This window comes from Rhinolophus ferrumequinum, chromosome 11 (genome assembly GCF_004115265.2).
Source record: "Rhinolophus ferrumequinum isolate MPI-CBG mRhiFer1 chromosome 11, mRhiFer1_v1.p, whole genome shotgun sequence".
NCBI lineage: Eukaryota > Metazoa > Chordata > Mammalia > Chiroptera > Rhinolophidae > Rhinolophus > Rhinolophus ferrumequinum.
Genome location: NC_046294.1, coordinates 65,128,607 through 65,200,695, shown reverse-complemented (window position 1 = coordinate 65,200,695; position 72,089 = coordinate 65,128,607). Strand labels below are relative to the sequence as shown.

At 44.1% G+C, this 72,089-nt stretch overlaps 1 protein-coding gene and 1 pseudogene across 1 annotated transcript; both read right to left on the bottom strand.

The window, feature by feature from the left end:
* Window positions 1-24,616: 24,616 nt before the first annotated feature.
* On the bottom strand, window positions 24,617-68,499 carry PANX1 (pannexin 1). Its single transcript, XM_033120555.1, has 5 exons — window positions 68,292-68,499; window positions 44,818-44,957; window positions 31,385-31,617; window positions 29,935-30,593; window positions 24,617-29,385 (listed from the first exon to the last, which is right to left on the bottom strand). The coding sequence occupies exons 1-5, from the start codon at window positions 68,470-68,472 to the stop codon at window positions 29,306-29,308; spliced, it is 1,293 nt and encodes a 430-aa protein (XP_032976446.1). The 5' UTR covers window positions 68,473-68,499; the 3' UTR covers window positions 24,617-29,305.
* Window positions 68,500-70,916: 2,417 nt separating this feature from the next.
* Window positions 70,917-71,115, bottom strand: LOC117030479 (small vasohibin-binding protein-like; annotated as a pseudogene).
* Window positions 71,116-72,089: the final 974 nt, after the last annotated feature.

Below are 72,089 nucleotides of genomic sequence, written 5' to 3'. Positions count from 1 at the left end.
CGCATCCGGCAGGGCCTAGGAGAGCTGGAGCTCACAGGTTTGTCACCGCCAACCAGGAGCAGCCTCAGGCATTTATCCCAAAGTGCCAGGTAAATATTCTCGTGCATGACGTAAGATGGAGAAAGAGAAGCTGGGAAGCACTGTACTGGATGAATAAGGATGTGGTCCCTGGCCTAGGGCACAATGAGGTCTGATGTAGGAGGCACTGGCCATTTGAAAGCCCACAGGACAATTCAAGGGTAGGGCTAACAGAAGATTGAGCTGCTCGGGGGGGAATAACAATCAGGAGGATAAGGCTTAAGAGATCTGTCTATGGTGCTGAATCGTCCCCCAGCGAGGTTAAACCTGTCTCCTCTTTCACTTGACCCTGATTTCTGCTACTTTGATCTTTTCCTTTCTTACTGGTCTTGGAACCATGATCTTGACCTCATGTCATGAGACCATTGCAGTCAATCATGGGAAATTTACATGTGTCCAGCCCAGAGCATTGAACACACCTGAGGTTGTCTCTGCCCTCAGCCATGCAGAAATCTGCCCCTCCCCCAACTCTCCTCTTCTGGACCATATTTTTTGCTGTATCCATGGTTTTAAATGTGGTAACTAAGGCTAATGGGGCAAAGAGCCAAGGGAATTGTTGCATTGGGGGAGGGAGGTACTGCTGGACACGGCGGCACGAGCCTCTCTGAGCACCACTCTGAACTCTAAGAGAGCGAAACACAGGCCAGTATGGAGTCTGCCAGTACTAGTCAGGATAGGCCAAGTTATGCTGTGGTAACAAACCATCCCCCAAATCTTCTTGTCTGGCCACAGTAAAAGTTCTTGCTAAAGCAGTCTGCTGCAGGACCAGCTGGCTCACCAGAGCAAATGTCCTCCATGTGTTGGCTCCTCGTTCCAGGCTGCTTGGTCGTATGGCACCTCCATATCAAAACTGGCTTCCATGTTTTGGAAGTTATAACAAGGAAAGAGGAAAAGCTGGTGAGTTGACTGGCAATAATTAAATGTTTTGGTCCCAAAGTGACACAAATCCCCATTGTTCTCATTTTATTGGTCAATATGGACCAACATGTCTAACTTCAAGGGGTCAGGGAAGCACAACCCTCTGTTTACTAGATAGTAGAGGAGAACCAGATGTTGGTGATCATTTGTATTGCCTACCGCACTGCCTGGCATACAGCATTGGTGTAATGAATTTGAAGTCAGACATACACCTTATTTACAAGTTCCAGCTCTGCCATTCACAAGAAGGAGTCACTCCATTTCCCTGAGTCTTATTTCTTCTCTTTATGTAAAATGGGGATGACATCTGTTTTTCCTGGTGAGTCACAAATGAACTAAGGTAATTGCAAGTGTTTTGAGAGCTGTAAGCACTGGCTATCATTAAAATTAATAGAAGCCCTTGCAAGATTTGATAGAAGAGGGAGCTGGGGTTTCTAAATAGAGATACAACAAAGTACAAAAATACCCTTAGGGGAACTATTTCTAGCAGCTAGGAGCAAAAAAGGGATTGATTTTTTTCTTTGGTTCCTTAGTCCTTACTGCCTTGTACAACTATTTTTACACCTTGTTTACTCAAAAATTGTTCACTGACTCTTCATAAACATATTTAAAGTTTAGGGTAAAATAAATAGCGTTCCTCTTCTCTACCTGAGTTTGGGGACAAACTGAAAATAGAAAGGAGTGAAGCTCTGGGAGAATAAAATATCAGTTTTGTTAGTAATAAAGCTGAAATTGGGGAACATGCCAGTATATGCAACAATGAATTTCTTAATACTGAATCCTAGAATTAAACAGACCTACCTCCTAAAATCATTTCAATGTAATCGAAGTGTGATGAAAGAAATGTATGTAGGGAGCTATGGAGGCATGGAAAGGGTACATCACTTCTCACACTTTTGGTGCCCACTTTCAATGAGTATAGAATAGAATGCAGGCTCACCACCCATGGGTGTGCAGGTTGTACACTGCACAACTCTAGGGGCTGTTATAGTCTATGCGAGTCCCTCCCACCCATCCAGAGTTGTGCAAAGCACGGCCTGAATGGCTGTGCACAGTGACCCTTGTAGAAAGAACAGATAACTCTGGGGGGGTTCTAAACTGTTCTGAAAGTCTACGAAAGACAGGTATACCACTATCCCTAGAAAGGTGCACATACTTGTAGTGAATTCTGCAAATAATTTTAAGAGTGACACAAACTGACTGAAGCCCATCTCCAGAGAGCTACTAAAGAATTCCTTGGGGTGGCTGGATGGCTCAGTTGGTTAGAGCACGAGCTTTTAACAACAAGGTTGCCAATTCAATTCCCTCATGGGATGGTGGGCTGCGCCCCCTGCAACTAAGATTGAAAACCACGACTGGACTGGGAGCTGAGCTGCGCCCTCCACAACTAGATTGAAGGACAATGACTTCACTTGGAGCTGATGGGTCCTGGAAAAAACACACTGTTCCCCAATATTCCCCAATTAAAAAAAAAATGAAAAACAGAAAAAGAATTCCTTTGAGAAGATGATCTCCAAAATCCTACATAGCTCTGACCTCTTACAACTTTACGGTAACCTGACAACATTGCAGTCAGTGTTTGCCTGGCAACAACCTGGGGAAAATGTATGATCAATAAAGTGAGAGAAGACCACCGATAGGACCCAAGGCATTCAATAGCACAGAGCGCAAGTATCCCAATACTGAAAAGCTTGTGCAAAACCTACAGAAGCCATTGTGTTCGGCTTTTGAAAGCACGGATTTGTTTCTCTCTCTTTTGGCATTTAAAAAGACACAGGTGGGTGTATATTATCTTTTAGCTGCTTTATGTCTATGAACAGTGCCTCATTCCTTCCCCGCCCCGAGAAGGCAGGACCGAGGCACAGTAACCTCCTGGGAGAGCTCTCGAGGAAGTTAAGATCCTCCATCCTTATCAACTTAGACTGGGCTAAACAGATAGTTTATATAGGTGTTTATTATCCAAAGTTAGTGTCTTCCATCCTATACAAAAGCTTGAATCAGTTGTTCTCAAGCCTCAGGATCCCCTGGATATTTGTTTACATAGTTGGTTAAGATAGTTGGCCCCTCTCTCAAGTTTCTGATTCAACAGGTCTGGGTGGGAGGGACCAAGGATTTGCCTTTCTAATAAGCTTCCAGGGGAGGCTGCTGCTGGTGGTCCCAGGATTACACTTTGAGAGCCACTGGTTCAACTGTTCCCATTTTCCCATTCTCTATTTTCACTCCAAGCAGTCAAGGAATTGTAGAGGCTATACAGAGAATCAGGAGTGCTGATGTCCAGCGGGCAGTGAAGGAGGAAAGCTGGGGTAGAAGAGGTGGTTGAGGAACAGTGTGTTTCTAATCTTGGTTTAAAGGATGTACTGAGTATCCAACCTCAGGGTTCTGGGAACAGGTATTGACTGTATTCAGCATGCAGCATCACGGAACCTTCAAATTCAGGTCTCTGTTTCTTTTCTCTATGTATACTCATTTATCACATCGCATAAAAACCACACAGATCATGGCTATTGTGTACGTTATGCCACATGCTAGCCATAGGAAATTCATAGGCAGAAAAGGAGAAGAAGGTACAAGAAGAATGGAAGAGGAAGGTATCACAATATGGGGGTGGGCGACAGTGTTGTGACATTTCAAGAAAGAAGGAATTTAGTAATAATCCCTCTTTGCTGACGAGTGAATGGATACATAGCTATATAATTTAACACTCAAATTCAAAACCGTGAAAGGATTTAGAATGGGGCAAAACTCAGTCCTTTTAAAGGCTACAAGCTCATTGGTTTTCAGATCATGAGAATTAATAACCCCTGGGGACCCCTCCTCTTTCATACTGCAAATGGAATGTTGTGTTAAGCTCGTAGCAGGATATTTTGAATTGAGAGGAAGAAAATTCCTAGGCAAGAAGACGTTGCCCTTGTCACTTTGTTTTGGATGATTGCTTTTAACTGCCACTGGAGAGCTTGGATCCTCCTGATTTTCTTCTACATGCCTCGTCCTGATCCTCAGCTTGCCCTCCACCTTCAAATTATGAGCACACCTGGCCCCAGGCTGGCCCCAGGCACGCACAGAGCTCCCGTTCCACCATCAGTCTCTACCTGCCCTGCTCCTGATGTGATGGAGACTGGCACCTGGTCTGGGCAACACAGTCCTTCTGAGAACGAAAAACGATTTAAAATGTATTTGCTTGTCAAATAAATTCCAATTCTTTTCCTTTGCAGGTAATTCCTGACTTTTGGCAAGATTGTTTCTAGACATTGTGTTCATTTTGTGGCTGCATATGAGATAAGCTGAGATAGCTTATAGCACCCAGTCTCTCTGGGCTCTGGTTCAGAACTGCCTGAATTTTGTCTTCAGCACATCCTTTCAATGGGTCACAAAAAGTGATTTCTATAAGCAGTTTGGGCTTCAGAGCCCTATAAACTCTGGGTGAAGCACAGCAGGTCTATTTCATTATATTTTAGTATTTCACTGTTTTAATAGCCTTGGTTAACTGTGCACGTGGGGTGCCTGGCTATAATCCATGTCTCTTTCTCAAGCCAAGCAGTTCATCTAAACGAAATCTGTTGGAATCTGCCATGAGCTTCAAGGCAAACACTCTGCCTCTTTAGTAGCTTTAATTCTATACAAGGGAAAAATGCACATGAACCTATCCACAAGATAAAAAAAAAAAAAATCTGTTCTTGAGTACTGATCTGTGCATACTAAAATCCAAAGTTGGTTTCTTAAGAATGTCATGCTCTGTATATAATATTTGACGATGACTAATTTATATTAAGCATCCTCTGGCCTAAGCACTTTTATATGTTATCTGATTTAACCACAACATTGGGCATAATAACATCTGCCATATGGTGTGGATTTTATGTAGATTATTCAATGGATCTTTTCAACAACTCTGTTATTATTCCCATTTCACAGATGAGGGAACTGAGGGTCTAAGAAATTAAAACACTAGTACAATAGCTCTTACTTACTAAGTGGCTGAACCAGAATTTCAACCAAATCTGTCCAGGCCAAAGCCCATATTCTACCCACTAGGCCACCCTGGCTTCCTGAGAGGGGAGACCATGGCATGTCCAGCCTAACCAAGCCCTAACATTTTCCCCAGCCCTGACACACTTAAGCACAGTGGGTTCAGCCACTAGTATTCTGGCCCTAGGACAGTCACAGCTCCTAGTAGTTGATGCACACACAGGGAGAATAATGTCAGAATCCCAGGGGCATTTCACCAGAGGTGCTCTGCAGCCTGTTAATAAATGTGACTCGCGGCTTATTCAGTTTGGCCCTTGCTTTTTAAATTATTATTATTATTAGTTTCAGGCATACGGAACAACACAATGATGAGACATTTACATAACTCACAAAGCAATAACCCCAACACAATTACTATCCGTCTGACACTATCCATATACTTTTTACAATAATACTATTGACTATATTCCCCATACTGTACTTTACATCCGCTTGACTCTCCTGTAAATATCCATTTGTTCTTCTTAATCTCTTCATCTTTCTCACCCCACTCCCCAACCCCCTCCTACCTAATAAACATCAGTTTCTTCTCTGTATCTATGGGTCTGTTTCTGCTTTGTTCATTTGTTTTGTTCTTTAGATTCCACACATAAGTGAGATCATATGGTATTTGTCTTTCTCAATCTGACTGATTTCACTAAGCATAATACCCTCTAGGTCCATCCATGTTGTCACAAATGGCAATATTTCATTCTTTTTTATGGCAGAATAATATTCCATTGTATATATGTACCACAATTTCTTTATCCAATCATCTGTTGATGGGCATTTCGATTGTTTCCATATCTTGGCTATGTAAATAGTGCTGTAGTGAACATAGGGGTGCCTATATCTTTTCGAATTAGTGTTTTGGCTTTCTTTGCATAGATACCCAGGAGTGGAATTGCTGGGTCATAAGGTAGCTCTATTTTTAATTTTTTGAGGAACTTTCATACTGTCTTCCATAGTGGCTGCACCAATTTGTAATCTCACCAACAGTGCACAAGGGCTCCCCCTTCTCCACATCTTCACCATCACTGCTGATTGCTGACTTACTGAGGATAGCCATTCTGACAGGTGTGAGGTGATATCTCATTGTGGTTTTATTTTCATTTCTCTGATGATTAGTGATGTTGAGCATCTTTTCATATGTCTATTGGCCATCTGTATGTCCTCTTTGGAAAAATGTCTATTCAGGTTCTCTGCCCATTTTTTGATTGGATTGTTTGGTTGTTTTTTTTTTTTTGGTGTTGAGCTGTGCGACTTTCTATATATATATATAGAGAGAGAGAGAGAGAGAGATAGATTTTGGATATTAATCCCTTATTGGATGTATCACTGGTGAATATCTTCTCCCATTCAATAGGATGTCTTTTTTGTTTTGTTGATGGTTTCCTTTCTGTGAAAACACTTTTTACTTTGATGTTGTCCCATTTGTTTATTTTTTTCTGTTTCCCTTTTTTGAGGAGATATATCAGGAAAAATATTACAAAGGGTAGTGTCCGAGAATTTACTGCCTATGTTTGCTTCTAGGAATTTTATGGTTTCAGGTCTTACATTTAAGTCTTTAATCCATTTTGAGTTTATTCTTGTATATGATGTAAAAAGGTGGTCCAATTTCTTCTTCTCCTCTCCTTCTCCTTCTCCTTCTTCTTCCCTTCCCTTCCTCCTTCTCCTCCCCTCCTCCTCCTCCTCCTCTTCCTCCGCCTCCTTCTTCTTCTTTTTCTTCTTTTTGCATCTGTCCAGTTTTCCCAGCACCATTTATTGACTAGTCTTTACCCCAATGTATATTCTTGCTTCCTTTGCCACAGATTAAGTGACGATATAGACATGGATTTATTTCTACACTCTCTATTCTGTTCCATTGATCTATGTGTCTGTTTCTATGCAAATACCATGCTGTTTTGACCACTATGGCCTGGTAGTATAATTTGCTATCAGGTAATATGGTACCTCCAGCTTTGTTCTTATTTCTCAAGATTGCTGTGGCTATTTAGGGTCTTTTATGGTTCCATATACATTTTAGGATTATTTGTTCTAGTTCTGTGAAAAATGCCATTGGAATTTTGATAGAGATTGCATTGAATCTAGAAATTGCTTTGGGTAGTATGGTTTTTTTTAAACTAATTACTTCTTCCTATCCATGAACATGGTATATGTTTCCATTTATTTGTATCTTCTTTAATTTCTCTCTTCAATGTCTTATAATTTTCTGAGTACAGGTCTTTTACTGCCTTGGTTAAATTTATACCTAAGTTTTTTATGCAATTGTAAATGAGATTGTTTTCTTAATTTCTCTTTCTGATACTGTATGAAAATGTAACTGATTTCTGAATTTTGTATCCTGCCACTTTACTAAATTCATTTATCGGTTCTAATAGTTTTTGGTGGAATCTTTGGGGTTCTCTCTCTATATTATAATATCTGCAAATAATGACAGTTTTACTTCTTCCAAACCAATTTGGATGCCTTTTATTTCTTTTTCTTGTCTGACTGCTGTGGCTAGGACTCCCAGTACTATGTTGAATAAAAATGGTGAAAGTGGACATCCTTATCTTTCCCTGATTTTAAGGGGAAGGCTTTTACCTTTTCCCATTGAGTATGATGTTAGCTGAGGGTTTGTTACATATGGCCGTTATTATGTTGAGCTATGTTCCCTCTAGTTCCACTTTGCTGAGAGTTTTTCTCGTAAATGAATGTTCTAATATTGTCAAATGTTTTTTCTGCATCTATTGATATGATCATGTGATTTTTATTTTTCATTTTGTTTATGTGGTGTATCATGTTAATTAATTTGTGGATTTTGAACCAAACTTGCGCACCAGGAATGAATCCCACTTCATCATGCTGTATGATCTTTTTAATATATCTCTGAATTTGGTTTGCTAATATTTTGTTGAGGATTTCTGCATTGATGTTCATTAGGAATATTGGCCTATACTTTTCTTTTTTTGTAATATCTTTGTCTGCTTTAGGGATCAGGGTAATGGTGTCCTTGTAAAATGAGTTTGGGAGCCTTCCTTCCTCTTGAATTTTTTGGAATAGTTTGAGAAGACATTGGTAGATGTCCTATGTCTCTCAGTCTTTGCCGGGTGGCCTTATATAGTATGTGTTCTGTGTGGTCCAGGGGCACAGTCTCTCTGATCGCCTGTGCATGGGTTCCAAGAGCGTCCCTTGTGTGTTGTATGTATTCTCCTGTTGTAGTTGAGCTTTAATTGCTTGTGGCATGTCAGTGGGTGGGATTAACTCTCAGGATGACTGACTGTGAGGATTGGCTACGCCCACAGCATATGAGTTGCTGTGTGGGGGATGACCCCTCAGAGGGGGATTCATCCTAGTGGGTTCTTGTGCCAGTTGATACCACCCTTTGGGTGTGCCACTTGTGGGGCTAATTGGGTAGTGCTCTTTTATGGTCTGAGTCTGGCCTCTGTGTGTTTTGTTTCTTGTGCCTCCTGGGAGGAGTGCCTATGCATAGCTCTTGCTTTTTAATTTCCACAAAAACACTCTGTGCTGTTGTAAGCAAGGGGAATTGGAGAGTCCAACTGACAAACTTTGGTCTTTTTTGGGTCAGGTCAGCCCCTCATGTTTCTCAAGCCACCAAACAGGGCACTAGACAAGTCCCTGGCTCAGCAAATCCTCAGTTTCTTTGTCTGAAAACCAAGGGGATTAGATTAGAGCAGTATTTTTCAGACTTGAAGGTTTTCTTTCATTAGAAAAAAAATTTAAAGACCCCTAGTGTTGACAGAAATATTTTTTGTTATATGATACATTTTTTACATATGATTGCTTGTCTGTTTTCCCCCATTAAATTGAGATCTACATTTTATACATTTCCATATTCCCAGCTTGTAGCACAGTGTTTGACACATAGTAAACACTCAGACAATATTTGAGGAATAAATGAATGTATGTGTTAATGAGCGAAGGGGTCGATGGATGAATGGATGTCTTACACAATCGGGAGAGTTGCTGAAGATGTGGGAATAATCCATGATGTGGGGGTAAATGATCTTCTTTGCCAAAGGATCATGAGAAAAGGGAAAGAAATGGAATATAAAGACCTATTCTCAAAATGGCATAGATGTGCCAATGTCATGAAATCATCAACGAATGCAGCAATGTCTCAAATAAGCCACATACATAAGGTTTATTTACTCAGTCAACATTTATTAATAAGGATCCATTCGCTATAAATATAGCCACACATATGCTGGTACTGTGTTGGGAGCTCCAGAATCAGAAATGAGTAACACATCGTCTTTGCCTGTCAAAAGTTCATGGTTTGGAGGACAGAGGAACATACGAGCAGAATTATTATAATATAGGGAGTCTAAAAGAGAATGTGTCAAGCAGTACAGGCCAGTTCCTGCTGCAGTAACAAACTTCCCACCCAACCTCCAGCATCTGTAAGGGACAGAGCTCACGAGACATGTCCATGACCTCCACTTGTGTTGTTCTGAATCCAGGGCCCCAGGATGACAGCCATTGTCCAGAACATTGCTGGTTACTGTGGCAGATAGAAAGGGAGACTGGGGCACTCCTCCTTAGCTCTTAATGAGCACGTCACTTTCACTCAGTGTGATGCGTCAAAGTCATATGGCCACAGTTAACCCCAAAGGTGCAGAGGGAGAACTGGACACATCTGGTGAACAGTATTAATGGTTATTGCTCAGAGATACGAACAAATGGCACTGTGAACATGAAGAAGGGCCTTACCAACTCTGAGCAGGTAACTGGGGGCCTGTACAAAGCGGAGCTGCCACTTGAACTACTAAGTCATGAAGTGTGACTACTGGGTACCCTGATGCACAGGGTCTAGGAGGCCAAGACTTAGGCGTTGGTCTGCAGGTGGGTCAGTCACTTTTGTGTTGCCTGCAGGTGACCAGGAAGCACACCAGTGTGCAGTGTATAATGCATAAGTCTGTCTGCAGTGAGTTTAGCTGAACCATTAGCTGAAACTAATGGTTTCAGCTTCCCTGAAGGCATCATGATGATGCTTAAAATCACTAACATTTATTGAAGCACTTACTCTGTGCCCAGGGAGGTTTATTAAGGGCAGACGGGTCACCTAAGCAGACTGTTGGTGTTATGCCCAAAAAGGTTATAAATATAATCACAGAGATTTCCTGACAATAGGACATTCATCATATACACTTGTGTCTAGTTTCTGGACGCATAGTCGACAGGCCCCTTGAGTTAACAATTTCTAGAATTCTTGTAATCATCTTGCATTGTATTTTTGATCCTAAAGTGATCGTTCATTAAATGTATACATTTAAGCTTTCCCCCAATTTATGTAACATTGTTTTGCTCTTCATTTTCTAACAAAGAGCCTTAAAAAATGGAGTGGCTGAGCCCCTCTTGACCACTCACCCCTCTCACTGTTTAACTTGCTCAGGTTTACCACCATCCATACCTTTCTCTTGGGGACTCTGCTTTTAGTTGCTCCTGACCCAGCTGGGTGGCCCATGGAGAAGAAGCAAGCCTGAGACAGTGGTTTCTTTTAGTATAAAGTTAGCAAGAAGTGCCATAGTTGCACTAGAATCTTGTGGTTCCCGTAGCAACAGAATTAATCAGTCAATCAACAAGAAGTTACCGGTTCTCAACTGTAAACCCAGCCCTATGTTGCTACTGAGCCCAGCTGTGGAGGAGTTTGGAAGAAGGAAGAGGGTGGGGAGCTGGAATATGAAGACGAGGAGGTCCAGGCCAGGCTGTGGTGTGGGAGTGGCTAGTTTCCTACACCAGATCTGAGCTCTGAGGGGCCAGAAGGTGGCTGTGATTCAAAAAGGCAGATGGATAGACTTCATTCTGAGACAGTGCTCGCTGCTCTGGACCCCACAGCCACTGGCTGGGTCAGTGTGTTCAGGTATTTTAACAGGAAACTTGGCTGCTCCTGAGTGTCTATAAAAGAGGTACTGGAGCAGCCATAGAGGGAGTTTGGGTTTTGTTGTGACACTGCATCTATATACCAAGCGTACTGACTGACTTAGATTTGGCACAGCAGGGAGATGGTTCTGATGAAGATTATTGGGAACGGAGGCACCCTCACCCCCACTGACAAGTATTTACTAAAGATCTTTTAAACTTACATCTTTGTGCCTTCCCTGGGGAATTTATACACAGAACAAAGATTAAGGAGAATGGAGCATCCTCTAAGGAATGATGAATTTAATATATTTATAACTTAAATATAAATTTTAAAAAATGAAATATACCAAACTGCAGTGCAGCTCTGATGTCATTTCCAGTTCTTTCTCACTGGGCAACGGGCAAAATTCTCAGCAGTAAAGGTTGGGCCCTGGACTCCTGTGGCACCCCCTGACCCATAGCAGTTCTCTGTGTCTCGCTCACTTCCTTTGGTCACAGATGTTACACCAGCCACAGAGGCAACTTTCTCCCCGTTAGCTGTAAGAGGCAGAGCCTTTGCCAATTGTATTCCCAGAGCGGTGGCTACTTCTGCAGCCCCAGCTGTGCCAATGCCTATGGAACTGAGGTGGCAGGAGAGCTAGTTCTCAAAGCTCAGGGCACAGAGGAATCGCCTGCAGAGATTGTGAAAAATGCAGTCTCCAGGGCTGCTGAAATTCCATCAGTGAGTCAGAGGAAGGCCAGAAATCTGCACTCTCCAAACACACCAGATGATCCTGAAGCCTGTGATGCCACCCATGGGAACACCAGTGTGCACCACGGTTGAGAGCATGCATTCTAGTCAGGCAAGTCTGCGCTCCCACTGCTCAAGTCTCATCCTCTCGATGAGAAGTGGGGAGAAGAGCACCTTCCCTAAGGAGGCCAAGGCCACCCGAGGCCCTGCAGCTCGTCAGTGGCAGAGCGGGACTGGCGCTCAGGTTTGCCAGCTTCATGGGCCAATGCCGGTGCCGCTTCACGGGTCTGTGAATGCAGTGCCCCTGAGATGCACTGGGGATTCGTCTTGTCTCGGAGCTGGTGCAGGAAGTTACAGATATGTGTGAGAGGACAGCATGGGGGTCAGCATGCCTCCCGTGGGTCCTGGGAAGGAGGTGTTCTTGGGGACCCTCAATTGTTCCTGCAGTTCCCAAAAGCTCCATGGTTTTCCTACTCACTAGGTCTCAGCAGATTCTGATTCCCCTGCTGGAGCCCCTTCTCCCCTCCCTTGGTCCAGGGTGAGGGTAGGCAGTACAGCAGAGGGCAGAGGTTCTCGAACCCTGGTGTGCTTCAAAGTCCCCAGGAAGGCATCATAAATGCACATTCCTGGGTCCCACCCCAGAAATCCTGACTCAGTGGGTCTGCAGGGAGGCCCAGGAATCTGTCTTTTTAACAACCCCATCCAGGTGTTCTGATGCAGGTGGTCCTTGGGCCACATGACCTGAGCTTGGAGCCAGGCAGACCTGGTATTAGATCCTGGCAGTATGCTCTCGAGCCTCCATTTCCTCATCTGTGGAAGGTGAAGACCTGCTTGCTCACGTGTGGTGAGGAATCAGTCAACTTAGATGAAATGCTTTAGCAAAGTGCCTACCACGGCAGGTGCTTAGTGCAGGTAAGGCTTCCTCACTGGGCTAGGCTGTTCTCACAGACCCCAAGCCTATGTACCATCCCCGAGCACATGTCCCTTCTTATGACTTCATGCGGAGCTCTGTGAGGGCTGGGACTATTGCTGTGTGTCAACTGCCTGACTGCTGGCTTATTCTGGGAGCTGTCAGAAGACAGACGTGACCCGGAATGGAGACGAGCTGAAGAAAGACAGAGCCCAGTCCATTCCTCTTTCCTGTGAACCACAGGCTGCACCCTTTCACCTTGCACACCTTCCTGCCATTGTTCTTAAAGGTCCCCTGCCTGGAATGCCACCGCTGTCCCGGCTTCTTTATTTGGTAAATTAGAAGCCATGTTGCTAGGCTCCACCAACCCAGATGTGACCCTGTCTGTGAAGTATTCATCTTTGTGTTCCTAAACAATACCCAGGGGTATTTTCCCACATCCCTTTATAGCACTTGTCAAATTGTGTGGGGATTTACCTTGCGCTTCGTCCCTCTACTTCTAAGCCATGCGCTCTCAAGGGTAAATACTAGGCCTGATTCTCCCCCAGTACCTGTTACCAGGCCAGCTATGGACGTAAAGCGTGTCACATGTTTGTTTAGTAAAGAAATGAAGGGATGATGCTAAGCTGATTCTGCTGCAAGAACCTCAGCGCTCATCTTTCAAAGAAGAGGACCAGCCTGGCCTAATGGGTAGGAGCACAGCCCGTGGAATCCAAACCCACTTCCTCCTTCCAAAGCTGTTTGGTTTGGGGTGAATGAATTGCTATATGCATCACCTTCCACATATATATAAGTAGGATTGACAGTATCTATCTCATGTGGTGGTGGTGGCATGTATTAAGAAAACCACCCAGTTTCCCTCCTGTGTGTTTCCTTTACTGTCATACAGAACAGTTGACTTCTGACAGTTCTGGTCACCAAATGTGTAGGGCTTTTCCCCACTCAACAAGCAATTCTGTGTGATACCAGCTGGATCTCCTACAACTCAGCTCAATTCTGACACTATCTACCTGGAGATGGCATTGCATATCACAGGTTAAGGGCTCAGTCTCACGAAACCGTCCTCTCCCCTTCAGAGGCCAATTGCAAGTGTTATGCGGGTCCCCAGGTTACTCCAGCTTCTGTCTGACTTGGCTATAAATTGGGGGTTCCCATGACTTCCTCCCCCTAGGACTCCATTATTTGCTAGAGCAACTCACAAAACTCAGACAAACACTTACAAACAGCTTATTGAAGGATATGGTAAAGGATAAAGATGTACCACCAGATGAAGAGCTATGGAGGTGAAGTCTGGGAGGGTCCCGAGCGCAGGAGCTTTTGTCCCTGTGAAGTCGAAGTGTGTTACCCTCCCAGGACATGGATGTGTTTGCAAATCTGGAAACTCTCTGAAACCCACGTTATTGGGATTTTGATGGAGGCCTCCTCATATAGGCACAACCTATCACTGCCTGCATTTCCAGCCCTCTCCCCACTCTGGAGGGTGGGGCGGTGGGCTGAACATTCCAAGCTTCTAATCATGGCTTGGTCTTTCTGGTGACCGGCCCCCATCCAGGAGCCATCCAGGAGCCCACCCAGAGTCACCTCCCCAGAACAAAAGACACTCCTAATCACTTAGAAAATTACAAGGGTTTCAGAACCCCCGTGTCAGGAACCAGGGTCAAAGATGAAATGCTAGAACCAAAGATACTTCTGGTGCTTTTATCAATTAGGAAATTACAAGAGTTTCAGGGGCTCTGTTTCAGGAACCAGGTGGCAGAGACCAATACATGTATTTTCTAAAACGATCTCACAGGCATCAAATGAGTCAGTGCCTATAAAATATTTGGCACCGTGCCTGACACACGATAGATCTCCAACAACCGTTAACTTTTATCACATGGCCTGGTCAAGCCATACATATTACAGCTGATTTTCACTTTGTGTGTGTGTGTGTGTACTCTCCAAATTCTTCCCCTATGAACATATATTACTATTCTAACCAGGAAAACATTTACACACCTGTTGGTAAATCTCACACCCCAGCCCTGACTCCTTCAGACTTAGATTCTAGATTGTCAGACGCCTATAGTCACCAGACTCCATTCAGACTCTGAAAATTGGATGGATTCTTATTGTGAAGCAACCACTAAGAACCTGAAAATACAGTAAAAGGTTACTGTCTGAGAGTCACATTGTGAGGCAAACATAATGGGTTCTGATAAAGTAATGACAACTAGCGTTAGGCTTCTCCTGTGCCAGGCACATGTGCTCTTTATGTGTTCCTTCATTTAGTTCTCACAATGGTCTTCTGAGGTACATGATGTTATCCCCATCTTTTCAGGTGAATGTTCAGTTGAATATTGACTTGTAAGGAGGTTGAGGATCTTCCAGACGTCATGTAGCAAAACCACTAGGAGCCAGTCTGTCAGCCTTCAGAGCCCACCCTCTCAATCCTCTTTAAATCCACTTGAAAATGAATTTCTTTCAAGCTAGTAATGCTTGACCGAAATGTTATATGTTGATAGAAAAAGACATGTTAGAAAATTATGGCGTTCTTCCACTTCCTGAACAATTTGGCCCCAAAATCATTATGTGCGCAGAACAAGGCAGGTGTCTGTGAGGAGACACAGCTCAGTGTGGGGTGTTGGCACCTAAGGTGGGTGAGATGGACAGACACCCAAGCCATGACTGGGACTCTCTCAGGGCAGTGGGACAGGGCTTGGGAGAGGTAGCAGTGAATGCAGGACGTTGACTCCACATATTTCCATATTGTCTGATTTTTTAAAGGAATATGTAATCATGAATAGTATACACCATCTTTATTTTTTAAATTAAAATTAATTTGAAATTAAATTAAAATTTAAAAATTTGAAATTAAATTTAAAAAGAGAAAGTGGGGGAGCGGTGGCCTGTTTTGCAGGGTGAGGCAGGGAAGGAGTGGGCTGACACCCACAGCTGGGGAACATCACTGCTGACACCCAAATGTGCGTGAGCCCGGTCAGCGCTCATACAGGCTGCACAATGGGCCTACGCACCGGGTTTCCCAGGGTAGCTTCTCCAGCCTCCGCTCCAAATGCTAGGAGGTTCACGCCCACAAAGCCCATCTGGTTTGTCTTCGGAGGCTCTCTGAGTCAGGGATATTCTTGAGTAGTTTGGAAAATACCCAAGGCACTCTCGCAACCCTCCTCTGTATTGGCCTTGAGTCACTTGGGACCCAGCGACCCTCCTCTGTATTGGCCTTGGGTCACTTGGGACCCAGAGACAAAACCCAGGAATTAATGGCAGGACATCTGGCTCCTCTTGGAAAAGGTGGATGTTTTCCTGTTTTAGAGATGACATTTTCACATACCTACTTTCCCAGGCGAATGTTCCACCAATGGGTTCTATGAAGACACTCGAAATGACTTCCTTTCCACTTAGCTGTTGTGAGTGGGTTTCTATTTGAGGTAAGATAAATAACTACTGTTGGGCTTCTTTTGAGTGTGGTCTTGGTTCCTGACTCCAGGGGCATTATCTCATTGAATCCACACTCCAGCCCTGACACGTGGACAATGGGACAAACATTTTAAGTGACTTCCGCACAGTCACCCCTTGTAAGTATTAGAGCTAAGGTGCCAAACCAGATATTCTGATCAAGACTCAAACTGAGCTTTTGCAATACACCAAACTGCCTTTCTATTAGGCTTCAATAGTTGAGGATTTTTTCGTTTTCAAGCATGGTTTACTTTGTGATCAAAGAAAATGCTGTTAGACTTTTTGTTTGTTTTTTTAAAGGATTGAATGTTTCCTACCATTTTTCCCTGAAAATAAGACCGGGTCTTATATTAATTTTTGCTCCAAAAGATGCATTAGGGCTTATGTTCAGGGGATGCCATCCTGAAAAATCATGCCAGGGCTTATTTTCCGGTTAGGTCTTATTTTTGGGAAAACACGGTATGTGCTGGCACTGTGTATCGTGCCTTTATTTACAGCTTACTTTACTCCGCACCAAACCCCATGAGTCCTATGTTACAGAGAGGAAATCAGGAACCACGCTCTCTCAGCAGTCGGCAGGTGGCCTCCAGACAGAACTCAGGCAGCTTGTCGTTGACACCCATTCCCTTAACCTCTTGACTGTGTCCTCATCCCCAAACTAAGGAAAAAATCTCACTGACTTGTGACTATTTAGTGTGTATTTAGAGGCTGTTTAGTCTGAGCCCCTCACTAGGCAGACAGCTTGGAGAGGTGAAACAACAGTTGGAAACAAAGCCTAAGACTTTCTCAGCCTTCCCCTGCCTCTTTGCCACCATTCTTCCCAGGAAACTCCATGAAGCCAAGGGCCTATTGGTTTGTTCAACTTTATATCCCCACCATCAATCACAGCAGGAGTTTGAAAAGCCTTTGTTGAATGAATGAATGCCACTTTATATTGCTGCTGAGCAGTTTGGTCATGAAGGCACCTCACAGGAGCTTTGTAGAGCTAGGGAAAAACCAACCTTCTTTGTCCCAACTCAATCAATGCTCAGGGTGACTCACGGCTTGGTGAGAAGCCCAGTTCCCCAGCTGGTGTGCTGAATAAAGACTGCCCTGGGCCATGTGGGGGACTAACCACCTGACGTAGGCTGCAGGCTCGAAAGCAGGCACAGTACAGGGGAAAGAGCCCTGCGCTGGCAGCTCGTGACCTGGGGTCTAATTGTCTTGGCCTCCGCCCTTCTCTGGACCTTACTATCCGTGGCTCTAAAAGGAAGGAGTGGACTGATGAGCTCTGACCATAGGGCTTTATTCAGCAGAAAGGTAGACTGAGGGCAAGTGTGAATTCATGACCAGTGGGAATGGCTGCCCCAAGCTGGTGTCCATCTTCATCAAGAGCTTGGAATCAGCCATCAGGAAAGAAGACCTAACGTTTACTGAGCACTATGCTAGGGACTTGTCTTTGTGCTATTCTGTGGGATCCTCAAAACAAACTTGCATGGAATACTCTTCAGCAATAAAAAAGAACAAATGCTTGACACGTGCAACAACTTGGACGGATCTCCAGAGCATTATGCTGAAATGAAAAAGGCCAGTTCAAAAGGTTTTATGCTATTTGATTCCATTTCTATCGCATTCTGGAAATGACAAAATTATAGAGATGGAGAACAGATTAGCGCTGGCCACAGAGTGGGGGTGGATGGGTGGGGGCCTGACGCTAAAGGGGGAGCATGAAGGAGTGCTTTTGTAGCTATGGGGCAGTTCTGTTATCTTGAAGGTGGTGGTGGTCACAAAAATCTGTATGTGGGATAAAATTCCATATAACTACACACACACGCACACACACACACACACGAGTACATGTAAAACTGGTGAAATCTGAATTAAGACAGTAGATTGTGCCAATGACATTTTCCTGGCTTTGCTATTATAGTGTAATTATATAAGGTGTTACTGTTTGGGAAAGCTGGGTGACGGGTAGAGGAGACCTCTCTGCACTTCCTGTGGGTCTATGATTATTTCCAAATTCAAAGTTTTTTTTAAAAGGCTGCGAGATATTACTATCCCAGTCTACACATGAGAGGCTCGTGGAGGTCATACAGCTCTGAGCAGGAAAGTAAGGATTCCATTCCACGTCTCCTCTGAGCCCAGAGCTGTGAGCTTTTCTCCACCACAGGCCTTCAGTGTGGAAAGGGAGCTACCAGAAGCTGGCCCATATAGTCCCAAATTCTTCTCCACTTCTAGCTTCAGAAGCTTCCCTTTAGAACGGTCCAGTGCCTGATCCTGCCAACCGAGCACATGAGGTATTCATGAGTTTTCCACCTGAGCGGTGAGACTGTATGACTTAGCCAGCTCATTGGTGGGAAAACCCTTTTGGAGGGACTCTACCATGTGCTCTTATTACACTTCTTTACCCACCTTCATCAAGGCTCTTCCTGAAAGAGAAAGAATGGCCCTGAGGAGTAAAACACACTTCTTCATCCACACATTTACTTTCTCTCAGCTATTCCCACTTCACTTCATCTTGCTATGTGCTCAGCACTTGCTAGACTGAGGTTGGGCTGTGGAGATGTACTTTGAAGACACTCAGGCAACAACATGACAAGAATTTAAAGAACTTACTAAGTACTTAACAGAGCCTATAGCCTGTCTGAGGACAACAAGGACAAGTAGCAAAAAACAAATAAAATAGCGACAGTAATTAAGGCAAGCGAGCACGTGGGTTAGGGAAGCAGCCACGAGCTCTTACTCGATATTCAAGGTGCTTCAAAGAGAGGAGGCATTTAATGTGCGTCTCGTGGTGAGCAGGTGGTCAGTACTCACAGACTTGATGGGTTTCAAGACAGCAGAGGATATGCACCCCTTTCTTTCTGAGAAGACAGACAGACAATATTTCAGAAAAGAGTTATCCTTCCAGGGAAGAGAACCCCAGGCCAAAACAAAGACATCGGCAAAGACAGAAGTACATTGAAGTGCATGCCATTAGGTAGGAGTAGACATGGGTAAAGCATTGATTTGACCTACTCTGTCCAATATCGTAGTCACTGGCCACATATGACTACTGAGCACTTTATTCATTTATTTACTTATTTACTTATTTATTTATTTTATTTTTAAATTCCCATCCCTCCACCCCCTCCCCTTTGGCAGCCATCAGTTTGCTCTATCTATGGGCCTGTTTTATTTATTCATTTGTTTCTTTTTGGATACCATATATAAATGAGGTCATACAGTATTTGTTTTTCGCTCTCTGACTTGTTCATGTAGCATAATACCCTCCAGGTCCATGTATGTTGTTGCAAATGGCAAGATTTCATTCTTTTCTATTGCTGAATAATATTCCATTATACATATATAGATAGATAGATAGATAGATAGATAGATAGATAGATAGATATGGATAGATAGATAGATATAGATAGATAGATATAGATATCGATATATATTATATTACACATATATTATTCATATATATATAACAGAATATTATTCAGCAATAGAAAATATGCATCTTTATCCATTCATCTATTGATGGACATCTAGGTTGCTTGCATATCTTGGCTACTACTAGTAATGTTGCAATGAACATAGGGGTGCATAGTATATCTTTTTGAATTAGTGTTTTTGTTTTCTTTGGATAAATACCCAGAAGTGGAATTGTTGGATTGTATGACAACTCCATTTTTAATTTTTTTGAAGAATCTCCATACTGCTTTTCATAGTAGCTGCACCAATTTGCAATCCCACCAACAGTGCACGAGTGTCCCCTCTTCCTCACATTCTAGCCAGCACTCATTTGTTGATTTATTGATGATGGCCATTCTGACAGGTGTGAGGTAATATCTCACTGTGGTTTTAATGTGCATTTCCCTTATTAGTCATATTGAATATCGTTTCATATGTCTATCAGCCATCTCTGTGTCCTCATGGGAGAAATGACTATTCAGGTCATTTCTTTTTGGTGTTAAGTTGTATGAGTTCCTTATATATTTTGGATATCAACCCCATATCAGGATGTATCATTTGCAAATATCTTCTTTTAGTAGGTTGTCTTTTCATTTTTTTGATGTTTTCCTTTGCTGTGCAAAAACTTTTTAGTTTGATGTAGTTCCATTGTTTTTCTTTTATTTCCTTGCTTGAGGAGATATATCCAAAAAGATATTGCTAAGAGCAATGTCAAAGAGTTTACTGCTGATGTTCTCTTCTAAGAGTTTTATGACTTTAGGTCTAACTTTTAAGTCTTTAATTGATTTTGAGTTTATTTTTGTATATGGTATAAAAAAGTGGTCCAACTTCATTTTTTGGCATGTATCTGTCCAGCTTTGCCAACATCACTTATTGAAGAGACTGTCTTTACCCCATTATATATCCTTGCTTCCTTTGTTATAGTACCAAACCCTTTAAATGAAGCTAGCCCGTCTGAAATGAGATGGGCTGTAAGTGTAAAATCCACCATGGATCAAAGACTTAGTAGAAAAAGTAAAAATCACAATACTTCTTGTATTGGTTACATGTTGAAATAATAATATTTTGGATATATTAGGTTAGTTAAAATAATTACCTGTCTTAACATTGATTTCACCTGTTTCATTTTATCTTTTTATATGGCTACCAGAAAACTTTAAATTACTTAAGTGGCCGTCATCAGCAGCTATTGAATAGCCTGTCTAGGACATCCTTTGTCTGTCTAATGCTCACTCTTTTTTTTTTTTTTTTTTTTGCTTTTTTGTAGCAGCCATAGTTTTGGGCAATTTCTGTCTTTTTTTAAATGAAACCTCCCTTATCTCAAGGGATGATATTATTTATAAAGTACTTGGAAAGATTTTAAAGAGCCTCAAGGGCCTCTGTACTCAACAATTCTTCCTTTGTAACAGAGAGTTTTGATATGCAAAATGAATAAATGCACTGAATATTAAAATCTTTAGGATCTCTTTACCTCTGAAATTTCCATTAGAACATTTCTGAAGTTTCCATGGAAGTGCAGGCTCTATTGGACTCTTTGCTTCCTGAAGTAATGCTAATTACATTTCTAGGGATTTGGAAGTGAATTTTGATGGCACTTTAGTTTCTCTTTCCTTTTCCTTGTCACTGAGAAAAGACATATTGAAACATTGGAACAGGGCACTTGGAAAATGTATTTTAATTTTCCTTTATTTTCCACACTTGACTTGCTTCTCTGTTCCCTGAGGCGTCAGTCTGCAGTCTCCATTGTATCACAAAAGAACATTTATTTGTTCCTTCTCTTTTTTCACTTCACATCCAAGAAGGGGAGTATAGAGCTGCTGGCCCAGGTCAGCAGCCTCCAGTTCAGGGTCTCTCCCTAAACGGCACTGTCTGTGAGGGAGTTTTTAGCCAGTAAGCAAATAACTGTATTGGAACACCCTCCCTACACACCTGATCTGGCCCCCAATGGCTTCTTTCTTTACCCAAAGATAAAGGAAATATTAAAAAGAAGACATTTTGATGACATTCAGGACATCAAGGGTAATAGGATGACAGCTGTGATGGCCATTCCAAAATGGTGGACTAGGCGTGGATGTCAGTGCATAGTTTCCCACGGGGAGTATTTCGAAGGTGACCGTAGTGATATTCAGCAATGAGGTATGTAGTACTTTTCCTAGGAAGAGTTCGCGAACTTAATGGTCAGACCTCATAGACGAAGCCTCTCTCCTGACTGGGCACAAATTGTGAACAGTGAAGTCATCACCGTTTTCCTCTTACTACAATGACATCAGTGTTTCAAATGAATACCATACCCCACTGCAGGGTTCCAGTAAGCCAGGATATATTAGAAGCCCTAGGTTCTCAGATGTAAACTAGCATGAATGCTGATGAAGAAACCACCCACCCGGAAAGCTCTTTCGAAGTGTTTCAGAGAGGGCCCTGGTTAAGTCCTCAGTCACTAACATGGGAGAATGAAATGGAGGATGCCTTGTACTTGGCCACCTTAAATTAGGCAAAATAGAGGCAGCAGTGGTGGAGACTGATGGTTGGTCTGGGGGAGAGTTCCCTTCTCATCCGACGCTTCTATCCACACTGGGCATTCTCAGAAGATATTCATGGGGGACATGAGGGTATAAATAATTCCTTGGAGTCTGGGTGTCAGGCTGTGGGACAGGTTCTGGGGATATACAGGGATGAGGAAGGCACCACCCCTGCCTTAGAGGGCCTCACAAGCTGGTGGGAGACAGACAAGAACACCAGTGCAATACTGCAGTGCACTAAGCACTGAGGCCGTGTGCAATCAGCAGTACAGGAGAAATATCTGAATTGGGGTAAAGGGATGGGGGAGGTGAGAGACAGCTTCCTTTAGGAGATGCTAGAGCTTTGTTTTTCTATTGTGGTAAAGTACACGTTACATAAAATTTACCATCTTAACTATTTTAAAGTGTACAGTTTAGTAGGATTTACTATACTCTCACTGTTGTGCAACCAATGTCCAGAACTTTTTTCATCTTGCAAAACTGAACTCTAAACCCATCAAACAACACTCTAGTCTCCACCTCTCCCCAGCCCCTAGCAACCACCATTCTACTTTCTGTCCTGTGAATTTCAGTGCTCTAGGAACCTCACATAAGTGGAATCATATGTATTTGGTATGGTGTTTGGTTTATTTTTGCGACTGGCCTGTTTTACTGAGCATAATGTCCTAAAGGTTCATCCATGTTGTTGCATGTGTCAGGATTTCCTTCCTTTTTAAGGACAGTATGTAGGACCACATTTTCTTTCTTCATCCACTGAGGGACATTTGGGTTGCTTCCACATTTTGGCTATTGTGAATAATGGTGCTATGAACATGGGTGTGTATCTCTTCTAGACCCTACGTTCAATTCTCTTGGGTGTATCCCCTACTGGGGACTGAAATGTGTCCCCCTGAAAAATTCGTAGGTTGAAGTCCTAATCCCCAATGTGGCTGTATTCAGGGATAGGGTCTTTAGGAGGTAATTAAGGTTAAACGAGGTCATAACGGTAGGGACCTAAACCCATAGGGGATGAGACTAAAGTACGCAGGAGGTAGGACCTTGTGTGGCCTCAACCACAAGTGTGCTCTTTATCCTTCTGTCCAGGAAGAGTCCGGAGGGATTTAAAGTGGTGGGTGTGGAGGGTAGGGAGGGTTAGCATAATCAGAGTTGCATTCTAAAAGGGCCACTCACAGGAATGTGGGAGGTGGGTTAGACATTGTGAGACGACTAGAGGAATTCGGGAAAGAAGTGAGCAGAGCCTGAAAGATAGCACTGGGAGTGGAGAGAGGCCTCAGAAGGGTGTTGACGAGGTTCACCTACAGGCCCAGAGACAGAGATCGGGATTTAGGACAACTTCGACAGTAGGCAAACGGTAAAGCGGCCCCATGATTCCCCGGATGTTCATGCCCCATATAATGTCCTCCCCCCAAGTGTGGGTGGAACCTGTGACTTGCTTCTAGACAACAGAACATGGCAAGGGTGAAGGAATTTTACAGATGTGACTGCATTCCCAAAGCAGTCAATTTTGAGTTAACCAAAAGGGAGTGTCCCAAGTGGCCTGACTTCATCAGGCAAAAACCCTTAAAAGAGGGACGAGGCCCTCCCTGAGGTGAGAGACCATCCTGATGGACTTGATGACATAAGCAGTCATGTTAGAGAAATCCACGTGGCAAGAAACTGTGGTCATCCTCCAGCCAACACTCAGCAGAAAGTCAGACAATCACAAGAAAATGAATTCTGCCAACAACCTGAGGGAGCCTGAGAGCAGCTCCTTCCCCAGTGGAGCCTCTAAGGAGAATGTAGCCCATCCACACTTTGCTGCCTTGTCAGACCCTGAGCAGAGGACCCAGCTCAGCCATGTCCAGGCTCCTAAGCCAGGAAACTGCAAGATAATGTGTGTTGCTAAGGTAGCGGTAATTTGTTATGGAACAATAGAAAATGAATACAACTTCCATGGTTCCTGGGGTGCCATCCTCGGAAACAGCTGGGGAGCAATGATAATCATAACTAGCATGTATGGAGTACTCACTCTATGGCAGGCACTGTACTAAGATTTCTGATGGCTCTGATTTATTACCCACAATAGTCAATCGTGTTAACTGATCTAGAGAGAGGTGGGCAGGCCAGCCTATGTTTAGCAGCATGTAGTCATTATTGCTTTCTCTCCAAGTTCAGAGAAACAAACCTCAACCAGAAAGCATGTGATTTCTGCTTTAGAAATTCCAGAATCTGTGGGTCCATGAATCAAGGCCCTCTTCCTTTAGTTATTGCCAGTTGGATTTTACTAAGTACCATGGAGCCTAATGAATTTTATGCATCCAGCAGAGAGGAATGAGCCTCAAGACATTTCAGGACTCATCTTCTGTTACATCTTCCCTGAAGAGAAGGCAAGAAATATTAGGACATTTTTCATTACTCAGAGAAGTTTTATTTAGGTGGACATAATAGTGAAGACCCAAAACATTGTTTCACCTTTAGCTATAGACACCACAGCCTTGATTTTCAGCCTTTCATCCCTTTTCAAACAAAGTCGGCATGATCAGAATGCAGATCTTGGACAAGTGACTTATGTGAAAATATGAAATATAATAGTGATAACCACCAAACTGCACAGCTATCCAGGTTCTTGAGCTGTTTTTAAGGATCATTTTCTAAACCATGATATTTTCTCATCCTTTGATTTCTGTGTACTAAAAACCAATCATTCTTACCAAATGACACAGCAAAAACAACATACATATTTTTATTTAAAAGTTTTAAAGAAATTTGGTCATTAAAAGGAACTTAAATCATGCTTAGATGCACCACTTTACAGAACACCATTAAATTGTAATTATGTTGCTTTCAGAAAGCCAACTTGTTACAGAGGAGCTGATGGCTTCACTTTTTGCAGGGAACACTAGAATTCTGCAAGGATTTTCCTCTTCTGGTGGGCAAGGGGAAAGCACTCAAGGCATGAGAAGCTTTCATAACTTTCAGGAACTTAAATAACAATTACTGCTCAAACCACATTCTGTAAGTCACAAAGTAGTTTTACAGCTAACAGGAGAACCCCAAACACCATACATTTCATTTAAAGCAGGCAAGACAAACCAATCACAGGTTAACATCTATTACATTCCATAAATAACACGGTATCATCTTTGTCAACCTTTTTAAAAATGTTTCACTTTACTTGTGAAAAGTAGGGCCAACATGCCAGTGAATGCTGAGGAGGAGCTGTTTCATCTCAGTGCCCTCAGAAGAAGCCTCAATTACTGTTAATTGCACCTTTCAGTCAACCTCCCTTTTCAAGAGGTTTTCTGGGAAGGTACCGAGACCAGAACATTGAACATATCAATTTCCCTAATCATTGTGAGGAAACATCGAACTTGTATTGAACTTGGAAACTGGTCATGACTTACTCCACAATATAAAGCTCAGAACTGTCAGTATTTATATGTGGAAACCCATTCATCTGCAGATATAGTCCTCTCTCTACCAAGAAGCTAAATGAACCTCCCCTCCCCTCTCCTGTGGAGAATCATCTGCTTTTTAAAATCAAATCATGGTTGCCAAGAAACTAGGATTTATCATAACAGAGTGTTCATGCATTCAACAAATATTTAAGAATGCCTACTAAATGCCAATCATTGTTTTAGGCACTTGAGGTACAGTAGTAGATAAAAACTCCCACCTACATGGATCTTCTGTTTACCCTGGACTGACAGCGAAATAAACCAAATATGGACCCATTTAAAAAGGTGTGCAACGATCTGCCTTTAAGAGCTGAACTAATTGTCCCAGGAACAAGGCCCACAGTGCCCTCCTGCCCCACCTCAGCTCACTCTTAGATATGAGACGAAACTCTGAATCGTTTCTACAAAGGAAACATGAACGTGCAACAAGACCCACCATACAACTGGAAGTTTGTAGCTTTCTCACAGTACAACTACAAAGGAGGACGAAGCATTTTACAAGTATTACGCCACCCTTCTCTCATTCCAGTGAGGCTACACAGGGACAATGATTTGGATCTGGAATAAGATCCTGCCTGGTGGCCAGAGAAAGAACAGTGGTCAACACCAACTGCCTGGTCACTCCAGGCGACCACCGTCCGCTCCCTTTCTTAACTGATGTTTCCAGTCCCACTCTAGAAAATGAAGTCAGTTACTCAGAAGTTACTTACACTCCACGCAAAAGTAAACAGAGGCTTACTGTTGGAAGCAGCAGCTTTTCACAAAAGGAGCAGGAGTCTCCATTCTCTGCTGTGCGGCTTGGCTTTCGGCCGTGAGAGCCCAGCTTAACCTTGAGTGCGTGGGCCATGACAACCCCTGACGGTGTATTGAGTGTTGCGTATACATCTGAAGAGAAGGTCCATAGCTTTAAGAAAATATTTGCAAGGGAGTTTATAACCTCCCAAAAGTTTATGGACCTCTGCATTGCAGGGCCTCTACCTGTCTCTTGGTAAAATTATATATGCAGCGGGACACTGCAATCAGATGGGTCCCAGTCCCAGACACAAGCCTAGTGCTGTGAGTCTGGTTTAGAGTGCTCGTGGTGGTTTATTAAGGAAGACACAGGCCAGATATAAAGTTAAGCAGTACTGCGTCAGGGATGGGGGTGGGGCAGGGGGAGGGCCAGGGGGTTCATTTAGGTCTGTGCTCTTCTAAAAAACAACAAATGACTTCTTATCCTCGGGAGTCTGGCTCCTCAGAAGCAGTCCTCCAAGTTAGCAACTCACAGAGTTAACTTTCCTAATGACACTTTTTTCCAAGCCAAAATATATGACCAGACCACCACAGCAGCCTCCTCCTGGCTTGACAGCAATTCATGGGCAGCTAGCTCCACGCGCCCCATGGGCTTTTCCTCCTCACTCCCTCCCGGGTAAGATACAAAAGGCAATTGGAGCTCTTACTGTTCAAAATCACAATCTACATTATGGTTTTGCTCAAGCTTCCACCTGGGGGTCATGTGGCTAAAGAGTCTCTGGGAAAAACTGTAACTAGAAACTATGGGAAAGAGAAAAACAACATGGTGTTTCCCAGGAACACAGATAATTTGTTGTGAGCTTTCTGGAAGGGCCTTTATTGTGGCTACTCTTTTTTTTGGTATCTGCCTGTCTTCGCTGCCTTTTACTGGTCTCTGAACTCCTCCAAAGATGGGGACCTGCCTTACTCATACCTGTGAAGCAGTGACTAGTGTGACATCTGGGACGTCACAACCCTGTCGGAGCTCAGAGAGTGGAAATGGAGAAATGCACAGAGGCCAAGACTCCAATTATAACTGTGAGGAAAGGATTACCCGTGACAGGATATAGGGAGTTCCTGGCTCCTAAATAATGTTATCTACTTCTACCACTTAGAAATACAAATTAGGGGCTGTTTGTAGAGAAGATGAGGCTTTTTGAAAAACAAAAAAGGGATATTATAGAAAAATATATTTCAAAAGTCTTTTCAAATTATAAAAAGTAATGAGTAGAGAGAATTGTGATGGAACATCTCAGATGCATTGATATAAATAAGTAACAAAATCGATTATTTAGGTTATTACCATTGCCACTATAATTTACCAGTAATAAATATCATGTAATAATTTAAAGCTCTGCATCCTTGATATTTATTAGCTCTCCATCTCAGAAACCACCATCACAGAAGCACGAGTAAAATCTGCTTTTGTGAATATTCTGAAAGGCAGAGAGCAGCTTATACAACTTTCGTTCTTCACAAAATAGTCATTAGATCAGGTCAACCGCTGTCCACAAGAGCCATATGTAAACGCTGAGGTTCCTGAGGATCACTCACTTTAGCAATGTGTTACCTTTCTAAGAATAAAATCAGAGAGGTCCACAGATGTCATTTTAAAGAACTGTGTATAAAATGTAAACATAGTTACGATGTATTTACATGGTCAGAATTGGGAAAAGTTTTTATATATTCTGAATCGGCCTTAAATGTTTATGAAATAATGCTTAGGTGTTGTATTATATACTCATTTGTAACACTTATTCTATAATTCTCCATCAATGCTAGAATATTCCTCCCAAATGGCCTCAATTTTAACATATGAATCTAAATTAAAATGAATTTTTAAAAGATGTGCTTAAATATAAATAAATTGCTAAGTTGTTCTGGCTCTAAGCGCACCATATGTCAGATGTCATTTATATGTTCTGATCGAAATAGGCAAAATATTCTTCACTTTAAGCATTCTGCATTCAGTTAATTTAAGTACATCGTGTTTCAAATGCTTTTGATAACAGAGGAATGCTCTGAAGAAAGCCCCTTAGAAAGTGACCGAATGAACCTATTCTGTATGTTCAGAGTTCCCCACGGGGCTCTTTTGGAAGCATTCTTGCCTATATAAAGTCACAGTGAATTATCCTTTAGACTCTATCTTCAATACGTTTTCAGTCAGAGCATGCTTGGGCCTGCGCCCTTCCTACCAGAGTGCAACAAACAGTGGTAACAGGAGTTCAGGTAGCCAAGGTAGACAAGTGGTAGTGTGAAGAAGAGACCCAGTGTGTGCAAGAACCCAGGACCAGCCTCACTCCCAATTTAGGACAATGGCAAGAGCAGGTCCACCTACAGGGCCACAGCCAGTGAATGCTTTTCTTGTCCAACAGTCATTAGTGCACACAGGTCACAGTAATGCACTGGTCCCACTCTCAGCGGGTGGACCCAGAAAATGGTGAGGCCGAAAAGGAACACCAACAGCGCCATGGATGGGGGTTCATACCACTATATCCTTGCTGGCGGCTGGGTTGGAGACACAGGAAGCAGGAGCCACACGATCCGCAATCTGCCATCCGATTCTCTGCCAACCGCCTTGCCAGCCTAGTCACGGTAATTATATTAGTGGCTAATGGCTAACCAGTTACAGGTGATGGCCAACTAGTCACAGCTGATGGCCATCTAATAACCGAGTCAGCACCTTTCCATGTGAGGCCGAGAGCCTGGAACTATTCTCTGGGACTCTGTCCCCACAGTCACTCATATTAAACTGTACCCTGACATGTTTATTATTATTTCATAAAATAAATTTTAAAAATCATAGGAAGTCCTTGCTTTCCAGTAGCTCTGAGTCTCGTTGCACCATCTGTACAGAAAGGTGTTTCTTTGAGGCGCTGAAAGGGCTACTACTCTTACTTTGATCAGTCTTTCCACTTTTCATTTGATAAAGACTTACACATACATACTTGCTGTGATTTACTTATCTCTGCATTGCTTCTCGCAGGAGGTTCATGAACCATTTTTCCACAACATTTTGTTGACCATCATTTTCATTAGGGACTCAATAAGACGTGCTTAGTATCTCTACCAAGAACCATTTACAGTGAACCAGCTGAAATCTGACAGAGGCACTTAAGCCAAAATGAATCCCGTGTCACAGAAGTCATGGAGCTGATGTTCAAGAAAAAAATCATCAGCAAGAAGAATCTAGAAGTCTCTGTCGAGCATTCTTCTCTCCATTATTTGCTTTAGCTTCACTGTGTACATTCAAATCTGTCAAAATGGAAAACAAATATTTATGACAGAAGTCACACAGCAGGAACCATCTGCATGAATTAACTTTTCATCTGCTGTCATGTTCTTTACCTTATCAGGTATTGCTTCTTAGCCACATTTCAGAGCCCAGGGAAGTTAGGTCAGGGCAACAATTAAATCAATAAACTTTCAGTCCTTTTGAAAGAGACAGAATAACAGACAAGGGGATCAAAGGTACAGCGAGAAAAGCCAGTAAACCAAGACAAAAATAAGCAAGAAAGACAGTAAGGAGGAATGGTTGAGCAAGAGGCAGAGTATGAGCCAGAAGGAGAATGAGAAGAGAGAATAGTCTAGAACAAGTACAGACCCTTTCCTGCTTTGGAAATTTGGGGCAGCCCCAATTCTTTCCTTCTCTCTCCCACGACTGAATGGTTTCACCTGAGACCACACTAAGACAATGGTTTAATGCCCAGTGGTAGGTGGGGCAGACTGTCAATCATTCCTAAAAGGTGGTTGCAAAGGCGCTCTGTGTGTTCCCCTCAGCCAATACCTGAAAGCTAACCCTACCTTTGAGCTCCGCCATCTGGTTCCCCTGCTCCTCTTGCTTCATCTCAGACTGCTTCAGACTTCTGCCGTCAACAACATCTGTCTTGATCATGCCGAGGTTAGTCAGGAGAGTCATTGGGTCTGTGCTCTGACCACTGTTTTTAATATTTTCCAGTACCTTAAGACACCTGTATGACTTGAGTTCACTTATATTCTCCTCCAAGAAAAGATTGTAGAGGCCCAAGTCGTTGGACCCTTCAGACTTGAAATGCAGAACGTCAAAAGTGGGCAGGATTTCATACACTTGGAGAATATCTGTCTTCTGTCGGTATGGAATAAACAGTGTGTAGACAACCACAGGAATCAGTAGGACATAAACCACGAAGTTAATCAAACTAAGCAACTGGAAGACGCCGACTGCGATGAGTTTGCACTGAATCCGATCGGGGACGGTGCTGTCATTTCTCAGGATCCCCGTCTTGATGTTGCAGACAAACTCATCCGAGAGGGTGGAGAGGCTAAAGTAATAGCCCAGGTAGACGCATGCTAACAGTATAATACTGAGTGTTAGCACCCGGCAGCTGATGTATTTGACAATTAAATTTTTAGAGTTTTTCTTTGTCTTCAAGTACTGCTCTACAATTGGGTACTTGAAGTAGCTTTCAGATATCTCCCATGAACTAACAAGAAAAACAAAAATAATTTAAACCCTTATGAAGATCATTAAGTATTAAAGAGGTGAAAACACATTCCACAACACCACACTGAAAAATCTCAAATGCCCTCCCTCCCTTACTTCTCTACCTATTATTTCATTTGAGTACTAGGGAATAAAATCAGGTTTAAAAAAAATAAGAGAAGGAAAAGGAATAGTAAAACACTTTTCCCCTTAATATTTTAAAGGTCTAGTTAGTTAAAGGAGTTATATTTGTAAATTCTAAGAACAACACCTAGTATCTAGTGAATGTTAGTTAAATAAATTTGATAGTTCCTATTCTGCTTTTTTTTTTTAAACTACAATTTTCTGCTCAAGTGTGCAGAATAAAGTAAGAAAGAATTTTCCAGCCCAACTAGAACACATATGCTTGCTATAAGCAAAGGGCAGGAGGCAGACATCCCGGTGGGTGTGGACTCAGGAGGCTGAGCTGACAGACCTGGTTCAAGTCCCAGCTCGCCCACCCGTACTAGCACCTGTTACCTCTATCAGAAGTGCATTTTAGAACATGAGACAGTGATGTTTCACTCAACAAGGGAAGGACTCTTGATGTGAGAACAGGTGCTGGGGTATACAGGCAGGGGTGAGATTTGGGGAGAGCAGGCCTTCCTGGCTCCCACCGAGTGTCACCAGGTAGACAACGGCCCCCTACCCCCCATCTACTGGCAATGGAAATCGCAAGCCCAGACGGGCAGGAAAAGGACAGAGGATGTGTAGTGCAAAACCTGACAGGATACCTGCTGGGGGCTAAGTTACCTTTGCCCTATGTTCTCATTCGCACCCGGAACTGGGCAGGCACCATCTCTCAGGTCAACGTCACGTACGCCATGTACGCTCCTTGCGGCTTTAATTGCGCGGTTGTAAACTTTGTCAAGTTCTTCCATGATGAACTTCAAATCTGAGCAAAGATGTGGAGCGGCTGCAAAACGCCAGAACAGGGACGGCAGATACAGGAGGATGGCAAACAGTAACAGGATGTAGGGGAAAAACTGAAAAACAAGAGAGCAAATCATGGGATCCAAGGCACGCCATGGGATGTCACCTAACTGTGCTAAGTACTACTCTAGTTTTCTCATTTTGAGACAAATGTGTATACCATGACGCTTATGGAAATCAGGCTCATTACCTAATAACTACTTCTAATGGCTAAATTCATCTGCTCCGGTAATATTTGACACCGCTAACTACTTTTCTCCTCATCCTTAATAGACTTTAATTGGAAATAAGTGGCAAGTCCATGGTGACACATGGTGTCTCCTGTCCAATCACAGGAAACAATAAAATAAAATGACTCTCATGTCCTTCAGTGTAATCCCTCAACAAAATCCCAATTAAGGAAGAAGTAAATGTCACAGTGGCTTCTGCTGGGTTCTTTTTTCTTTTCTTTTTTTAATTGCTATGCTTTTAAGGTCAGGTTTAGAGCTCTTGTTTAGTTTTGTTTTTTCCTCTCTGGAATCTGGGAGAATTACACAGAAATGCTCAAGACACATTAGAAAAATATTTGGTTTCAGTAATCACCCCATCAAACAGCTGAAATAAGCAGTTAAAAATCACAGCATGAGGACCTCCGTGCTGGGACAGACCTGAGGAGAGCTCAAGGCCCTCATTTTCCAGTTGGATAACTCCAAGTCAGGAGAAGCCAACCACGTGCGCAACAGTGTCACGAGGGGGGCATCCAGATGGGGATGTATGTGCAAAACAAACGAGACGGGGTTCAGAAATCAGAGAGAGCAAAGAGCGCCCTGTTACCAGATCCGTCAGGTAGTCAGGAAAGGCTTAGCCTGGAGAGGAGGCTCCAGAAGACCACAAACTACAGTCAGTGAAGATCTGAATTTAAGCTCAGCTTAGTGGCCTTGGGCAGGGAGGTCATGGAGCCTCTGACCCTCAGTCTCCGTATCTATGAAATGGTCACGTAATACAGGTGTTACGAAGATTAAATTAGGTAATTTATGAATGATGCTTACTTAGCACGGTGACTGGCATGGAATAAGCACTAACACATATCAACTAAAACCAACGAAAGGCCTACCTAGTGGGCATGTCACCCTTAGTCCCCTGACCCTGGCCACGCCTTTACTGAGAGCTTCGTTTTACAAGGGGAAAGAGGAGGAAGTCCAGAGCCTAAAGTCGTGCCTTTTCCACCATAATAACACTGCAAATTGTTTCACTTCTCTGGAAAACTTATTTCTACCTTTGGATCGCTCCCTCTCCATAGTTCCTCAGAGTTATAACAGGAAGAGGCCACCATGACCCTGAGTTCACACAAACCCCCCACCCCAAACATCTGTGGGAGCAGGGAGCAGGCCCCACAGCGGGACTCTCACTATAAACTCAGATGTTCAGAAACACTGCAAAGAGGCTACAGAATGTTCTTGAGTACCCCTCCTCCAGTTTTCCCTGTTAACATCTTATATTTCCATGGTACATTTCTCAAGACGAAGAAACCATCATTGGCACATTATTACAGACTAAGTTCCAGACTTTTCCAGTGTTTCCATTATTGTCTTCTTTCTGTTCCAAGATCCAGTCCAGGATATTCATACATTTAGTTGTCTTACCTCCCTAGTCTTCTTGGTTCTGTGCCAGTTCCTGAGTCTTCCCTTGTTTTTCACAGAGAATACTATTTTTAAATACATAAAATATTTCTTATAGGTTCACATAGGAAATGCATTATATTGATACATAGTTATTAAAATATCAAAAAACAATTTTTATGTGATTCTTTATTAACATATTTCATAGACTCTTAACAGATGGTCTAATAATAGTAACTTCAAAGTAGTGAAGAGGAAACAGTATTCAAAGTTATCTGTGATTTCTGTGTGTGACAAAATCCTAAGTAACACTAATACCACTGTGAACTGTGGCTTACATATATATGTATATATACACACATATATATTATATATATATACACATGTACCGGGAGTGCCAAAAAAATGCATACACATTTTAAGAAAGGAAAAAACTGTATTAAAATTGTAATGCTCAATATATACTGATAACAAAAGATGAATACAAGTCATGTTTCACTTCTGCAATGACAAGAGGTGCTCAAAGTGGTTACCATCAGCATCCAGACACTTCTGATTACGGCGAACTACTGCTTGAGTAACACCGACCAAAGTGTCCATTGGTATACATTTTTTGGCACCCCCGACATATATATATAACATATATATAATATATATATAAGTTTAATGTGAAATTTTAGTTAGAAGCGCATAAAAAAATAAAGCTGTCATGTTATTTCCTATCCCAGTTCACAAGCTCCCTGATGTCATTATGGATCCTATGTTAGGAATCCCTGCCCCAGAGGAAAGAGAGAAATCACACAAATGGCTCTGAACTTTGTAAAGCCCTCTGTATGCAGGGTCTCAAGAACCAGGATATGGTGAGGCCAAAAAAAAACACCCACGAAGCCATAGATAGGGGAGTCATACCACGATACTCTCACCAGCGGCTGGGCTGGAGACACAAGAAGCAGGAGTCACATGACCCGCAATCCGCCGTCTGCTTCTCTGCCAACCAACCCACCCCCAACGTAGCCACAGCAGTTATATCAGTGGCTAATTGGCTAACTGGTTACAGCTGACAGCCAGCTAGTCACAGCTGATGGCCATCTACTACCTGAGCCAGCACCTTTCCACGTGAGGCCGAGAGCCTGGAAACCGCTCTCTGGGACTCTGCCCCCACACCCTCTCACCAATACAGCTGCTTCACTTAGGGGTTCTGACATGGGATGGGGTTTCTGAAAATTATTAACCTAATTTGCAAAGGGCTGCTGCATAATGACACACACTACTGTGATGAGATGAATTTTGGCTACATAATTCCGAGTTGGGTGCAGTGAGAAGCAGTGTTCCTTCAATCCTTGCCCACTCTGAAGGGTGCCCATTCATAGAAAAGTGAAACTGCATGATACAGAGTTTGAGCTGTTTCCATTCAAGGGAGCCGGCCATTTTCTTCGAGAAGCACAGAAAGTACTATTTCTAACTTGGGCTTGTGAAATATTTTTATGTCACTTTTGTTTCAAATCTATTTGAATAATAACATTTTTCCTCAAACTGTTCTTCTGAATTAAAAAGTGACTGTTTACAGTCTGGCAATTTTTCTGGTATATAATTATACCAATTATATCTTGGTATAATAAAGAGTACCAATGAACAGTTAGGCACAGCTTATTTTAATTAGAAAAATGAACGTTTAAAGGTATTACATATCGGGTGTTTGCTGTCTCCAAAAATATCCTTGTACCTTGATCACCCCTTTAGAACTGTAGTTGAATGCCCCCATTTCCTGGTTTTCTCCTCAGCTAAAACCTCCTTTTTTCCCCATCAAAAATAAAAAGGTGACTTTCAGTGAATCTGTCACAAGGTGATATTAAAATCAATTCATCTGAAATAGGAATCAAAAAAGCATTAAATTATAGTCCTTAAAATTTTTTTATCCAAATAAGGAACATGGGGAAACCGCTGAGTTTTACGACTGTACCTGCTGAAACAGCTTTGTTCGTAGCTCTGTCTCCTCCAAATTAGGTGTGAGGTGCTTAGCATCTCTCAAAGCTGTGATTGTACTGTTCTGCGTAATGTTCATGGTAGCACTGAGCTCTTCTAGTGACAATGGAGCTTTTGAAAGCAACATGGAACCAAGCAGTTGCACAATTTTCAGCCTATATGCCTTAAAAAATTGTACCTTTTCTGGGAGGGGCTGTAGTTAGAATCACAGACCCTCCCGATGGAAGGAACGTTGGAGGGGATGCAGTATAACTTCCCTCCATGCTCGATCCCCTCCACCTCATCTAAGGCCAAGAACTGTCCCATTAGGACTGAACGACTCCTCCCCTCAAAGGTATGAGATCACGTCGTATGGAATTAGGTGCAGATGGGTAAGTTCATTCAAAAACATCTCCTGGGCACCTGCCAGGTGCCAGCCAGAGGGCTGGAAACATGGTCCCACAGATGAAGAGTCTGCCCCTCGACCACAGAGGCCAAGTGAGAACACAAGCTAATAATTAAACAATTAAAACATATAAGTGGTGGGTGCAGGATATGTAGGTGCTAAGTACGGAGAAAATAGAAATGTCCTTGGGGAGGTCAGGGAAGGCTTCGTCAAGGAGGTAACATCTGAGCTATGTTTTAAAGTACAGTGAGGCAAAATAAAAAGAAAAGAAAAAAGAAAGACATAAACAATGTAAGATAAAGCATCATTGTATTAAGATATAGCTCAAATTTCACCTTCTCTGCGGCCCTTCGGACATCATCTTTCCTCTGGGGATATCCTTTCTGCTTGTGTGCCTAGTGAATTCTCACCCATCCAGGACACCACAGGAAAGGAATGAGCCGAGGAGCAGTCAGAGCTGGGGCTGGAAAGGTGTCCTAGGTTGAATGGCATCCTCCAAAAAAAATCATGGAACCTCAGAATGTGACACTGGAAATACAGTCTTTGCCAACGTAATTAGTTAAGATGAGGGCATACTAAGTTAGGGTGGGCCCTAATCCAGTAACTGGTACCCCTCTAACAAGGCCAGATGAAGACACAGAGACACACAGGGGAGAAGCCAGGTGAAGACAGAGGCAGAGAGTGGAGTGACGATGCATCTAGGCACCAAGGAGCACCAAGCTGGCTATCACCGGAAACTAGAAGAGAGGCGCACAACAGATGCTCCCTCTGAGCCCTAAAGGAGGACGCAACCCTGCTGACACCTTGACTTCTAAATTCTCGCCTCCAGGACTATGTGAGAAGAAATCTCTGTTGTTTCAAGCTACCGAGTTTCCGGTAACTTATTACAGCAGTCCTCGGGAACTCATACAAAGAGTCAGCAGGGACCAAACTATGAAGCCTTTGGCTTCCCACAGTACACACAACGGGAAGCCACGGACGGAGGCATGACGAAAACTGATTTTAGAAAGACTACGATAGCAGAGAAGGAAACTCACTGGGGATGAGAGTGGCAAGGCAGGAAGTTACTGCAGCAAAGAGGTGAGAAGTAATAAGCATCTAACGAGGCAGCAGCAGTGGGGAGAGGGGAAGGCAGATGTGAGGGCGACACAGAGGGGGGAACATACATTTCTGTGCCCACTTGGAAGTGAGGGATGGAAAACAGGAAGAACGGGGGCTAATGCTGGGTTTTTAGCTTAGGCAAGGGTGTGGGTGGTGGTCACATTAGTAGAAATAAAGAAACAAGGAGGAACAGATCACAGCAGAGGGGAGTGAGGTGGAAGGCAAACCTAAGAAGATGAGAAATACCTACAGTCAAGCACATCCTGGTGGAGATATACAGTAGATAACTGAAAAGAAAGAAAGAAAACATGGCTGGCTCTCCAATTCAGGATTTTATAGCATCTAGATGGGTGAAGCCAGGAGCATGGCTGAGATCACCCAAGAATGGGTAGAAGGAGGAGGCAAGAGACCAGGGAGGGATGCAAGCCCCTAACATTTAAGGGTCGGGCAAAAAGAGAATCTTGAAGAGACAGGAAGGAATGGTCAGAGAGGAGGAAGCAGGTAAACCAAGACCAAAGTGCACTGGGGAATCGCAACAAAAAGATGCTTGATCTTGGCGCTATGTTGTCCAGACAGTAACCCACTTAAACATAATTCCAAATATGGACATCAAGAATGAGGGCTTCCCCAGAAAGGCTAGTGCATTCCATGAGCAGCCCACAGAGGACAGCGAAGAAGGTGGTGTGCCTTCTCTTCTGTGCTCAAGCGAAGACACCCAAGTAGCAGGCTTTGTACTGGGTAACCTTCTAGGAGGGACCTAACATGAGGAGAGAGCTGGAGGAGATGGAAGCAGAGCATTCGTGGGTGGAAGAAGGAAAAGACTCTCATCAACAGGAACTAGAACCAAATTACAAGGAAGCAAGGAAAAGCTTTCCTAAAGATCTTTATGAAAAAGGAATGAAGTGTCCTGTGAGGCAGGGAATTTCCGTTCCATGGATTGAGTGGGAGGGCTTTAAAACTCTAGATCGGGGTGGGCAAATGTTTTCCTGCAAAGGGCCAGACACTAAATGTCTGTGAGCCATATGGCCTCTGTCACAACTATTCGGCTCTCCCATAGTGTGAAAGCAGACACAGGCAGTATATAAATGAACGGGCAGGCTGTGTTCCAATAAAACTATTTGCAGAAACAGGTGAATGGCTGGACACGGCTGGAGCATGTATGTCAGAGCTTGCCAACCTCTGCTCTGGATTCTGACTTTTCAAAGAGTGGTCCCCAGATCAGCAACTTCAGTATCACCTGGAAGCTTGTTAGAAATGCAGAATGCAGTCCTCATCAGACCTACTGAATCTGTGTCTATAGTTCCACAAGATCTCTAGGTGATTTGTGTGCACAGAGTTTGGGAAAACACTGGTCTAGATACGTGGTAGCTACACTGGAACCCAAGCTGGGCCAGTCGAATCAGAATCTCCTGAGAAGCAGATAAAAACCATATTCTTGGCCTTAACATCACAGATTCCTACCCAGTGGTCTGGATGGGGCTCGGGATCCTGTATTTTCACACAGATAATGCTAAGGTTTGAAAATCTCCGGTCTGGCAGCCTCAGAGGACCTCTCCAACTAAGTTTCTGTATATCTGCTTAAGAGAAAGATTTGACAACTCTGTTAATTTTATTTTCTCATCCTTTTTGTTTTTTTAATTCCTGTTTTTCAGTCGAAACCTGCTTTTCTGTTTCAGAAAGATTTGAACAAAGAACAGAACACCCCAAAAAGGCCAGTTATCAAAAAGTCCTAGAGCGCCACCTGCCGGTCTCCTTGAGTGCACCCACATTTCCACCAAAGACTCAGGTGTACTCGAAGCCACCAGAAAAATAAATGGAGTGGGACAGAAAGGGAGAAGGAAGAGGAAGGAGAAATGAAAGAAGTAGGTGAGGAGAGATGACAGCATTAATTATACCACTGCCATAAACTCTATGCTGATGATAAACACACTTAAACACTACACTGAGTAACTTTCTGGGGAGGGTGAGAGTTGGGTCTCCTGGTTTAAACTCTAGCATCAGAACTGAATTGAGAAGTGTCCACACAAACCCTGTGCCTCTCATGCCCTCAGCCTGAGCGCTGGTCAGAATGCTCCTAGAGATAAGTCTGATTCTGAGCAGGACGTACAAGCCACCTCATGTCTCGCATCCCTTCCATGTTACTATTATTTGGAAGTGCTGAAAAGGCTGGGTGAAAAAGTTAGACGAAAACGACCTGAACTTTTTGCCAACTACTCATGGCACTTGCATCACGACAATGCACCAGCTCACATGGCACTGCCTGTGAGGGAGTTTTTAGCCAGTAAACAAATAACTGTATTGGAACATCCTCCTTACCCACTTCTGGCCCCCGGTAACTTCTGTCTTTACCTGAAGATAAGGGAAATATTGAAATATTGAAAGGAAGACATTTTGATGGCATTCAGGACATCAAAGGTAATATGACAACAGCTCTGATGGCCATTCCAGAAAAAGAGTTCCAAAATTGCTTTGAAGGGTGGACTAGGCGCTGACATCAGTGCATAGCTTCCCAAAGGGGAGTACTTCAAAGGTGACCATAGTGATATTCAGCAATGAGGTGTGTAGCACTTTTTCTAGGATGAGTTCACAAACTTCATTGTTAGACTTCGTATGTGTTTTGCGCACTCACTATGAGCTGTGTACTCTCCCAGGGCTACACTGATGAAGAAGACACGGGCATGGTCTCTGTCTGCATGGAACTTAGCCCTAGAAATAAAGACTCAATTAAGTAGCACTAAGGCAAGTAATTACCGTATCTCAGGTTGATTCCAGGAAAAGAGTAGCTACTCTGGGAAGGCACAACCAAGCAACATAGACCAGAGTGGGGCGTTCCAGGTGCTCTGCTTGGCTAGTCCCCCCCATTTTTAGAATCTGAATGTCGTATGTAGGGTATGTGGTCTTCTGTCCACACAGTGGCCCTATGGCCTTATTCCTGGAAACTTCACATTGACCTATCCGGCTCTTGAAGCAATTTAAACTGGCAACAGTATTAGGTCTAGAGGATCAGAGGAAGCTTCTAGGTGGAAATAACATTTAAGCTGAGACCGTAATAACACAATAGGAGTTAGCCAATTTTGAGATGGAGGGAAGATTGCCAGGGGAAGACTCTTCCAAGCAAAGTTTGTTTGAGACAGCCAAGAAACATGACAACTAAGGGAAATCAGGGTCCCTGGGGCACACGGGGTGGTGAAAATGGGTCTCGAAGGGAAGCTGGAGTGGTTCATAGGGGCCAGAGAGAAAGTGAACCTTGTTAGCCAAAATGGTTTGCTTTTTAAAAGAAGTAGAGATGTTTCACAGGTATTTGAAAGGTTTCGTTTAGGGAAATGACAGTCAGACAGGCCAAAAGGGTCACCTGTGATTATGTGGAAATGGGTAAAAGGAGAGAAGGAACAAATGCAGCAAAGTGACAAACCTGACAGATGACTGCCCTAGAGGGGTGGACATAGAGATGAAGGATTTAAGAACGTTTAAGAAAGAAGGACTGACGGAACTCAGTAACTGACAGGACATGGGGGGAAGTAGAGTCAAAATGGCTCTCCAATTTCTGGCTGATGGATGGTGTGTCATAAACTGAACTAGCGGTCACAGCGGGGACAAGCAGGGAAAGTGAGTTCAGCTTTGAACGAGTTGTGTTGGAGGCACATGTATGGCCTCCAAGTGTTCAAGTTTAGGACACAGCTGTGTGGATCTGGAGCTCAGGAGAGAAGGCTGGGTTCGAGATGAAGACCTGGGCATTGATGGCATCTGGGAGGAAGCTGGAAAAAGGAGAGATGAGATGATCCAGGGAGAGGGTGAAGCACGAGAAAAGGAAGTGACCTGGAACAGGGCCCCAAGGGAGCCCCAACTTCTCAGAGATGGACAAAAGAGAACAAGTCTGCCAGGGATACTCTGCCCCAGAAGTCAAGACAGCATCTGCAGAACTGGATGTCAGAGAGAAGACAAGTAGCCCTGGCGAGTGAGAATTAATTTAGCAACAGGGAGGTCACTGGTGACGGGCAAGATCGGTTTGGTGGAGACAAATGTGCTAAAATGTTAATGGGAAGAGAGCACGCAGGAAAGAGAAGGGTGGAAGATGCAGAGGAGAAAACTGGGGGATGAGGTGTTCCTTCAAACAAGGACTAGGGGGTACCTGGACCACAAGTGGGACACAAAACGGTCCAGCACTTGGTCAGGAGAGGGGGCCTCTTCCAGTTATCAAAAGGGCAGAAAAAGGCTGGTGATGCCATGGGGACATCTGGTAGGTCTGATGGCAGGAAGCTGAGGATGTTTCCATGTCAGAGCTTCCATTTTCTCTGAAAGTGGTGGGAGAGGGCGTTAGAGGCAGAAGGTGGTGGTAGGGCGTGAGAAGCCCTAATTTAGTTCCAGGTAATGATAAACTCTGAGCGAGATGGGCCACAAGAGTGGAAAGGAGGTGAAAGTCCATGGAGATAAAACAGAGAATGGTGAGTCATATGTGTCATCTGGGAAGACACAGAAATTACCTTGCGATAGAGAAGTCGTACCAAAGTCTTGAATGACTGAGGGGTGGGGATAATGGAGCCAGGTGTCAAGAACATCTCAGGAGCTGGGATTTTACATGAAAGAAGTGCAGCAAGGGAAAAGAATGAAGATGTGGGATGAGGACACACATGTTCATGTCCACCCTGAACTCAGTACCACCTCAGTCAACAGTGGGTGCCCCTGCTGGACAGCTCCTCTGGAAATACCCTCCTTACGTCAAGGTGAAGTTCAACAATTGATAAACTTTCACCCACAGGTTAGAGTGCAGACTTCTGAAGCCAGACAAATTAAACCTGCACCTTTTCACACGTGAAAACTATCTGAAATCTGAAGGAGGTCACCTGCTCTCCCACCATCTGGCCATGGGACGTTGGACACAGTATCAACTGCTGTGGTCCTCAGTGTCCTGTCTATGAAATGAGGAGCCCAGGAGAGACGATCCCAGTCCGCTTAACAGTCACAAGTCCACTGAATGTGGAGAAACCAAAAGAAAGCCAACAGGAAAAACCTTTCTAAACTTGAAAAGGAATCCAGTAAGCCCACGTCTGGGTAGCTACTCAAAAGAACTGAAAGTAGGGACTTGAACAGATATCTGTACAGCTATGTTCATGGCAGGATTATTCACAACAGCCAAGAGGTGGAAGCAGCCCAAGTGTCCACTGATGGATGAAGGGAGAAACAAAATGTGGCATACACATAGAATGAAATATTATTCGGCCTTAAGAAGGAAGGGAATCCTGATACATGCTATATAACATGATTGAAATTTGAAAACATTTTGATAAGTGAAATAAGCCAGATACCAAAGGACAAGTATTATTTGATTCCAGTTATATGAGGTTCCTAGAGAAGGCAAATCCAGAGAGAGAAAGCAGCATGGTGGTTGTCAGGGGCTGTGGGGGAAGGAGAAAATAAAGAGTTAGCATTTAATAAGGACAGAGCTTCAGTTTGGGAAGATGAAAAAGTTCAGATGGATGGTGGTGATGGTTGTACAACAATGTGAATGTACTTAATGCCACTGAGCTGCACACCTAAAAATGGTTAAAAAGGTAAATTTTTTTTTAAAACTTTTATTTCTTTTAAGTGTGTTTTTCCAGGACCCATCAGCGCCAAGTCAAGTAGTTGTTTCAATCTAGTTGTGGAGGGCGCAGCTCACAGTGGCCCATGTGGGGATCGAACCGGCAACCTTGTTGTTAAGAGCACCGCGCTCAAACCAACTGAGCCAACCGGTCGCCCCTAAAAAGGTAAATTTTATGTTGTGTGTATTTTATCACAATTTTTTAAAAAAAACCTGAAAAAGAGACCAATGTGAAAATAAAGCGGCTGTGATTACAGAATCTGGCTTGGCTAGGAAAGCCACAGTAACATTCAAATCCTCCCATTAGGACGGACTCTTGATTCTCTCTAACCACTGCACTGGTTTTCCAGGTCTGCTGTAACCAAGTCCCACAGTTAGGGGGCTTAAAACAACAGAACGTTTTTTTCTCTCATGATTCTGAAGTCTAGAAGTCCAAAATCAAGGTGTTGGCAGGTCTATGCTCCCTTCAAAGTCTCTAGGGGAGGACCCTTCCTTGCCTCTTCCAGTTTCTGGTATCCCACACATTCTTGGCTCATGGCAGCATAACTCCAATGTAGCCGTCTGTCATCACACAGCCGTCTCCTCCCGGTGTTCTCACATCGTCTTCTGTGTCTGTGTCCAAAGTTCCCTCTTCTTATAAGGACACCAGTTGCATGGGATTAGGGGCCCACCCTACTCCAGTGTGACCTCATCTTAACCAATTACATCTGCAACAACCCTATTTCCAAATAAAGTCACATTCTAGGGAACAAGGAGGTAGGGTTTCAACATGTCTTTCCAGGGACACAATTGAACCCATGACACCAGCCAAGTGAAGAATTCACCTAAGAATTCACCTAATTCCGGGCAGGATTTGACACAGGTTGTTATATTGACACAGGCCTTCTTTACAGGGTATCTGGTCTTTCATTTGTGCAGCATACCCTTCTCATTTTCCCCACAACCCCCAGCTCTCTGTCTCCTCTGCCAACGCCTCTCAATGTTGGAGCACCCCTTCGATCTTGGGTGTCTCACACCCAAAACCTAAGGCTTGCCTGCTTACACTGCTCTACAAGATTTTCCCTCCTCCCCTGCAGGGACAATGGGAGCCCAACCAAGGACCGGACGCTAGTCCCATCGCCAGCAACTAGTCCTGTGGCTCCTGGGCTTCACTTCTCAGGGTGCCCTTATCCTTACATATAAAATGCATCCGGCTCAGAATCGTTGAATTCTTTTCTGCTCTAAAGGTTTCACAATCTCCAACCTCTCTAATGTAAGGACAAGCCCAAACTATACATTCTTCTTCTGTGGAACCATCAATGCTCATCCCGGTGACTTATGACAACTCTCCATTCTCATGACAGCATTACAACAAATGGACTTTAAGCACCACAGCGTGGATTTACATTTGCAAACAAAGCTGTTCAATTTTTCAAACTGTGCCCATCCATACTGAAAATCCTTATTACTTGTTGCCCTGGCTACTAAGCCATACAAAGTTGATGAGGACCCAACTACCGCTAAGGCTGAATGTCAAAGAGAAAAGTCCAACCCAAAAGAAGAAAGGAATTACTGTAGGGCGTCACTGTGCCTAATGGCACATAATGAATAAACATGAGGGGAAGAGGCCTGACTCATAGCAAAGGACTTAACTTGTTCTTTTAAAAAAGAAGGATGCTGATTGTGTTCGGCAACAGGCCAGGGCAGGAGAGAATCAAACCAACTTTAACCTTAGGCTTTTCAGAAGCTGAAATACACGTTTTCCTCAGTGGAGGAGTACACCAGAAGATACACAAACGTTCTGTTTTCATGATGAACAAAAGAGCCAGTGGTTGAAAATAATGACCGGCTGCAACATAGTCCTACTTTCGTAAGCACAGAGGGGACCTGATGGAGCCACTTCATTACGCAGAGAATGTGCTCCTACGCAAACTTGCCAACTCTGGCCCAAGTGCTGCACTTCCCAGCCTCTTTGCACCCCTCACCTCCACCACTTCCCCAACCACAGAGCTCTTGACCTCTACCTCTTCCCTGTAGGACACTGGTGTCTCCTGGGTAGTTTCTTCCCTGTTGTATCCGGACCCATCAAAAAGCAAAGGAATCTATTCCGAAAGCTGTGCTACAACCAACACCCTCAGAAGGAGTCATTGCTGGGCTTCTCGATGCTCCAGCAACACACTGGCTAGACGCAAATGAACTCTATGTTGGTCCTTACTTTTTCCAGGAGACCCTGTGTGTGGTGGAAAAGGAGCTGGCCAAAGCTGTGTTTGAGTCCTAGCCCTGCCACTATGTAACTGCTCATTCAGGCATTCAAAATGCACTGAGAACCCACTATAGTCCAGACACGCTATTGGGCATTAAAGGTAAAAAGGTGACGCGGACACATGAGGTGCCTACCATTATGGAGCGAAAATCCAAAGTGTGCCTCAGTTTCCCTATCTGCTAAATGAAGGTGCTGGACCAAGTAATCTCTGAGGTTCCTTTTGAGTTCAAAGTGCTACAGTTATATGATCGGAGTTACAGCTCCGGTTGGCCATACCTATCTGTGTGGCCATGAATTGGCACAGCCTCTCTGGATCTCAGTTCGTCTATAAAGCAAAGAGGTGCGATCCGAAGATGTCCCAGTTACCTTATGAAGCCACAGTGGAAGGATTCCAGAATCGTCCTGCAAGGCAACCCTCTGCTGAACAGCAGCCCAACAGTAAGAATCCACGAAGGCAGCCTGACGCCAGGAGAAAGAACTTGGGGAGAAACAGCTTATTTGGGTACCTGCAAAGCAAAAACAGACCATTCCAAGTAAATGAGAGCACAGTATCTAGGCCCTTTCCGCCCCACCCATCTCCCTCCCTGCCTTGGGTTTTTAAGTGTTAGCTAAGTCACAAAGCTCCTTGACAAAACTGGGGACAGAACTGAAACCAAACACCTGAGTTTGTAGTAAAGCTGAATACTTGAGAGTTTTGGGGTCAACACGGGTCACGCTAGAAGATTGGGCTCCGTTGGGGAAAAACTCCTGAAAGAAGTGAAACCACCGTAAAAAGAAAGAGTGAGCAGGAAAAGAACCAGAGCCAAAAATAAACAAAGGAAACATGCATAGAGTTGGTTTCCTTTGGGGTGAGGATTGAGAGAAGGGAGGGGGATTATAGGGTGGGGAGGAGGAGAGTCAGTGCTGACAACTGGACTAGAAAAGGAGTCCCTTTATTTATTTATTTATTTGTTTATTTATTTATTTATTTATTTATTTATTTATTTATTTTTTCAAGGAGGGCGCAGCTCACAGTGGCCCAAGCGGGGACCGAACCAGCAACCTTGGTGTTATTAGCACTACGCTCTAACCAACTGAGCTAACTGGCCGCCCCAAAAGGAGTCTTTTTAGAACAAAGACGCAAAGAACTTCGAGCCTGAGGAAGAGACGGTGGATGGAACATTTGGTAATACTTCACCGGCTGACAAATCAGCAGTTTTCCATCTCCTCGAAGAAAAAAGGCACAGACTGAAACTGCAGCCTAAGCAGTTTCCATTTGGAAGGCAGATGCTTGAGGTGGCAAACCTCCAGATACGGAGATGGGCGCTGAAATGGGGAATCGGGAGAGCTGGGTCCTGCTCCAGGCTCTGCTGGGAACTTGCTCTTCTGGGAAGGAGCTCTGGACCTTGCTTTTCTCCTCTGCAAACTGAGGACTACATCATCCAGCAAATGCTACCGTTACTTACTGCCTGGAAGACTCTTCATGCTCTCACAAGTGCCTGTGTGCTCCTGACTCACACAGACCATGTGGGAAATGGGCCAATGAGACTTTTGGGGTGCAGGGCTGAAGCTGTGTTCCCCTCCTCAGCAGCAGGCAGAGCACCTGGCACTGAGCCTGTCCTGGCGGTCCAGCTTCCCTGCCCCATCTATCACGTACAGAAGTGTGTGTGTGTGTGTGTGTGTGTGTGTGTGTGTGTGTATCACTTAGGGATCAGCTGCTGAGGCTGACAGCAGGCACACTCTCCTGCACATCCTACACCGTGGAAGAGTGCTAAGTGCTCGGGCTCCAGTGTTAGTTGTATTTAAACCTAACTCTGCAACTCACAGCTGGGTGACCTCAGGTCACTTAACCTTCCAAAGCCACAGATCTCCAAAAGGAGCTGGCCAAAGCCGTGTTTGAGTCCTAGCCCTGCCACTATGTAACAATGCTTCTTCACTGGCTTCATGTCCATTCTTAGTAGAGTGCCTGGTTCCCAGTGGTTGCTTGGTAAGTCTTACATTCTTCTATACGAAGTAACTAGCAGATTCTACGCAGCCTCTCTTCCCACCCTATAGAGAGGGGACGGGGACAGTAGGAAGACCCGGATCTGGACTTCCCTAGACCCTGGGACATAAAAAGCCTCAAAAGGTCACCTTCCTCTGGAGAGGCGGTGGCCTTTATACTCGTGGCAGGAGAGGGCAGTGGCGGGGATGTCGTCCAGAGAGTAGATTCTTGTGGTGGGAGGGGTGCAACAGGCAAGGCCCTGAGCACCCCCTCTTCTTCATCAGGTGCCTTTCTGCCCACAGACATCCAGAAAGGGCTTCCCAGCAAGAGCACTTGGAGATCACTGAATAGTCACATGCCACCAGAGAGTGTCCTGTAATAGGGTAAGTTCTTGCCAGCGAGGAAGGACTTAAATATGAGTTGGGGGCAGGTAAGGAAATTTCAAGATTCCCTTCCAACTCTCTTATCCCATTAAACTTGAGTTCTTACAGTTTATTAAAATAGAGCCGTCAGGACAGCACTGGAACGTGAGGCTAACGTCACATTGCTCTTGTATTAGCAGGACTTTGTCAAAGGCTTCCTAGAGGGTCCCACCCACCAAAACTTACTGGGCATGATGACAGAGACACAAAAGGGACAGGCAGGCCTGAGTTTAAATGCATGGTTTCTGGCAAGGGGCTGGCTTGGCAGCATCTGTCCAAATACTTTCTCATGAAAATGGACAATGCTGTTAGGATTTCATAAACACCTGTCTGGCCCATATGTTCCTTAGGTATATCCTCTTAGTGCATATAGCCGACATGTAGTAACATTCTTTTAGAGGGAAATGCGCTTCACTTCTGTGTGGGAACCTCAGGGACCTCCCGCGAGGCAGTGGGAGAAACTGTTGGAGCATAAATAACCACACTTTTTATAGCAAAGCTTTTGCAAAAGAGGAAGAAAGGAAATATAACTGAGTCTAGAGAGAGAGAGACTGAGGATGTGCTGAGCTCATAATAAACGTTTTGTCTTGGTGTAGAATAATCCCCGGTCGTTCGCAGAATGTGAAGGCATTCACAAGACTCAAAAGGAATAGAAGTTAGGAAGTTTATTTAAAAAGACAGGTGCCGGCAGAGAGTCTGCTGGGAGCAGAGTCTCAAGGAGACAACTGCGCTGATCTTGAGATTAGCTTTTTCTTATATAGGAAAAAGGGAGTCAGTCAGGCAGGTCTGAGGGCTGCCATCGCTTCCTGGGGTCCGGTCTGTTTTAAGATAATGTTATCTCTGGATTCTGGACCCAGCCACTGTGGCCTGGGGCTTTAAGTGTCACCAGAAAACTGCAAGGGAGTTGCAAAATGGATTCCGGTGTCTGGGTGCCTGAGGATTAAGAAATTGCCATTTTCAGATTAGGATTCTGCTAACTAAATGGATTCACGAGGTGTGGGTAGCCTTGAGAAAGGGACTACACAGAGTTCTTAAGTTCATCAGTGAGGGGAGAAACAAAGAGAGAACAGCTGTCAGGCTGGATCTAACAGCAAACTAAGTCTAATTACAGGGGGCTAGATAACGAGATATGTGGTGAGTCAAACTGCAAACGAGCGAAGTCTAACTACCTTGTTTCCTCGAAAATAAGACCTAGCCGGACCATCAGCTCTAATGCGTCTTTTGGAGCAAAAATTAATATAAGACCCAGTTTTATTTTACTATAAGACGGGTATAATAAAAATAATATAATAAATATAGTATAATATAATATAGTATAATACCGGGTCATATATTAATTTTTGCTCCAAAAGACGCATTAGAGCTGATTGTCGAAACACGGTACATTATTGATTCCCCGAATTTCACCCTCTCCAGGAAGCTTCGTCCCCACTGAGCTCCCAGAGCCCTTTAAAGCCATCGGAGAAATGCAGATAATCGCCTTCACACATGTATGAACATGCACGTTCTTATCTCTAGTAAGATTAACTCTTGGCCAGCAGGGTGGAGAGTCTCTCTCTCTCTCTCTCTCTCTCTCTCTCTCTCTCTCTCTCTGCTTCACACAGCACCCTGTATTGCATAAATAACACCTGTCTGCCCTTTAAAGGTCTCAAAAATACTATCATAAATACCTTCTCAATGTTCGACTATCCCTGTAAGATATCACTGTCCCACTTAGTAGCTGAGAAAACAGAGCCCCCTGACCTGCGGCCCTCCTGACCCAGGGCCATCCTCGGGGAGAGTCCCATGCTCTGCCCGCCCCTCTCTGCTGAGTGTTGGCTGAATGCTTCCCCTGATTTCTAGTGAGGAACTTCAGTGAGAGAGAGATGCACTGCCTCTCATAACTATACAGAAAGCAAGAAACGAGTTTCCGGTTTATACTAGGAACACAGAACACTACTTTCAACTGGCCCAGCGTGTGGAGGGAGCCGTGGGCTTTACATTTGTGTGCCTGGCCAGATTCAACGAAAGATCTCAAGAAGGAAACGTGTGCTCATGGGCCCTGTGGAAGGAGACACAACGTCTGCGAAGTAAGTGACTCAACCACAGAGATCCCCTCCAGCCTCTGCCTTGGCCTGGAGCCCAGGGCGTGAGTCACACCTTTATCCTGACTGGAAGCCCAGGCAGCCCTCGGCACAGCTTAGACCCGTCTGTACCCTGTGGCTGCAGTAGAAGCAGCTGGTGGAGAACCAGAGGGCAACACTTCCTGAGGGGACACAGGACCGGGCCAGGGTGGGCAAGCCTGCGCAGTGGTTTGTCAGTGGCACCAGCACAGCTCCTGCAAGGCTCTCTCTTCTCAGTCCAACCTCACAAAGTGGCGCTTTGGCCTAGTTTGCTACTGTCCCTCTGTTTTTAATAAGCTCTTTTCTTTCTTATGCATTACTAATTCACTTCTGAAGGGCTGTGAGTTCTGAGCAAGTCCCCTGTGCCTTCTGGTAAACACAACCATCCTCCCTCCCAGGGTGCTGTGTGGGAATAAGTTTCCCTTCTTGCTTCTGCATTTAAATGCTACATGCAACTGTGGGGTGGCATAGGAATCAGGCCTCCCGAGGAGTTAAGGAAACTCATCAAAGCCACAAGTTTAACAAAAATAAAACACAAATAGAAAGATTTAGCTCAATGGCTGGAAGGACTTTAGAGGAACTTTCAAATGGAAGAGATTCTAAGCTGAAACAACTGACATCCTGGAGAGACTGAAGGGGTAGCAGAAGGCAAGCAAAGGAAACTACCCCTTGCTGTGTACTTTTACCCCCATTTTAAAAATAAGGAAAGTGAGGCACTGAGATCTCATGCCTAGTGGGTTGTAGAGCTGGGACGTCGACCTGGGTCTCCATCTTTACCTTCCACACACACATGAGAGGAGGCAAAGAGCACAGGTTATCGAAGAAAGTTGGGTCAGAGATGGTGGAATAAGAGGGAAGGAGACAGGAGAGTTTCTTTGAGGGGAACAGTAAATCCTGGGGTTGCTGTTCTGAGGTATTAAGGAAAAACAGTGGTTAATAATGATTATTGGAATTATAACCATTACTATCTATATATAGTATTTATACAAAATGTTTTCATTTTGCCAAACAAAAAATCAGTTCTAATTCACTTGGGGTAACTTATACACGCGCGCGCGCAATTCACACATATATACACACATCTATGGGATTCAGGTAGATCGTAACATAACCTGTAAAGTACTGAGCTTGAAAGTTCTGGTTATATTTTAAGGCTGCCCCCCAAATTGAAAACTATTATAAACCCTCAAGTTCAATCAGAATCATTACATAAGAGGACCTTAACGTGTGAATAGAGAGAAAGAGATGGGCAATGGTCAGCTCTTAAAAATAAACACAGAGGGCAGCCGGTTGGCTCAGTTGGTTAGATCGCAGTGCTCGTAACATCAAGGTCGCAGGTTCGATTCCTACATGGGCCAGTGAGCTGCGCCCTCCACAATTAGATTGAAAACAACAACCTGACTCGGAGCTGATGGGTCCTGGAAAAACACACTGTTCCCCAATATTCCCCAATAAAAATTAAAAACAAAACAAAAAACAAATCAAAAAAATACAGACCAGTAATAAGCACTCACAAGGATGAAACGCGTCTGAATCTCTATAAAGTATTTTGACCCAACATAATAAAACCAAATGACCCAAAGGATCTGCCCAAAGGTCCTTTCTTGCCAAACACTCAGGGCTCCCAACTATCATAAAATAGAGTAAAATTCCAAGAACCTCAGAATAACTTCTCTTTCTAAAGAAAAGCCAAGGGATACCTTTCTGTTTACTAGATGGGATGCTGCCTGATTCACTAATCATTCAATAAAGCCAATTAGGTCTTTAAATAAATTTTTTAAAAAAGCCAACTTCCTCTCTTTTCATCTCTCCAGCAGGCTTCAACCCAGACCCATCTCTAGCCTCAAACATGAGCAAATAAATACATTCTGGAAATCCCAAATTGTCCATTACTGCCTTCACTTTTGCTTTGCAGGAAATGACCCGAAGGCACATATGAGTTTTAAACCAGTGCAAAAATATAAGTACTCTCTGTAGCTCAAAACAAAACAAAACTGAACTGAAATGACGGTTTTCTTTTCATTTAAACGAAGTTGACTCATCAGGTCTCTTTTGTCCACAGCTAAGCCGGGCTTTTAAAGGGAACTCAATCAGGGCTAACATCTGCCCCTCTGCTAAGATGGGCAGAGTCAAATGTTATTTTCTAAACAAGTTCCAAGAAGTCCCCAGACACTTCCTACCCACCCCACACTGTACTGAGTAATACACTGAAACTGTTTGGCATTTTGGAATTAATGGCTTTCCCCTTTGGGGTCTAACACATTAGACAAAGGACCCCTCAGTGCACAATGCTCTCATGATTGTTGGGGAATACAGCCTATATAAACCACATAGAACAAGATGTGTGACCACCGCACCACATGGCCGAAGGGAACATATAACCAAGCTGGTGAGTCTCATGTGGAATCTACAAGGTTGGTTTAATTCAATGAAGAATGATGGCATAAACAATAGAATATTATATGGCCTGCTACATGCCAGAGGAGAAGTGAAAAGAAAGCTGGACTGAGACCACAGCCCCAAAGAACCCTGAAGGAAGATTACACCCAGAAGAAGAGACTAGAGAACTAAGTAGTGGTTTGAGAGGTTTCTTTCCTGTGGTGGAGAGTCCATTCCCTTAGCACACCCAGAAGTCTATACCACACAAAAAAAGAACTTGTATAAATCCAATACAAAACAGAAGAATTGTCCAGTGAATCATATTTTCATAATCTGGGCAGCAGGGGAAAAAGGCATATGAAATCTCAATGTTTATTTAGTAAAGAATGCAAAAAATTACTTGATGTATTTAAAATATTATTTTATTTAAAAAATTTTGTCCTCTGAGATTAAAACATACAGAAAATTATAGAAAATAATAACAGACACCTTAGAGTTAAAAGCAATATTGACATTTTGCTGTAGTTATGTCATCTCTTTTTTAAACATTTTATTTCGAATTTTTTTCAGACCTACAAAAATGTTTCAAGAATAGTACAATGATATTCAGCCATAAAAAAGAAGGAAATCCTGCCATGTGAGTCAACATGGATGGAGCATGAGGGCCCTGTGGTAAATAAAATAAGGCAGACAGAGAAAAACAAATCACTTACAAGTTTTATCTAACAACACATAATTCACAGACACAGAACAGACTGATGATTGTCAGAGGTGGGAGAGGGGACGTTTGGGAAACGAGTGAAGTTGGTCAAAAGTCACAGATTTCCAGTTCTAAGATAAACAAGTCCTGGGGATGTAATGTACAGCATGGTGACTCTAGTCAACAATACTGGATTGTATATTTGGAAGCTGCTGAGAGTAGATATTAAAAGTTCTCATCACACACACACAAAATTATAACTATGTGAGGTGATGGATGTTAACTAGAGTTATTGTGGTGATCATTTCACAATAAGTACATATATCAAATCATGATGTTGTATAACTTAAACAATGTTATATGTCAATTATATGTCAATAAAACTGAAAGGAAAAAATAAAATTTGTAAACCTACATAAAATAACTTGTCATAAAAAAAGACTATTACAATGAAATCCCATACACTCTGGAACTTAGATGCAACCATTGTCAACATTCCTCTCTATATACATATGTATATGTGATATATACACCCTTTTTTTTTCTGATCCACTTGAGAGTAGTTGCAGAGATCGCGACCCTTTACCCTCAGAAGTGCATATTTTCTAAGAACAAGACTTCTCTTATATAACCCAACGCAATTACAAAATTAGAAAAAAATTGGATCTGATATTGCAATCTATGTTCAGATTTCCCAAACTACCTTTTGAAGCAACCTTTTTTTTCCCCCGCCAATCAGGATCCAATCCCGCACCACCCTCTGCATTTAGTTGTCATGTCTCTTTAGTTATTAGGTTGGTGCAAAAGTAATTGCGGTTTACAAGGTTAAAACTGCAAAAACCGCAATTACTTTTGCACCAACCTAATACCTTATCCTGGAAGGGTTCCACAGCCTTTCTCTGTCATTCTCCATCCTAACATGTGAAGAAGAACACAGGCCCTTTGTTTGGTGTGTGTCTGATTGTTTCTTTGCTCTCCGATCCAGGTTCCGTATCACCGACAGGAAAGCCATAGAAGGGTGTGGGTTTCTCCACAGGATACCCCGGAAACACCTGTCACCACGACAGGTGATGTCACCTGTGACGAATAGTTGGTTACGGTGCTGGCTGCCAGGTCTCTGCTATAAAAGTGCCTTTTCCCTGTGAAATAAATGGTCTGTGGGGAGACCCTCTGAGACTGTAAGTATTCTGTTCCCCAACAAACTCTCACCCAGTAGCGAATCAAATACTTCAACTGTGGCTGCAAAATGAAAAATTTTCAACGTTGTCCTTCCCTCTACATTTATGAGTTGGCATTTTATTATAAAGAGGAATTTCCCCTTTCCGGCATTGACTTCTTTTCTTAGGATCAATATGAACTCATATAGTCTTTTGTTTTTCAGTATTTATCAGCCGTTAATATTATTCATCTTGATGCTCACAATGTTTCAGTCAAACTAGCTCCTGGGTCCTTCTGACATGCTCCTCTCTGCCATACTTCCTGGCACAGGGTGGTTTGGGCTTATCTTGTACCTTCTCTGCCATTGCTCTGCCATTCGCCAGTTCTCCAAGGAGCCCTCAGTTCCTTTCAGTGGGTAATAACATTTTAAAACCAAGATTTAGATGCTAGATGCATTCATTACTATGGGATGTCACTGCTCCCAGGCCCTTCTGGTAGACACAGCTAGGAAATTGGGGTGTGTGTGTGTGTGTGTGTGTGTGTGTGTTTATACTCAAATTTCCAATTCCAATTCAACATCACTGGTTTCTTCTTTGCCTTCCCCCATTCCATGTTTGTATCTTCCCTCTTTTACAGTGAGACCCCCAAGCTCCCAACTATATCAACATAGTTACTCATTTTGCTCAATCCTAAAAATCACACAAAATGATTTCGGGATTTTTTACAACAAAGATATCTTCTGATTTCCATTTTAAAATGTTCACTCGGGATGTTCTGTGAATAACTGGCCATTTGGGGTCACGAATAGAAGCGGAGACCAGTCAGGACTCTATTGACTAGTCCAGATGAGAGACAGTCTGAAGAAACAGTCACAGCACATGTCTGCCTGAAGTCTCTTCTGTCGCCTCTGGGTCTTACCCTGGTCCAGGCCAAAGACTTTGGTTCCATGGAATGAAGATTAATGCAAAGGTCAGATGGAAGGGAGAAGGAACATGAACACCAACATCTCTGCTATAATACTGTTTATGTGCTTTAAATAAAAAGTAGTATTCTGCAAAATCACTAAAATAACAGCGCTTACGGAACATATAGGATTGGGGCAGACCACTCAAAACCTCTGTAGATTTTATACCGAACGCACTAACTGAACAGCAACAATCCTGATAAAAACACACTCCTGGGATGACGGGGTGTGATAAGGAAGGGGTTGGAGAGGCCCAGTTCTACACAAAGACCAGAGAGCACTTCCAAAACAGGACATATGACCAGACGGAGCCAAGAGGAAGAGCTGGGGTGAACGGGCATTGCGTGCGTGCCACACTCCTCTGCAGCTTGCTGCATCCGCACCCTCTTACTGGGTGGCACCAATCATTCACATGCTAGGAAAAAAGGCATGTGAGCCAAGGCGACTCCCACATTATAATGATATTCCCCTATGTACTGATCACATACAAGCCGCTTCCCATGCAGAATCACCTACTGAAGGAGAACACAGCATTTACTCAATACTGTTGATTAGATAGGAATTAGTTGCTCTCATTCAATCCAATAAAAGAACCCATGAATTAGTGGTCATATTTAGTCCCATTTGTCAGGTGAGGAAACAGGCTCAGAGAGATGACGTAACGTCCAAAGTCAGACAGATAACGCTTGGTATAGGTGCAATACACTCGTGTGTGGCCCTATTTCCCCAATGTGATGGCACTCTGGAAATGAGTGACCAGGGCATGGGGGCAGGGCAGAGTGGAGAAGGATGGGTGCTGTGGACTGCAAGGCCAGCCAGGAACACAAGCAGCAGCCTCAACCTCCCCAGCAGCTCTAGGCCCAAAGTTCATTTTCATAAAAGTGTCATCAAAAACTACAGAGCCAACAAGAGCAGCCCCAGGTGGTCAATGGCTGTTGTGTGAAGACCTAACCCGCAGCACCCAATGCTACTCTGTGTGGAGGCAGAAAGGTTGCTGGCAGAGTGGAGGCGATTGCAGGCATGGAGTTAGTTTTTCCAGTAGGGATGGAGGCTAGGCCCTTGGAAGGGAAGGGCCAGAGCAAATAAACTACATCATCAAAAATCTCACAGCAGGAATATGACAAGTGAGAGCCAGAAAAGAAATCCTTGCAGCAATCCCAGACTGGTCACACTTCCACTAAAGAAAACGTGGTCTTGGTTTTTGCATTGTAAGAGGGCAGTGGGGAAATGAGGTACCATCCTAAAATGAACATGAGAAATTGGATGCTTCCCCCTCAAAATGGGGCAGGGGGCAGCTTAAGAAAAAAGTTAAAGGACTAGATAATTTAAGGTTAAGGGGCAACTTAATAGACATGTTTATGTATAAAAAGGCTTAAAGGAAAATTACTGCCCAGCTGGTCTTCGCTGACACAGAGGCCTAATTTGTGTGAAGTAATATAAAAGTCCAATTAGATATGGGGAAGGAATTTTAGCCTAAAGGAAAAAAATTAGGTAAATCTATCAAAAGAAGTTTCTTTATTCCTGAATATTGCTTTTTAAAAAAGATCCCATTATATTCCATAGACATTGGGTTTTCTCTTTCACTTAACTACTTAACCTCTCATTTGCAAAACTTCACAGAATTTTATAAGGATTAAATGAAATGTCTGCCACAGTGCTAGCAAACAGTAAGAACTCAATAAGTGGTAGCTATTATTTTTATTTCTATGCATCAGGCACCTTGGAAGGCATTGGCGATACGAAGATACAGGGTTCCTTTGTCGCATCCTGTAGTATTTTCTTCAGTGCACTTACAAATTATTCCAGTTTCATTCGCACTTACCGGTTTACTTGCCTTTTTCTACAACTCTCAAACAGAACATAATGTACCATGAAAGCAGGCCTTGGATAACTGGGATTTTAGATTTAATGGGGCTGAAACTAGACCCGACTTTGTTAAGTTCTTTTGCATCATCTCTCCCTCAAAGATGCCTTTTGTGGACGCAACATGGGCCACACAGTAAACCTGACAAGCTCAGGGGAGGCCAGCATGCCAGATCCTACAAACTCAGAGATCGAAAGTAACCTCATAGGATGGTCTGAACGTAAAAATCTATAACTAAAAGCCCGACATGGGGAGTAGTCACGTCCTAGGCCGGTAGCTTCCTTGACAAAGGTAAATCTTCACCTTAAGCGAGCCTGTCTATGGTCTTTTTGCATCTAAGATAACATACCTTTGAAATGTCAGTCATCTCCTTTTCTAGACCCCTCAGGGCACAACCTCCAACCAGAGCACAGAGCACAAGACCACAGAAGCCCACATTGTTATCTTGTTCCCCAAATACCATCTGTATGTGTTATAAATGTTAATTATTAACTCTCCTGTACCCACAAATGCAAAAGAATTATGTCTTTCCACTTTACTTTGTATCCAATCGCAAGATTTCCCCACTTTTTCTCCCCTCTCCTTAATCTACCATCAATGAATTTCATATAACCCCCCCTTAGGTCTCCTTCTTTGATTCCAATGTATAAAATAAGCTATAAAACTGCCCAGAGCATTTTCCTTTGAGAAATTCTTCAGTGCTCTTACAAATTATTCCAGTTTCATCTGCACTTACTGTCTTCCCAGCAATTGTCATCAGTTTGGCTCAAATAAACTCTTATAAGACTTTTCTTAGGCTGGACATTCTTCCCTCTACACTTTCAACAGCTAGCTTTCGTAGTTCCTGCAACAAAGAAACCCTATTGTGTAGGAGGAGGCCTTGAGCATCTAAATTTGGTACTGAATCAATGATAAGTGACTCCCATAAAATGAAAAGAACTTACAACGACTGTTACTATTATTTAGGCCACTGGTTCTAAATAGACCATCATGGGTTTCACGCGACAGATGCAAAACCTCAAAAAAAAAAAAAAGAAAAAGAATAAAAGACACATCCAAGTTCATCAGAGCTGAATGAGGGATTTAACGCCACAGGATCTCTGTGCCAGCAGCACAGAAGGAGCCAAGGACGCCTGTCCTCCCTAAGGGCTGTTTTTCATGTCTCTTATGGTGCAGCACAGCACAGATGTCTTCCCTAACTACTCAGAACTCAACGGTGTTGAACTCAACCCCAAAAGCATTCACTGGGCACTTCCTACCATGTTTCCCCAAAAATAAGACCTAGCAGGATAATCAGCTCTAGTGCGTCTTTTGGAGCAAAAATTAATATAAGACCCGGTCTTATTTTACTATAATATTATATAAGACCCAGTCTATATAATATAATATAATACCGGGTATAATATAATATAAGACCGGGTCTTACATTAATTTTTCCTCCAAAAGACGCACTAGAGCTGATTGTCCGGCTAGGTCTTATTTTCGGGGAAACATGGTCTGTACATGGTACCATGTGGGCTACAGGGGATTCAAAGAGAGAGAAGGTATGGTCCCTTGTCCTCCAAGAGTTTACAATCCAGTGGAGGCCAAGAATATGAACCACTGAAAAACGACAAAAAAATTACATAAGGGTGATAGCTGAGCTATGGTGGATGTTCCTCTGCAAAAGGAGGAAAGAACCCAGGCTGGGAAAATGGCACAAATAAACGATGCTTGGAGTCTTTAGAGTCCACAGCACGTTATGAAGGGAGCAGACTTTTATGCCTGGAACATGGAGTCCAGCTGAGGATCAGATAAAGGACATCCTGGGATGACATCCTGGGAAGCCTAGACTGAATTCTATGATAATGGCAAGGACAGTGTGACAGGGTGGGGTTGGGGAAGCTGTGTTTTAATGTCCTTGGGGCTATAATCCATGTACCCCGGTTCCTGATGACCCACTAAGACCGCAATGAATTGGGGGTGGGGCTGGCGGTGATAACAGGGCAGGCACCCTCCCCAGCAGGAACGTAAGGAGAGAGAAGGATGATGGCATGGCAGCAGTGCCCTCGTGAGACCCAGACCAGACTATCAGCGCTGGGCTGGGCTTTGAGCTCATTCGGCTCTCATACACACAACAGGTGAAGGGCGGAGTACACCGCAGTGCCGAGAACTCAGGCTGTGGAACCAGAGCTGCACTCAGCCCTGCTCTGGGTGCCCCTGGGCACGCGGTCTCACCTCTATTGGCCTCAGCTCCTCATCTGTCAATCATCACCGTACTGGCGCACGTGCAGTCGCTAACCTGTACTGAGAGCTTACTATGTCCTAGATACTGTCCTAGCGCTCACATGTGTTAATCCATTTAATTCTCACCACCCTGTGAGATAGGTTCTAGTAGTACCCCAACTATTGATGAGGAAACTGAGGCACAGAGAAATCACATAAGTTGCCACAAGGTCTCACAGTGAATATGTGACATGCTAGGATTGGAACCCAGGCAGTCTGGCTCCAAAACTCACATTTTAACCACTATTCCACAGTCTCCCAAAAGTGGGAAAATATAACTGTTTTGAAGGATTGCCACTGGGAACACTATCATGCTTCAAAGCCACAGCACATAGGCAGTGTCAATACGTGGTGGCTTCCTGTGACAGAGGACTATTATTCAAAATACACAAGGAACACTTAAAACTCAACAGTAACAAAACAAACAACTCAATGGAAAGTATGCCAAAGACCTTAACAGACACCTCACCTAAGATATGCCCATGGAAAATAAGCACATGGTCCACATCATATGTCATCAGAGAAATGCAAATTAGGACGAGACGCCAGGGCATCCCTATGAGAACGGCCAAAATCCTGAACACTGACATCGAATGCTGGTGAGGATGTGTGCAACAGGAACTCTCAACAACTACTGGGGGGAATGCAAAACAGTAGAGCCACTTTGGAAGACAGTTGGGCAGTGTCTTACAAGACTAAACATACTTTTACCATATGATCCAGGAGTCGTGCTCCTCTTACCCAAAGGACTTGAAAATTAATGCCCACACCAAAACCTGTACATGAATGTTTATAGCAGCTTTATTTATAATTGCCACAACTTGGAAGCAACCAAGATGTCCTTCTGTAGGTGAATGGATAAATAAACTGTGGTACATCCAGACAATGGAATACATATTATTCGGCAATAAAAATAAATGAGCTATGAAACCATGAAAAGACATGGAGAAAATGTAAATGTGTATTACTAAGCGAAAGAAGCCAATCTGAGAAGCCTACATACTATATGATTCCAACTGTATGACAGGGCGAAAAGGGCAAAACTATGGAGACAATACAAATACCAGTGGTTGCCAGGGGTTCTCAGGGTAGGTATTGAACAGGCAGAGCACGGAGGATTTTCAGGGCAGGGAAAGTACTCTGTAGGCTACCATAATGATGGATACATGTTATCATACATTTTTCCAAACCCACAGAATGTAAGACTGTGACAGGGGAAGCTGACCATGGGAAGGCTGCACCTGTGGCACGGCAGGAGGGAGATGGTAAGTCTCTACACCGCCCCTCAATTAGCTGGCTGTGAGCCTCAAACTGCTCTAAAAAAGTTTATACACACACGTAGCTGTTGGTCCTTATGACAGCAGGGGAAGGAAGGCATTAGGAACAACAGCATAAGTGCAGAAGAAGTGTGTGGCAACCTTTCCCTCAGGACACCGGCCCCTCTGGCTGTTTGCCTCCAGGGCCTGGGCCCACCCCCGCCCCAAGCTGCAGCTTTTCACAGGCCCTCAACAGACAGAGCTTCCTGCTCTGCCAGGAGGTGAGAGCCGCCTGTTGGGTCCTGACTCACTCCTGCCAGGCACGGCCTTCTTTCTCACCGTCCAAGGCACCAACCAGGCTTCCAAAGCGACCGTGAAGCCCCAGGGCAGAGCAGCTGAATGTGACCAGCTCGGGTCCTTCCCTGTCAGCTCCAGGACAAACAGGAGGCACCAGGCGTTCACACAGAGCTCCCAGCAGTGGCTCCTGATAAACATTTTATGAAATACCTGCCCCATACAAAGTGCCATGGAGGAGTCCAAGATATATGGCCGCCCTGTCCTCGCCGTGCAGTCAGGAAGCCTGAACTTAACTGCAATAGCCCTGAACTAGTCTCTCCACACGTCCACTCCATTCTCACGAAGTATCCAGAGTGAGATTTTAAAACGCATAGCTGATTATGTCACTTAGAGCTACAGGCCCTCTGACTGCTCTGGATAAACGCCACAATCCAAATCCCACAGGGCCCTCTACGATCGCACCCCTGCCCATCTCTCTAATCTCTCTCTGTACCACTCACTCTTCCCCCTCCTTAACAGGTCCCAGTACCACTGATCCTTTCCTATTTCTCCAAGAAACCATGTCGGTTCTTGCCTACGAAGCCTCACAAATGCTGATGGATAACTCGGCCCAAGTGTTGCTTTCTCAGAAAGCCATCCCCAATGCCCCCAATTGGGTCCGGCTCCCTGACATGGCACTTGTTCCCACACCCCGATCACAGCCAGAACTCTATAATTAGTGGGAAGCCGTCTCCCCTGCCAAGCTGCATGCTCCCGGGACCATGTCTGCCCTCTTCACTGACAGGATCTCGTGCCCAGTGCTCAATCAGGAAGTGTCAAATGAATGGGAACATGAATAAATGAAGGCCAAAGGTGAACAAGAGCAAATACCGTAAGGCAGGGCATGAATCATGGTGCCAGAACCAGAAGGCTACTGGAGTGTATCTCATAACTAATTTTAGTCCAACGTCCTCATGTTACAAGGGGTGAAACCGAGTCTAAGGTGAGATGCCCTTTGGTCACGCGTGCTTCACACAGCTGTTCCATGCTGTTAATAAGTGTCACTGGAGTGTTCCTTTAGTTCTTCAAAGTGCGTTATTTTTCTGTTCTGGCATTCACTTCAGTGTACGCAACAAAGAAAACACACTAAGACTGTAAAGGCTTAGAGTATTTATAGAGACTCAAAAGGAATGAAGCCTCATTAAGGGGAAGAAAGTCGAGACCATCAGCCCCTGCATTCTTCGCCCTCTAAGTGACACTGGAGAAGGAAAGGGAGGCAGTCACAGTTACTATTACCCAGACTTGAGCAAGCTGAGCCTCCCGCACCCATCTGAATGGCGCCTGAATCTGACTGAAAGCTGGGGAGAAGCCTGAGTCCTGTGTCACAGCTTTGTGGGCTGTTCACAGCACTGCAAAGTACCTTCAGAGTGTAGAAGCTTACCCTACGTTAATTTCAGAGTCAACCAACATGCATCAACCACAAAGCAGGAGTCAGGCCTCTTTCCAAGTATTATTACCTCATTTAATCATGACCTGTTTTACAAAAAAACAAAAAAACAAAAAAAACAAGTGCTGTCAGAGAATACAGCAAGTTACACAGCTGAATAAGAACTCTCTCTAAAAAGTAACTTTCCCACACGGGAGTGACCGTGCTTTTTGAAAACTTTGAGAACGCTTACATCTGATCATCAAACGTGCAGCAGATGTTAACATTTACAAAAAGATTTGCTTAAAGTCATCTTTACACTTCCTAACGTTAAATGATATCCGCTAGTTTTGCTCTTTGACTAAATTTAAACAGGAAACAGAGGGCTCAGAGTGAAACAACATTTTTGAAACTTTAGGGGTTTTTTTTGGGAAAAAAAAGGATAAAGAGATAGTTAAGATAGATGGGGAACGGGGAGGGGGACTCTATAAGCCAGTGGTACCCAGCTGAAACCTACCAGTCTCTCCAGGATCAAATACCCAGGGTAAGAGCCTGGAGAGATGAGCAGTGCCTAAAACACTGCCTGTGTCATAGCAAGAGCTCAGCACTGCCTTGTGAAACCCCAGTGAAAACAGGGAACTATGAACGGAAACAGTGAGATGCCAGTTCCATCGTCTAAGAATGGCACACTGAAAACTCTGAAAATGTTCAAGTATCAGTAGAGAACTGGGGAAAGGGCTGCTTCCCTCTACTGCCAACTGCAGTGTAAACTGGTATTTTGGAGGGCAAGGAGGAGTTCCTTTGAAATTTGAAATGTGCACACCTTGTGACCTTCTAACCGTAAACTCCACCCTCAAGTTTGACTGCAGAGCAGTGGGTCTCAAAGGGTGGTCTGGAACCTGAGACCCTTTCAGGAAGTTCATGCCATTACGCCTATTTTCACAATCATATTCGCTAGGTTGTTATTTGCCTTCTTATTCTCATGTTTTCATGAGTTGTATACAGTGAGTGATGTTTCCAAGGTTACTGTCACATAGTGAATGAGAAGCAGATAGGAGAATGCGGGTGACCTTCTATTAAGCCAGACATTAAGGAGATTTGCAAAATGGAAAACAAGGCCACTCTTCTTACTAAGTCTTCGATTTGAAGTTATTCTCTCATAAAACTGTATTACATGTTAACATGTAATTGGGCTTATTATTTTAAATTAACGAATGTTTTAAATTTCTTTTCAGTTTTAATTTCTAATATGATAAATACTGATACACAGAATCCACAAACCAAAGCTCTTTGGAACCCTCAATAAAATCTGAGAGTGTAGAGGGTAAGGGGGTCCTGACACCAAAAAGTTTAACTCACGGTTCTAGAAAAACAAATTTTACATGAGGAAACGTGTCCAAGGATGTTCACTGAACCACTGTTTGTAGCAGGAAAAAGTGGAATAAACCTACATGTCCGTTAATAGAATGGCTAAATGAACTGAGATATAATCATACTACAGAAAATTACACCACCTCTAAAAAAGAATGAGGCAGAGCTGCACATACTGACATAAAACTATCTCTAGGACATATTACAGATAAATGATCCAATTGCATAATACGCAGCATAATATTTTGTTAAAAATTCAATAATGGTAAAATGATAATAAAGTCATATTTTTCCTAAGGACAATAGAGCAGTGTGAAAGGAAACACACAAAACAGTAACAGTAGTTACCTCTAGGGAAGAGACCAAGATTGGGGTGTGTCAAAAAAAAAAAGGCAGGGCTTTAATTTTCTCTTACTGTCTGAATTTTAACACAGACATACATAGATTATCTGGAAAATTGCCTCCGCTACCCTCAGTAACCCCATGGCACTCTGCCCCAACGCTCCCAAACTACTTGCTCTTCTCCACTGCCCCAAACGTTCACTGCCTCAGTTAGAGGTTTAAGAAAGCAATCCAAGGAAGCAATCTGCAGAGGAAGAGTGGTGTTGGCACGGGTTTTTGAAAGGATGTCACTAATCCAAACCTCGGTTCTGCAAAAGTTCCAAGGCGTATATTCAGTTTCTGGTGGGGATGGGAATTTCATTTATTTCGAAATAACCGATTATTTTCCACAGCCTCATTTTCTTTTCTTCCTTTTCTCTTGAGGTAGCAGGATGGGGGTGGGTTGGGGGGGCAACCACAAAAGGGAGTAGTAAATAAATACGGATCTTTTAATTCACTGGGTCTTTTAGAGTCAGGGAACAGTATGCATTGAAACAACAAACGCTATTCAGATAAGTTCTAGTATATTTTGAAAATCGATTTCATCATTACTAAATGTTTGCAATTCATACTCTTTTGCTCTATTATTGCTATTCTCAGGGCTCCAGAGACACTATACAGTTTTCAAATATCTGTGATATAATGTTTTTTTTAATACTGTTTCAAGATAAATAAAATCACGTTATAGACAATATAATAACACTTGGGATCCCAAAATGCTAAAACCCCACTGACACCCCTGATAATTCTGTTCACTTACACGCTCTATTGAATACCTACTGTGTATCAAGTTTTCTGCCCAAAGCTATGGACACAGCAGTCAACCTGACAGAGGAAGAGGTGGTCCCTGTCCCCAATGAATGTACAGTCTGATGGGAAGACAGTGTGCAATGAATACCACAAACAATTACCTAACTGCAACTTGTGGTAAACGGTAGGAAGGAAACTTACAGTGTGCCGTGAGAACACATGAGGAAGGCCACCCAAAGCTGCGATTTTACCCCTGAAAGGGGCTGCTGCTTTCTCAAAACCAGCAGCACATCAAAAGGCCTCCTCCAGTCTTCTTACAGAGTCACATGTAGAGGGAGTGGGGCGGGGAGGGCTATATAAGGCAGCATTTTTTCCTTATTTACTTGAAATAAGAACCCAGGAATGCAAACCTATCCTGGAAGATGATTTCATCCTTCTGGGAAATGACACCGGTCTCTTCTCCTTATCTTTCAGTGTTGGGAGGAGGGAAACATTTACAAAGATTTATGTGCAAACAGGCTTCATGTGAAATTTTCAAAGAACCCAAATGTACACCACTGGGGGAGTGCTTAGATGATTTACGTAACAATATACTAGGCCATGGCATATTATTCTGCCAGCCTATTGAAAAATAATGGGGTAACACATATGCACTGACATACAATGCTGCCCAAAACATACTCAGTGGGAAAAAGCACGCCATTATGGTTTGAGTGAATTTGTTAAGAAAAGGTGTACACACGTTACACTAATGCAGACAAAGGGGACTTTAAGGCCGGACAAGTTCCATGGTGGTCACGTCTAGCACATGGTGAAGGAGGCATAGGACTCCTTTAGCGTGAGAATACATTTAGTACAATAAAAACACAATGAAAACATTAACGAAGAAAACCACGTGCACTTCAGTAGGCTCTCTGGACAGCAGGCATCCTTCTGGAAGGGCGCCAGGAGGCTCTCCGGGCTCTTTGGTTTTAAGTATGAATTGAGGATGTGCTGTTATCGGGTCTACACCCCGAGGCCCTAAATATTAGCCCATCCTTATAGACATCCTTGAAAAGAATCAAACAACCTTTGCCGTGTAGTACATGCTGAAAAGCAGCTGAAACATACTCCAAAAGATGAGCCTAAATTCAGCCACTACAGAGCAGATGAAGCCGGTTGCTGACTCACTTGGAGAAAACACCAGGGAAACTGTGAGCTAACAGTATTAGAAAGCAGCTGCCATTACATCTATCCTTTGGCTCACTGGGGCTGGCCGTGTGCTTCCCTGTAATGACAGCAGCAGAGCACAGCTAACCCGGAGGGGCCAAACCCCTCTGTCGAGAATGGTGGCAGCCCACTGAGAGGGCAGCAGGGAGAGAAAGCTCCCTGGACAGACCAGACTCCCTTTCCAGGGATCCAACAGCTGCCTCCACTGCTCATCTGGTCCAGTTGGCCTGGCTCAGGGCAAGGAGCATCCTGGCAGGAGATAGGGGCTCTCCTCTCTTAGGGTCTCCTAATACACCGGGTTAGGGCACCAGAGAATGAAAGCAACCCCTAAGAAGGGCCATCTCGGCATCAGGCCCTGTATAACCCTAAGGCTAGGGCACTACAGACCTTGTCAAAAGACCCCAAGAACATGAACCATTTAGAGTCTGTCTGTTGAAAAGGAATTCATTTCTTCAATAGTTTGAGATAAATACTCCTAGAATTTCTAAGCATAAAGGTAATGTAGTCCAATTATGCTTGTATTTTACACAGAGTTGTCACCCAGCTATTTCCTAAATCTCTCTCTCTCTTCCTCCCAGGGTGAAATGTGCTCCACCTCGAGGCATCTGGGGACAAATGAGCGTCTTTCTGTGGCACAGAACTCTGTCTCCCTGCAGTTCCCACACTGAGCCTATACAAACTGTTGTGGGAGGCGAAGGGGCCAGAAACTCCATGGAGTGGACTCCACCTGTAGCCACCATGCTGGTACCCAGCAGAGCTTAAATAAAGGTCAAGTTTGTTGCCCTGCCCATAGGTCTCTATGGCCTGGGCAGGTTCTGTCCCTCTTTTCTGAGAGGAGCCCAGTGAGCCAAACTAGTGAGAAAATGGGCCCAAGACTAAGGAGAAGCCTTTAATACAACATCCAATGTTTTACCATATGAGGATATTCTCTCTCCCTAACCTTCAACACTCCCCCACTGGCCAGCTTCTAGGGACCAATAGAAGATGAAGCATCTTGTAGATGAGGCAGCCACACAGACAGGTTATAATGCAATGTGCAAATATGACAATGAAGAACGATCCCAGGTACCAGAGAGGCAGGAAGCACTTTTTATGAAAGGGAGGATGGAGCCATGTTTGAAGTTTGCAGGCCCATCTCACACTGCTTTTGGGGCTAGTGCTCATTCACCAAAGTGGTGGGCAAAAGTGCCTGCTCCACGTATATTACTCCTCTCTCTCTTTGTTGTTGCTGTTCTTTTTTGTTGCTTTGCTTGTTTTTGTGTTTGCACATTTGCACAAAAATTAAATTTGTACAAAATTAAATGCTGCGTGACTTGACCCCCCTGTCCTACTCCAGGTGTTAATTTATATACCTGTCCTCCCCTCTCTAGACCCTTTCATTGCTTTTATCTAACGTGCATTCAACCTGTTAGGTCTCCCCTGGTCCTGCTGCCTTCATCCCACACATCTGTCCTCCCCTTGGACTCTGCTCAACAGTGCTTCAGCCAAGTGCTGGCCAACCTTCACCTGCTAGGTGCTCAGAGCTCTGCACCATCTTACCACTGAATCACACACAACTGAATGATATTACCTCTCAGCATGTCTGTTGTAGCTCCCGTAGCGTGGGGAGAGGACCATGCCTCCAACTCCTTTCATGTCCACTCAACGCATAGCGGTACTGTGCACACAGCGTCAAGTCAGACCTTTGCTGCGTTAATCCACTCCCAACACCAACCAAATGCCTCTCAAACAACCCATCCATTTGGGTGTTATCTAGAGCATTACTGATGTAGGTGCTTCGGGAGTCCCTCTAATATGTGGGCAAGGAGTGAAGTTTGACCATGGAGGGTAACCAACTCTTCCCTTGTGGCATCAGGTGCCCAAGACTGTTGCTCCTCCACGACAGGGACCGTGCCTCATTTACACCTGGGTCCTCAGCGCCTAGCACTGGGTCCAGCCCACAGCTGGTACTCAAGGAACATTTGCTGAAGGGAGAGATTATCTCCAGGACCCACACTGCTTGGTGGTTTTCCTTTCTACCGGAAACCTTAACACTCGGCCATCTGGAAGGCAGATGGGAACCCCATGGCTATGCCAGCCCAGAGACAAGGAAAACTGAACACATTTTTCCACAAGTAAGTTGGCAACCTCCTGCCAGGTTGAACAACTTTGTGACATAGATTAACCAAAAAAAAAAAAAAATCAAACTCATTGTAACGCTTTTCTAAGCAACCCTTCCTTCAACTTTCCTATTTCCATCAACACTACCATTCTCCACTCGCGCAGGCCTGCAGCCTTCCTGAAACTCGGACCAGTCTGTGCCCTTCATGGCCTATTAAAATGAGGTACCCAAGTGCTGCTTGCTGCTCCTTGATCACTCAGAATCACCCCTTTCAATCCTTTCCCTCCCACTCTTGGCCCCCATCCATACACAAAGACCACAACTGATGCCCTATCTTATAATATCCAGCTTCCCTGACTCCACTCTCCTTTACAGACCCCACAGGCTACCATCAGGCTATTTATTAAGTGCTGTTTTCAACTGGTCCATCCTTTGCTCACATAAGAACTTCACACTTTAAGCCATTAAGTCTGTGTTCTTCTGTTCTACGTGACCCAAGTGACTAACACGTTCCTGGAACCCTGTAATCCTCCTGTCTCAGCTAGGACAGTCACTGCCTCTCCCCTTCCAGGTATATGTAACATTTTCTGCCATCTCAAAATCTTGGCAAAGGTCTCACCTCTGCTTATCCAACCCCACCCAAGTTCCAAAGCCTGGGGCCACCCCAATCTCTCACATAAGATTTCCCCAAGGTCCAGCCCCACCAGCCTGGCCCTCTTTGCCCCCACAGAACTGACTCGAGCTGTCATATACTTCCTTCCTGTTGACTCACAAACACTCTCTCCTGTACTGAAAGTCAGAACAGCTGAAGAGGAACACACTTGTCACGGAGCACTTGTCTTCACATCCTCCATTTAGCCATTCAGGATCTTCCCTGGTACACAATTGTAGGTGACCACACACATGTGTATAGGAGAAATTAGGCGAGACAATTGTTCCGGGCAAATCTGGTGGCAAGGGTGACAGATACACAGTGGAACATTAACACTAAGCCACAGTGCAATCAGTGGGGTGTCGGGAACAGAACTGAAGAATAGAGATGTGAGCAGAGTCCACCGGGATACAAATGAAGCACACAGACAAAGGATGCTGCTTCAGGTCATAAAACTGGGGCTACCTTCCTTCCCAAAGTTTATGCCCATCGCAGCAATGAGCACTGCCAGGGGCCCAAAGTAAAATCACATCTCATCAGACCCGGGCACCACTGATAACGCGGGTTCAGGCCACCCCGCCCTTCCGGGCCCGGGCCTTACCGATCGAGATTTCCTGCGCGAAGGCCAGCGAGATAAGCAGCATGGGAAGCCCCACGGCGATGCAAGTGACCATCTTGTCTAAGGCCAGCTCCAGTCGCAGCCCCTTGAACTTGGGCTCCGAGGGCTCCTTCAGCAAGTAGTCCGAGAACACGTACTCGGTGGCCAGGTGTGCGATGGCCATGGCTGCGGCGCGCCGGGCTCGGCCTGGATAGCCCCGGAGGAGAGGCCGGGGTACCGCCCGAGTCTGGAGGGCTGCGCGGCGCCGCCACCCGCTTACCCGCCGGGCCCGTGTCTTTCGCTTTCCCTTTGCCGGCTGCCCAGTTGCAGCCACATCCAAGCAGCCTTTGTGTCTCGCGCGCCCGGCGGCCAGCGATGCCGCAGCTGCCTCAAATGGGCGCACGAGCTCTCGCGCTCGCTCTTATTTATGCCCCTGGCCTGTCGCAGACCCGCCCCCGCGCGCTCCGCCAACGCAGGTCCCTCCGGCTGCGCGCGCCACCGGGACTCCGCGCCGCGCTGGCGCTCCCGAGGTGCAAGAACCACCGAGGGAACAAAGTGCTTCCTTCCCGCCTGGCCCCTGCAGTGCGCCGCGGTGGCTGAAGCTGCCTCCCGGCCAGCGCGCGCGCTGTTAGCTCGCCCCGCCGCGCTCTTCCGGAACCACGAGGGACACCGGGGACCGAGGGGCGTGGAGTTTCCGGCAACTGCGGTGACGCGGGCCGGGATGGCGCGGCAGCATCCCGCGACCCTGGCATCGACCTCAGCAAAGGGATCATCCCAAAGAGACGTACCCCTGAAAATGCTCGCGCTTTTCTCCCATCCTCATTCTCCCACTTCCTGGCACCCGGGATTTTGAAATCATTTCTGATCGCGACCCCCTTACCCAGTGAACAGGATGGCCCCCTTTTATGCCCCATCCCCAACATTTCTACATGGTATAGTCAGGTTAAAAGGAGCTTCGAACGCTTCGAACAGCGACGGGTGCCATAAAAGCCAATCGAGCGGTGTGGACCGAGCTTGTGTGGAAGAGCCCTTCCAGGAGCTCTTCAAGACGAGGAGCGGCGGGGTCAGCAGTGGTGAGCCCTTAGAATGACCAGGTCTCAGGCCTCAATCACCCCTGCTCCGTCTGCTTTTCTTCTGCTTTCCCAGTGGGAGCCTTGGTCTAGGAGCCAATAGAGGGGTGCCCCTGGGGAAGAGCTGCCTCTGAACTATTTACAGGGAGTGGGTGCTGAGAAAATAAGCAGGAGATGCTCTAATCAGCAACATTTGGAGCAGACAGGACCTTCAAACGTGAGAACTCCTTGGGGCCAGTATGGCTGTATTCTCTGCTCTTTGTACATGGGCAGGTCCATGCACACGAGCCTCTTCTATATGCCCTCTACTCTCACATGTATTAAGTTGATGCAAAAGTAATTGCGGTTTAAAGGGTTAAAAATAATTGCAAACACCACAATTACTTTTACACCAACCTAATACATCTCCACCCTGGCCTGTCCTCTGAGCACTCATCCCACCGCCTACACAACTCTCCACTTGGATGGCTCACAGGACTTCAAACTCATAATGGCCCGAACTGTAATCCTCATCTTCCTCTAACTCTGAACTCCTGCCCTCTGTATCTTGCTAAATGCATTACCATCCCCCGATCTCAAGCCCGAAACCTGGGGCACCGTCTATAACACTTCCATGTCTGCCAGCTGCCACAACCAACTTCCAAATTCTCTTGCTTCTCTCTCCTAAATATAGAAAATCTGAGAGTTTTTCTATACCTGCACATCCAACACCCCAATTCAGGCCACCAGCCTCTCTCCTAACCACATACAGGAATGTATTCCCTCGGCATGCAAGCCAGTCTCTCCCACACTTTTTAAAAGCTCCAATCTAAAAAAATAAAATAAAATAAAAATTAACTGTTACATTGTTTTGTGCACGTGAAACTAATAAAAAAATAAAATCTCCAATCTGATCATGTCATCTCCCTTTCTTAAAGTATACATTGCATTTAGGATAAAATCCATATTTCTTAGCATGGCCACTGCCTGCCTCACTAATTTCACTACTTCCCATCCAGTTCTTCATGTTTGTCAGGCTCCTTGCCTCCTCTAGGGCTTCCTCTGCCCAAAACACTCCCGCAGTAGCCTCTTTGCCTGGCCAACTCTTATTGAACTTCCTGACCCATATGGATGTCATTTCCCCAGTAAAGTCTTCTTTGAGTACACTAAATTAGATGAGGTCACTGTGTTACGAATATAACTTTTATCTGTTATTGTTGCCCTCTATGTTTCTTCTTTTTTTCACATTTTATTAGTATTTTATTTGTGTTTTTGGAGAAGAGTTGCGGTTTCACAAGAAACACTGATTTTTCTTAAATAATAAAAAAAGGTAAAAAAAAAAAACCCAAAAACCCATTGTCTTAAAAGAATAAAACAAGTCTCTTCAGCAGGCATTGAACCTGTGCAGATTGGAGGAACGAGTGAAGCAGAAGTTACATATAGGAAATTCAGATTGATCCAGTTTTAGAAATAACACAAATGTCTTGTCTAGTTCTGTAAGGCTCCAAATGGGCCATCTCAGTTTAAAACTGGTAGCTCACAGACTCCAGGGTCCCAGCTCTTTTGCACACTAGGCGGCTCACTCATCAGGCGGCTGCATTTGTGTACAGAACTCATCAAACTGCTGCTGCTCCAGTTTAGTCAGGACTCTGTTGAGGGCATAGATCTGTGCTCTTTGTCTTTGCTTTAGCTCCTGCTGGGCTGATTGGTTGGCCTTCTCAACTCTCCTGACTGGTTCTTTAACTTTGGGTTTTTCTTTACAGTGCAGGTGGATCCATGACTTGGCTTCTGAATACTTAGTTCTGACCGCTACTCTCTTCGGATGCAAAATGACAGTGCTTGGGAGTCAGTGTCTTCCCTCCTGGCCTCAGGGCTCCCACCCCCCAGGTCAAAGACAGAGCCGCCTGAGGGGAGCCCTCGCCTTTCCCTACCTCCGGGCCACTATTTTTCCTTCTTAATGATAATCACAACTATAATTCAACATGTGTTTGTTTAACTGTTGTTTTATTTAATGTTTTTCACCCCCTTTATGTGGTAAGCTTCATGGGGGCAGGTCCATGCCCACGTATACCACTCTTGTCTCTAACACTTAGCACAAATGCCTGGCACATAGTAGTCTTTTAATAAATATTTATTAAGTGTCTGAAGGAACCTGAAAATGTTTCACCTTGAAAATTGTTTAAAAACAAGTAGACTAACTTACACTCGCTATCTGTACACTCAAGGTAAATATTAGAGGCCAGCGATGGGCTATTCTGGGCTTGATGGGTGGGAAGCAACAACGAAGTGGACACATTCCATTTCCTCAAAGACCTCAGGGCTTGGTAAGAGAAACAAGGCATGTACACAGTTAACTATAATACTGGTTGGAAAGGGTGAGTGATTTTGTAGAAGGTGAGGTGTGCCTAGGTGGGGTAGTGTATCAAAGAGTGGGGCCTAGAAGCATCAGTCTGTTTGTGGCAGGCAGAACTGGGACAGGAGCTTTCTAGAAGTGAGTGAAAGCATGGATACCATACTCTTTCTCTCCTTGTCAAAAGCTACACATCCAACAGGCTCAAATGTCTCCTCTAGAAGCTTTCCAGGACCCTCAGTTGTGACGAATCACTGCCTCCCTAGCACTTTTGTCTTCTGGTCTAGCATTTAGCTCCTTTTGCCTTGGGTGATGGTCGATTGCATCTCTGCTTTCTCATTACATATCAAATTCCTCTGAAGAGCTGGACAGAATCTAAAGTTGTGTAAATTGCCCTCAGCC

What these genes read in the sequence shown, in the direction of transcription:
- PANX1 (XM_033120555.1), bottom strand. Translation starts at nt 68,472, where the DNA reads ATGGCCATCGCACACCTGGCCACCGAGTACGTGTTCTCGGACTACTTG. An exon ending in TTCCACTGTGGCTTCATAAG is followed by an intron (nt 31,618 to 44,817) that starts GTAACTGGGACA and finishes CTTGTTTTTCAG; the next exon opens with TTTTTCCCCTACATCCTGTT. An exon ending in CCAGATGGCGGAGCTCAAAG is followed by an intron (nt 29,386 to 29,934) that starts GTAGGGTTAGCT and finishes CCATTTTGACAG; the next exon opens with ATTTGAATGTACACAGTGAA.